The sequence below is a fragment of the Pleurotus ostreatus genome (assembly GCF_014466165.1).
Source record: "Pleurotus ostreatus strain PC9 chromosome Unknown scaffold_7, whole genome shotgun sequence".
NCBI lineage: Eukaryota > Fungi > Basidiomycota > Agaricomycetes > Agaricales > Pleurotaceae > Pleurotus > Pleurotus ostreatus.
The window spans coordinates 173,453-243,867 of record NW_023503162.1 but is presented as its reverse complement, the minus strand read 5'-3'; the positions used below and the strand labels follow the sequence as shown (position 1 = coordinate 243,867).

At 51.5% G+C, this 70,415-nt stretch overlaps 9 protein-coding genes across 9 annotated transcripts in view; 4 read left to right on the top strand and 5 right to left on the bottom strand.

The window, feature by feature from the left end:
- Positions 1-8,109: 8,109 nt before the first annotated feature.
- Positions 8,110-8,972, top strand: PC9H_009268 (uncharacterized protein; the record flags this gene model as incomplete). Its single annotated transcript, XM_036778773.1, has 4 exons — positions 8,110-8,406; positions 8,479-8,626; positions 8,678-8,778; positions 8,826-8,972. 4 exons carry the CDS (start codon positions 8,110-8,112, stop codon positions 8,970-8,972), a joined length of 693 nt encoding a protein of 230 aa, XP_036628162.1.
- A 1,347-nt stretch (positions 8,973-10,319) lies between these two features.
- On the bottom strand, positions 10,320-12,198 carry PC9H_009267 (uncharacterized protein; the record flags this gene model as incomplete). Its single annotated transcript, XM_036778772.1, has 5 exons — positions 10,320-10,375; positions 10,837-10,977; positions 11,030-11,126; positions 11,210-11,417; positions 11,495-12,198. The coding sequence occupies 5 exons, from the start codon at positions 12,196-12,198 to the stop codon at positions 10,320-10,322; spliced, it is 1,206 nt and encodes a 401-aa protein (XP_036628161.1).
- Positions 12,199-13,990: 1,792 nt separating this feature from the next.
- On the bottom strand, positions 13,991-16,284 carry PC9H_009266 (uncharacterized protein; the record flags this gene model as incomplete). Its single annotated transcript, XM_036778771.1, has 9 exons — positions 13,991-14,572; positions 14,744-15,023; positions 15,081-15,226; positions 15,285-15,367; positions 15,428-15,454; positions 15,510-15,555; positions 15,609-15,671; positions 15,725-15,796; positions 16,246-16,284. 9 exons carry the CDS (start codon positions 16,282-16,284, stop codon positions 13,991-13,993), a joined length of 1,338 nt encoding a protein of 445 aa, XP_036628160.1.
- A 10,920-nt stretch (positions 16,285-27,204) lies between these two features.
- On the bottom strand, positions 27,205-28,153 carry PC9H_009265 (uncharacterized protein; the record flags this gene model as incomplete). The annotated part of the gene is made up of 2 exons (XM_036778770.1): positions 27,205-27,314; positions 27,439-28,153. 2 exons carry the CDS (start codon positions 28,151-28,153, stop codon positions 27,205-27,207), a joined length of 825 nt encoding a protein of 274 aa, XP_036628159.1.
- Positions 28,154-31,638: 3,485 nt separating this feature from the next.
- PC9H_009264 (uncharacterized protein) lies at positions 31,639-34,323 on the top strand (the record flags this gene model as incomplete). Its single annotated transcript, XM_036778769.1, has 8 exons — positions 31,639-31,770; positions 31,818-32,336; positions 32,387-33,128; positions 33,181-33,497; positions 33,556-33,736; positions 33,785-33,973; positions 34,023-34,122; positions 34,182-34,323. 8 exons carry the CDS (start codon positions 31,639-31,641, stop codon positions 34,321-34,323), a joined length of 2,322 nt encoding a protein of 773 aa, XP_036628158.1.
- Positions 34,324-34,507: 184 nt separating this feature from the next.
- PC9H_009263 (uncharacterized protein) lies at positions 34,508-36,757 on the bottom strand (the record flags this gene model as incomplete). The annotated part of the gene is made up of 6 exons (XM_036778768.1): positions 34,508-34,972; positions 35,020-35,528; positions 35,594-35,970; positions 36,027-36,177; positions 36,226-36,338; positions 36,447-36,757. The coding sequence occupies 6 exons, from the start codon at positions 36,755-36,757 to the stop codon at positions 34,508-34,510; spliced, it is 1,926 nt and encodes a 641-aa protein (XP_036628157.1).
- Positions 36,758-41,397: 4,640 nt separating this feature from the next.
- On the top strand, positions 41,398-43,563 carry PC9H_009262 (uncharacterized protein; the record flags this gene model as incomplete). The annotated part of the gene is made up of 11 exons (XM_036778767.1): positions 41,398-41,622; positions 41,682-41,693; positions 41,752-41,823; positions 41,877-41,939; positions 41,993-42,038; positions 42,093-42,119; positions 42,180-42,262; positions 42,322-42,467; positions 42,528-42,810; positions 42,872-42,896; positions 42,947-43,563. 11 exons carry the CDS (start codon positions 41,398-41,400, stop codon positions 43,561-43,563), a joined length of 1,599 nt encoding a protein of 532 aa, XP_036628156.1.
- Positions 43,564-46,063: 2,500 nt separating this feature from the next.
- On the bottom strand, positions 46,064-50,953 carry PC9H_009261 (uncharacterized protein; the record flags this gene model as incomplete). The annotated part of the gene is made up of 30 exons (XM_036778766.1): positions 46,064-46,075; positions 46,128-46,409; positions 46,489-46,625; positions 46,682-46,813; positions 46,869-47,037; positions 47,090-47,219; positions 47,309-47,409; positions 47,462-47,546; positions 47,601-47,698; positions 47,749-47,798; positions 47,851-48,055; positions 48,106-48,149; positions 48,203-48,274; positions 48,328-48,400; positions 48,460-48,474; positions 48,533-48,583; positions 48,639-48,686; positions 48,736-48,779; positions 48,832-49,034; positions 49,088-49,167; positions 49,218-49,301; positions 49,363-49,440; positions 49,503-49,579; positions 49,636-49,774; positions 49,831-49,970; positions 50,021-50,165; positions 50,221-50,517; positions 50,571-50,627; positions 50,681-50,731; positions 50,786-50,953. 30 exons carry the CDS (start codon positions 50,951-50,953, stop codon positions 46,064-46,066), a joined length of 3,267 nt encoding a protein of 1,088 aa, XP_036628155.1.
- Positions 50,954-68,137: 17,184 nt separating this feature from the next.
- Positions 68,138-70,415, top strand: part of PC9H_009260 (uncharacterized protein) — a gene marked incomplete at both ends in the record, with an annotated part of 3,056 nt that continues 778 nt past the window's right edge. The window contains 2 exons of the mRNA XM_036778765.1: positions 68,138-69,263; positions 69,467-70,415. The exon at positions 69,467-70,415 is cut by the window's right edge and continues 401 nt beyond it. Of these exons, the coding sequence (XP_036628154.1) occupies positions 68,138-69,263; positions 69,467-70,415 (2,075 nt within the window). The remainder of the gene's footprint in view (positions 69,264-69,466) is intronic.

The window sequence follows — 70,415 nt, the reverse complement described above, 5'->3', positions numbered from 1 at the left end:
AAGACACCTGTGTGAGCATTTGCAAGGGGTTCTATGCAACCATCAATAGCACAGTGTCTTGGCCCCATCACAATGCCATCCATTACAACCATTTTAACCAACTCTACTTCACCAGAATCAGAGTTTCCCAAGTTAGAAGATGTTGAATCAACATCCATAGCATCATCATCATCATCATCATCATCTTGAGCATGGTGATATTGCTCAATGCCAGGACCGGAGTACTCAGGAACAGCACTATTCTCATCAACACCAACTACACCAGCAGGATCAGTGGCCTGTCTGGGAATAGTATCTGCCACATTTTTATATTCATGAGTACATTCTGAGCAAGAATGGGTCCTTGCAGCATCAATGATACCACTTTGACCCAGCTCCTCAAATGCCTTGCTAGTAACTGTGTCAATGGATATCCCATCCTCCAGAATCAGATTGGTGCCAGAATGCTTGGCCATTTGCCTACTCATCTCAAGTACAAATGCTTTCCAAATATGCCATCTAGTGATTTGAAAGACTGATTGCTGAGTGTTGAAGCTTTCATTCCAAAACTCTGTGATTGCTGCAGTAGAGGCATGAAAACTATATGTTGCATTGACAATAGCATTGGAGACAACTCGATCAACCCAGACTTTTTGCCCAACCTTCAAATACTTAGCATTGTTTAAGTAAAAGGACATTCTTCCAGTAAATCCAGGTTCTTTATAGCTCTCATGATCTGCATAGAATATAGAATGGCACCGAGAGCAAACCCCACTCAGAACTGGCACATGGGAGAAACATTCACTTCCTTTAAGCAATGTTACTTCAGAAGTATCCCGTTCACGAGTATTTTGACCAAGTGCACAACCATTACAAGTTGCAGTTGAACACTGCATGGTACTGGGGCATATAACCAATGCCGGCTGGATCAAAGCATTTGAGATTGGCCTGAGTTTACGCTTCAAAACTCCAGATTTGTTGTAAGGCCTTAGCTTTAAGACAATAGACAATTTGTTGAATTTCTTTGCCAAAATTGTAGTTTTTTCTGAATTCGACTTGTTGCCTGGTACATCTATCTCTGGAAGAAATAAAGAAGATGTAGCTTCATCACCCAGTCTGGCTGAAATAGCTCTAGCCAGTGCAGTCATCCATCCAGTAATGGACTCTGACCATTTTCTTGATCCACCTGCCACCTGCTGTTTGGCATGCAGATTTAAGAGATCTGGGTTACTTGTCAAGCTGAACAAGATGAGAAGCACAGTAGAGAGTGTGACTTCTGAGCCATAGTTCTCAGAAATAAACTCAGCAAAGTCTGAAAACAGAATGCTGGGAAATTGATCTTCTATAGGCATAGCAGCTGCACAAGGCAGCAAACCAAATGTAAAACAAATGGTGAGAACGATGAGTCCTAAATTAAATAACAAACTAAGCCTCATGTCAGCATACTTGTAGACACTCAGAATCAATCAGATTTTTTCAAAAAAAAAAACAAAGCCAAAAAATATGGCAGCATAGAGACATGTAAGTATATACCTACTTTGCAGTGGCTTTACCCTTCCCAGCCTTGGAGCTAGAGGCTCCACCCTTGCCACTCTTGGCCTCAACCTGAGCCTTTCCCTTTCCCTTGCCCTTCTCAACCTTTGCAGCTAATGCTGCAAGCTCATCAGCCACCTCAGAGATGACCATCTGAGTTGGCTTCCGTCCATGCCACATCTTGTGCTTGCTATCAACACCACCACGTTGTTCCAAGAAGTCAAGGAGTAGAGGGTGCTCCACTGCCTTGACAAAGACCTTGTTCCAATCGTGGTGGGAGGTTCTGCCAAAGAAAACCTTCTTGATAGCCTCAGAGCTAGGCTTGGCACCATCCCACTTGCCCTCAGAAATAAGGGCATCAATCTTGGCTTGGGCAGCATCAACCGCCCGCCAGCGCTGATAGGCATTATGAATGCCCCCTTTGTCACTACCCCTGGGGGTGTGAGCGTAAGGGACCTTCAAACGCTCAGCGATATAGCGCTGGGCTGAGTTGGGTGCGAAGGCCTCATAGCCTTGAGTTTCTGTGACCTCGTCTGAGGCAACAGAGCGGACAGCGCTGGTGATAGCAGGAGTAACACTCCTGCTAATGGCAGCAGCACTGCCCAGTACCATGCTGGCAAGGGAGCCAGAGGTAAAGCGAGTGGCTTCCTGCAAAACAATGTAAATTCAATAAAGACAAAGAAACTGGAAAACTTACAGCAAGGATGGTCAAACAAGAGTCAGCATCCCACTCCAGTTCATCAATACACTCAACAGCCAAGTTGAATGTCCCCTTCAAGTCCCACATTTCACTCTCCAATACAGAAATTCGACAATCTGAAATATGTAAGTCAGATGACATTGAAATAATATGAAAGCTTACACTTCAATTCGTCAAAGCGAAGTGCGGCTTCATTGAGTACAGCACCCAAATTGGTTGCCTTGGTGACTCGAATTGAGTAGGCAGGCTTGGTAGCATCACGCGAAGTGAAAACCACAAGTTTGCCTCTGTGGACTGTAGCCACAGAAGCTGCCATGCCAATATCACCTAATTCAAGTTAATTAGTAAATCCGAATTGAAGCATATGAATAAAAATACCAAGGTCAGCCATATTTGGTGCATTCCCAATGGCCTTACCACGTGCAAATCCACCAACAATTCGAGAGGCCCCTTGAAGATCTTCAGGTGATGATGGCGAAGGCAGAGTGTCAGTAGCGGTAGCAAGAGCAGTTCCTTGCACTATGGAGCGGCGAGATGCCTTGACGTCACGGGTGGGAGAACTAGGGGACGTGATAGGTCGCTTTACGCCTACCTTAGGTGGTGTGATAGGCGTATCTACCATCATAGCCTCACTCTCACCTGCATCTTCACCCTCACCCTCACCCTCACCCTCGCCTTCACCCTCACCCTCACCCTCACCATTGTCCTCGCCCTCGCCCTCACCCTCACCCTCACCCTCGCCATCGTCATCCTCCTCGCCCTCACCCTCACCTGCATTGCCCTCGCCCTCGCCCTCGTCTGACTCTTCAACTCGAACTCGAGAGTGGGAAGTAGCTGATGAAGTCGCTTTCGGAGCAGACAAACGACGCCTCGGAGGTGGGGCAATAGAAGCCCCACTTTTTTCAAGAACTTTCTCCGTACTATACAATCTGAACAATCAATTATATTCACATCTAACAAGGTACATACAACGTCAGTGTTGTAGCTGTATTGCCTCGTCGACTGACGGGCTTGCTACGTCTTCCTTTCGGCACATCTACATCCTCACTGATGGTTGTAGTAGTGGTTATGGCAGCAGCAGCAGCGGCGGTGTTGTTGTCATGTAGTGTGGGTGGTGGTGGTGGTGGCCAGAGAGCGCGGGGGAGCAGGGAGGCAGCGTCGTGGCATTATGGCAGCGTGGTGGTGGTGGCGGCATTGTTGTCATTGTTGTGGCACCGTGGCGGCGTGGTGGTGGTGGTGGTGGTGGCCAGAGAGCGCAGGGGAGAAGGGAGGTGGCGTGGTGGCATCGTGGCATCGTTGTCGTAGTGGCAGCGTCATTGTCATCGCATCATGGCGGTGTGGTGGTAGTGGTGGTGATGGTGGCAGCATCGTCGCTGTCGTCGTCATTGCATTGTGGCGGTGTCGTGGTGGTGGTGGCATCGTCGTGGCGTCATCGTCGTCGCACCGTGGTGGTGGTGGTGGTGGTGGTGGCATCGTCGCCGTCGTTGTGGCAGCATCGTGGCGTCGTCGTCGTCGCACCGGGGTGGTGGTGGTGGTGGCGGTGGTGGTGGCAGCGTCGTCGTTGTCGTCGCATTGTGGCGGTGTGGTGGTTGTGGATGTGGTGGCAGCGTCGTCGTCGTCGTCGTCGTTGTGGCCAGAGAGCGCGGGGGGAGAAAGGAGGCGGCGTGGCATCGTCGTCGTCGGCATCGTCATGGCGGCAGCGTCGTCGCCGTCGTCGTGGTGGCAGTGTCGTTGTTGTTGTTGTCGTTGTGGCCAGAGAGCGTTGTGTCGTCGTGGCGTCATTGTCGTGGTGGCAGTGTCGTCGCCGTCGTCGTTGTGGTGGCCAGAGAGCGCGGGGGAGAAGGGAGGCGGCGTGGCAGCGTCGTCGTGGCGTCATGGTGGCAGCGTCGTCGCCGTTGTCGTTGTGGTGGCCAGAGAGCGCGGGGGAGAAGGGAGGCGGCGTGGCATTGTCGTTGTCGTCGTTGTGGCCGGAGAGCACGGGGGGAGGGAAATGGGGGGTGGGAACATCAGTAAAAGTAAGAAGGCGGCGGGGGGGGTCTACGCACCTTTTCCCCTGCTCGTCCACTTCCTTTTTGTCCGTTGCTTTGGTAGTTTTGCGTGCGGGTTTGGTTTGTTTTTTTGCAGCGGCGCTGGGAGCCTTCTTGGCTTGGCTGCAAGTCGTGGGTGGGCGTGGGTCTTGGCTTCGTCGCTGCATGTCGTCGGCGTTGTTGTCACTGTCGTGCGTGCTCGGGGACGTTGTCGATGGTGGTGGTAAGTAAAAAGCGTTGTGACGTGGCAATGGAATCAACCAGCTGCCATTTCTGGAGACGGGCGCTTATCTCCGCGATAAGCGCCTCGATTAGATGACGATTAGATAACGATTAGATAACGATTAGATAAGGCAATTGTTATCATATCATATAAATGTAATATACTAATTGATGTCAATATGGCTTAATGGTAACATTCGTAGTAGCAGTGCTTATTGCGCGCTTAACTATTCAAAAAGTCGCAGGTTCAATTCCTGCTGATGCTTTTTCTTATTTCAATTATATAATTAATATTATTGATCATTGATTATTATAGTCATTATGCTTGTTCAGGTATTGTTCAGCTGAACACCAGGTGAAATTCAGGTGAACATATGAACATCACCTGGTGTTCAGCTGAATTTCGGGTGAACATATGAACATCACCTGGTGTTCAGCTGAATTTCGGGTGAACATATGAACACCACCTGAACATCAGGTGAATTTCACCTGGTCACTTTCATCTGAATCCACCTACTGTTCAGATGAACAGTTCATATGACATGAATGTCACCCGAACATCAGGTGAACAATACGTGAACAGTAAAATAGAATATTTAGTGAAAAATATTCACCTAGTGTTCAGATTCTGTTCGGGTGTCGTTCAGGTGTCGTTCGGGTGTCGTTCGGGTGTCGTTCGGCCATTCAGGTGAACTTCACCCGAACATGTGGGAGAGCGCGACATGCTCAACACCTGCATGATGCATAATATAAGATGATCTTATTGCATCCCAAATCCAGATACCTTCCTCCATTTGTACCAAATCCTGTATAACAGGATACAAAAATGTGCTGAGATCACCGGGTGGCTCTGGGCCTGGTGTTGAGAACACAGTAATCACATTTTCTGCCAGATATCTTATTTCGGGAGGCAAGTTGAGAAGAATGAGGATGAGAAACCATGAATCAGACTGCTTCTTCAAGGTAAGCATAGCACCATCAATGGACATGATATAGATCATATCACATTCATCCTGAAAAAGCCCCAACTTCAAAAGATGCTCAACATGTGTTTTACTATTTGCATAATCAGAGTATTTGACTTTGCCACCCTCGATAAGTAACCAAATAGCAGCTTGGACAAGATTGTGTCTGTAACGCAAAAGTCTTGCTTTCTCTTTATTTGCAAACATTGCCCGTATAATAGGCACTAGTGGTAACACCATAAACTGAGCAGCAGGTTTATTAGTACCAGGCAAGTAGCGATCTCTGCCACAAATCACTGGTGGGCCTTTCTTTTGCTTGCGGACAAAATCACAAACCACTTTGTCTTTGTGATCTCCTGTGAATGCCATGCATTTCCCTGGACATATAGAAATATATTTTGGCATGAAGTTGGTGATTTTCTGTGCTAGTCTCCGACAACGCTCTATGCTCATTATTGGCTCATTAAGTGCTTCGGATAGCACTTTTGAGTAACTCTCATGAGCCTGTCTTGTTGTGTTTGTCAGCTGGAAGACAATCCACTGGCGTAGGCTAAAGTTCTGTGCCCTAGTCAATGCCACTGGGCGCAAACCAAAATCTGGAGGCTTAGTTTCTGGCATGTAACCATCACGAATTTTTTCACGAAGAGCCTGCTGGGAGGCAGGAACTGGAAATTGAACCTCTAGTTCAATATCATCATCAGATCCCATATCATCCCCAGATTGCTCATCATCCCCTGCTGGTGAACCAGTGGTATCTTGGGCATAAGCAAGTAAGCCACCGCTGTGAGGTAGCGGGCTATCACAATTTCCAATTGGAAAACCACTCTCTTGAAGTGGGCTGCCATTGTCATCAGGTGGGCCACCATTGTTATTAGGTGGGCCACTGTCATCATCAGGCGGCTCACTATCATCGGAGAGTGATTCATCCGAACTCTCCATTGAATCCTCTTCACTTTCTGTGGTATGAAGTTCTGAGTGAAGATCAGTATTTCTCGCATCAAACTCATCGATGTGAGAATAATATGGGTCAAGATCAGCCGGAAGCTGTTCAGCATATACCTGATAATAATCATATTAGGTAGGGGGACATTAACCCAAGATGTAGTACTTACCGCATCAAGAGAGGGTATTGAGGTCTCAGAAAGCTCAATGCCATTTAGCAGAACCCTTTCTGCCTCCTCGTTTTCTACCACTTCGTCAGTATATGAACACATGTTTAACAATAATACTCACCTTCATACATCGGTTGAATACCGTCATCATTGCCTGTCAAATTTTACCACTTTAGAAATATGTTTCCCATTTAAAGAATGGTGAGTGAATACCGCACGAAGGCGTGAAGAGTATATAAAAGCAGAAACAAGAATAAAAAACACATTCCCCTTGAGAACCAGGCCGAACAGCAAGGTAGATTGTGTGAATCATCGTCGACACTGCGGACAATTGTGATACCTTGCTTACCACAGTTCTTTCCCCTGGACTACCCTAGCAATTCCAGGGGGGAATATAGGGGAAAGGTTAAGCGGAGAGTGTCCGAATTGTTGCTCACCATGATCTATTCCACATATTATGAGATTGAAATCAGAGCAAGAAGGCCTACTTACCATGAAGTAAAGAAGGGCCGCCGAAATCATCCACATCCATTGCTATTATCACCGATTGTATCAGTTGTATAGCAATCACATTTCAGTAACACATACCATCTTCGTCTACAGCCTTGGCACCTTGGGGGAATTTATTTATGGCTCTGGACTTTGTGAATAAATTACTTACCAGGTGCATGTGATCGCCTAAGTAGTTCCTCGTTTGCGTCGATGCAATCCTGGAGAAATCGGATGCTAGCGGGATGGTGGCTATAGCCTTGTAGCAGTTCCTTGTCGTTCTTGAGATGCGCGCGTATTGTCCTCCTAGTACGTTCCCTCTTCGTGCTGCCGAAACAGCCTGAGCAACAGCAATACATAGTAGTTGCTGTCGAAGAGGTGGCGACGTGGCTGATTGATTGATTCAACTCCTGACTATCATCTCACGCACCCACATCCTTCCACCCATCTCACGCACCTACATCCTTCCACCTCAGCAGTCGCAATGAAGAAATCGACATTCCTTTCCGCCAATTAATCCCCTCGTTCTACTCTGCAACCTACACCTTAGCCAAACTCATCCCTCGTCTCCAAACTCCAGTCGAAATGAAGAAATTCGCATTCTCGTTATCGGCCTCCAATCCCTCGCTCTGATCTCGACTACACGCCATTCTCGTTATCAGTCTCGAATCCCCTCGTTTTTCTCGCATGCATAAGTCACAACCAATCGCACTCCACACTCCACTCAAAATACCTACGCCGTAAGTAATCATTCGCACTCCATCCCGTTATCAGCCTCAAACTCTTCTTTTCTACCCTTGAACGTATCCCATAATTCTTTCTGCCCCTTGCTTCAATTCCTAATCGAAACAAAAAAAGCACCACCCCTTCATTTCGCCTCCCGTATATGTCAACAAAAACCAGGACGTCGACGTGTCGACACGGTCGTTCCCGTCGCCTACCCTCGAGCACCATCAAATCTCCATTTTCTTTACCTCATGTGAACGCTCCACTCCCCGTTCGCCAGTAATAAGACGTCGAAGATATCGGCTATGGTTGCACACCCATCATAGCAGTGTGGCCATGAAACGCCTACCGCCTACATGCTGCGCGTTGTTGCCGACAACCTCGAGGCTGCCCCATCCGACCCTTCCTCATTCTTCCTCAATAAATACCTGCTCTGGCGATTTCGGACGCTACCGTTGATCTACCCACCTCCAACTCCCCATCCAATGGCCCTTGCTCCTTTCAACGACAAGGTCGGCATTTACCTTGCGAATCCGAATGCTTCCGACGTTCGTCACCGTCCGGATCGAGGCTCAGTTTGGTTGGCCATTACTTCAAAGGATGACGACGCCTGGGTTACTGTCAGACAGGAACACAATGCTTCATTCACTGTCGTAATGTTATACAAGGAAGAGGCAAGTACCCCAGTGCTATTACCCTAACTGAATCTCTAACAACTCCACTAGCCCTTTGCTACGATCAAACATGTTACGAAGATCGATGCGGAAATTGACATTGACATGTACGACGTCGGATATTATTCCGATTCGCTCGAACTCATCGAGGGGGTGGTAACTGTCCTCGCTCCCAAGGGTCAATCGAAATCTTGGCCAGGTACGCAGAAATCACTCAACTTACTGGGACCAGCCTAACATTACCTGTAAGTCATCAAGGGAAGGTTGGTGGCGGCAGGCGACCATACTCTTAGGGTATACACCGAAGGCCCCAATGCACCACAGAAAGAGCTGAGATCGCCTGAGCTCCAGGTGAGCTCGCTTGATTACAATTGGGGTTCTTACCGATATTATTCTAGCGGCTCCGCGAGACCATTGACGACGCCTTGGATACTTTACAAGATGCAGATTCCTCCCCGCGCGAACGGCGTCAGGCAAAGATCATCGTAGAGAGCACCTTCGCTACCTTCGTTGCGGTGGTTTCTGATTTTTTCGCCGCTCGGTAGCACCGCATGTATAGCATCTTTCACTCATATTACCTAATACATCCCCGTTTTATGTCTCAAGTTCAGTCAATATCTCAGTCAAATCTCAGTCAATGGAAGTCTGTGTTGCGTAATTTTTCTTGACTGTGACATACTTGGAATTTCGGTGGAGATTCCGCTCAAGACTAAAAAAGGAAGGTGCTGAAATCTTGACATTAAAATTACAGTCACCGACTAGGTCACATCGAATCCAGAGTAGTTACAGACTCCGACGGACTCCGATGGACTTAGGCAAAATACTGAGGATCAAGCTCAACCGCTGTAGGAGAGCCTGGGTAGGAGGCTGATAATAGCATACTTTGATTGATACTTTACATAATGGTAATGTTAAGGTATTTAGCTTACTTTCACAATACTTATGCCGAACATACGATAAACCTACGCTTCCCCGAACGTTGTGTCTTAGCAGGACAGAGACTCTGCGGGCGGCGATCAATGCTCGACACACAAGCCTAAAATAGCACAGGACCTTGATTACTAGAACGTTGAGCGAAAGGCCGATTGAGATGCAGGTGGTATTCCCCAACCAGCTCATTACTCCATCGTATGATTTCAAAGTCCATCCCGATCGCTCCTATTCAGTCTGGATGCTGACTCGTACTCCACCTGCCGAGCATCTGTTTCTGCACAAAGAGACTTGGCTTTGGTGCAGTAAATTTCATAACGATAGGCGTCCGCCATTTTCGTTTGTTTCCGCCGGAAGCTGAATATTACTGAGACCGAGCTAGAATTCTTGACGACGATTGACTGCATCGAGTTGGCATTGAGGACGGCAAGGGGCGGCAGCAGCCCGGCAGCAGTAGGTCACTCTAAGAAACCCAAGACCTTGTTCGGCCATTGCGTCACTACTACTGGTTTAAAGTGCTATTTCGAATTTCATGATTCCGATTACTCTGTATCAAATTCGCTCTCACTGAACCCGCTCCCGCTCCACGATCACAGACCCGACATCCCACGTCTAGGCCTGCAGCGTGGCGGTCGAACGCTCACTCGCCCGTTACCCATGGTTCAAATCCAACGTGCCCCACTCCAGGCTGGCTTGCCGTCTCATTCCCCGTTCGATGATGATCGACATTTCGCAATCCGGCTTCAAGTTCAACGTTCTGGTTCGAACTAGCTCACACCTGCCTGCCGCATCGTGCAGCTAGTGAATACCCGGCTACTAAGACGAGTCTATGTCACGATCTGCGTGGGTCTTCCTACCCTTTCATTTATACTTCTGATCCATTACAGCTCATGCCCGCGGAGCCGAATTACGGGGTATGAGTTGACTTTGCGAATACATACACGACATCATGAACACATATGTTAGTGGGTGTCTTCGGGGGTCGCAACACTCCATTCTACTCCAGGGACAATAGGCACTGGGTCATTAATACATAAAACATGCATCAAAGGGCGTAACTAATGCATAATGAATATAAGAGTGCTCGCCCGCGTGAACTTACACTAGATGCGTATGCGCATTCAGTTTGAGGGGTGTTCGTGTGTTCATCTACTTATTTTTCTGATATCGATGCAGGATTGGTAGGTCGGACTCGTAGTCGAGCACTTCGGCCGCATTGGTGTGCAATGCAATGATCGCATTGCGGAGCCTGTTAAGCAGAGCGGTTGGAGTATTCCAATCAGCAAGGGTTCCCCAAGACGTGGTCCATCAAATCGTGGAGTTCGTATGCATCATAGCTATGGTTCGCGTGAACAAATGGCGGTAGAGACCGTAGTGTACTCATACCAGGGCCCCGTGTGCACGGTGCACGGTGTAGCATGTAATCCACCCATTCGTCCCCTTGTTTGTTTATATAACGCCAAGCACCATGCCACATACACGACTCGACTCGAGGAAACAAGCTAACGAGGAATGAAACCCACCTCAACTGCTCGGCGTAGTACTCTCCAATCTCCCTATATCGACGTGCGCGATGCCTTTTATGCAGGAGCATCAGGATTGTGAATGTGGATGCCGTGGCTATCGAATGCACATTGATTAGATGACCACCAGAAGCATCAAACCGACGCACCTCCGACGATAGAGAGTATTGTGAGCGCGTATTGCCAAGGCGCGACCACGTACGGCGTCTCGGGTGACCGCGTGCATATGCCCTGCATGCAGTTAAACTGGAATGGTAGAGTTTTAGCATTAGGCCATGAGTATTAACGAGAAGCGACTAGATTGAGAAGGAAGTGAAGGAAGTACTCACGGAGACGCACTCAACATCAGTAGCACATGCCCACCCAAGCTCTTTCTTACGCTCACACCGCTTACTCTCCAAACCACAGAACAGCCCACCCTCGGAGAGACAGTTATCCCGATAGATGTTATACTCCACGAGCACACCCTGTGCGTCGTACGACGCGTATGTTGTGTTCTCAAATATGCATGGTTCATCGGCCCCGATTCTTGCAACGCTAAACCATGAAATCGGCGGGTTCAGAGGAGGAGATGCGAGACTCGACAGGAGGGATAGGAGAAAAGGGATACTCACGTGCAAGTTTGCAGCAAGCAAAGGACCCTGACCGTCTGATTTTCTCCTCCCGTTTCATTTTTCAATCCATCGGCTCCCAGTTCGTTTGCGTGTAACTTGGGAGGGATCTGGAAAACTTTCTCCCTCCCAAAGCCAGAGCTAGAGCTTCCCACAGCCCCTCCGTCTACGTCGCGAGAGCGCACGGCCAAGTCGATTGTACTGTTCACTGGATCATTCGGCTCGGACAGCGATGCACTTGAATATCGCTGATCACACTGCTCGTCTCGTCCCATCTGGCACTTTTGTCCTGGGGTTAGGACGGATTTGCACCCGCTGCCTTCGTCAGGGCAATACATGTCTTGGGCGCACATTGGCGGCAGATCTGGCTGAACGTCAACACCGTATATATCCTCCTCACGGTCGTATCCGAAAGGAAACTCGTCGCGTCGGCATAGGCGGGGTATGCACGTCCCATTCCCTCCTTCTCCGCCACTAAGCGTGACGTTTAAATCACCAACGGTGTCGTTATTGGACGTTCTGCAAAATGTTAGATCGCTGCACTGCGAGACAAATTTGTGTGAGATGAGATCGAGGTGATCGTGTGCCGGCGAGCACGGTGCGCCGGGTGGTAGTGTTCCCGCGTTCGCCCCATTGTCGACCAGGAAGGGGAATATGATGAGGAAGCATAAGGGAAAGGCGAGACAGTGATAGAGAAGGGCGACCATCACGAGCGGAGGCGACAACGGCAGGGGCGAGGTGGTGGCTTAGAGGAAGGTGGTCGACAAAGCACGTCCGATCACAGCAGACCGCCGTCAAGCTAAATTTATTTATCTTTGCACGCATTAGTAGTGTCCCGTGTCGATTGTATCGCTTCTTCGATGGACTTGAAATGTCTTCATTGCTGTGGATAGCCCAAAACCTCAAGTACTCCAGAATATACCTGGATACGCGAACACATTGGTATTGGTGTTGGTACAATCTCCTAATGCTCCGTTTTGTGCTGGATATTACGTGGAATCGGTATAGCGTTATGGCGTTCAACTCTCGAACACGACCGATGCCTACTTGGCGATATGTCTACTATCCCCCCACCTCACCCCGAACGATCTGCATCCTTTGTCGGTACCAACTTAGGCGGGAACGTAAAACATATCTTTATGCCGAGGTCCAACCCAGAACACCCTACGATATAGATATCTACCTCGCCATCGCGCTGTTCAAGGGAAACGAGCGCCCTGTCGTTGGAATTGATTGGAAGCCAAGACCACCTACCACCACATCCCTATTGAGTTTCTGCCCGCACGGCCAACTTCATCGAAGTCCCCGTCGAACAGATGTAGCCACCGGCTGAGGACTCCACCTGCCGGATGCCATTTGCGTGGAACTGCCTTTGCCAGGACAAAGACCCGTCTGCGTCATTCTTATGCGTGAATTCCGAATTCGCCGATTGGAAATTCACCGGGGATCTACTATCGCCGTCTACTTTCAAAGTCTCTTCCAATCACCCACTCCCCGGCTCGCGAGTAGATGGTGGTTGATCGGGTCGGTTATGCCTAGCCAGGGGTCGTGGTTCGTGCCTCGCTGATTCGACTTAAAGTACACTCCGCGAGTGGTCCCCTACATGCTGCATTGGGGAATACAATTCCTTTATTAAGCTTCCTTCTATGTTTCTCATCGCCACCACTGCGTACGGGATACTCTGTGAATACTGTCGTCCATCAATATGCGTACCTGACAGTTAAACTACTAGATCATAGATATCGGGATCTGTACAGTACTGGAATTGCGAAGTTGGCGTGGACATTGTAGTAGTGAATATACACGTAGACTAGTAGTATAGTCAAATAAAATGCGAGGGTCCGCCTCCGGCAGGACAAGTCCGTGCGACACCCGAATGAACTAAGTGTGATAAACGGTGAGTCCGAGAGTGAAAACAACGACTAGGAAACTTCGGATGCTTCGGATGGCTTCGGATAGCTTCGGACGCGCTGGGACGCGGAGCGAACGACTTCGGCTTCGGATAGTACGACGAGGACGGCAGGAGAATGATAAGGACGGCAGGAGAACTGGCTTCGGATCGGACTCGGACTCGGACGACGGCGAACTCTGACAACGGAGGAGGAAAGCTTCTCGGGCGACTTAGATTCTGACTCGATGTTGGGGGGAAGCAAATCTGATTCTTCTAACTACGAGTACAGGAGGCTTTTGTAGCTACGAAAAATGTCAGATGAAGGAAAAGTCCGAAACGAAAAGGCACCAGGAACGAGTGATGGTGCTAGTATAGTCCAAGTATTAGAGTCCGAAAGCAAAAGATACGAAACAATGATCCGAGCTGTCTGATCCGTTATCACGTGTGTCCGGAACGGGTTTGTGACGTCCGAGTCATGTGCGAGTGTGTCCGAAGAGTCGGAGAGGGGTCGATAGGAGATAGGGGAGGTCGGACTGCACGGAACGAAAGGGTTCAACCCTTACAACATGCATGAAATGAGGAAATGATACGGCGTCTGAACCAAAGATCTAGTCTACCCACTGAACCGTTCCAGCTGCTGGTGCCTTCTCGAATGACGCTCGCGGGACATACTTGGCACCGTTCGAATGCAACGCCTCCATTCTCATCTTCACACTCCGGTGTATCTTGACACCGCGCTTCTTTTGCTTCGGAATGAACCTCCCGCCGCCCAAGTTGAAGCCTACATACGACCCCCACGAATTATCCCCCTTCTGGTATCGCTGCTTCATGGGCAAAACTTCGAGTAGCCACCAGTACGGGGCAAGAGACAGCTGGTCGTACACGGGGGACAGCAAGTCGAGCACATCATGGTCTTCCTCGGATTTATAGAGAGCAGACGAGTAGCCGCCAACATCAGCGAAGTTAGGCAGATGAGCTTCGTCGGGTGCCCCAGAGATCGGTTTGGGGATGTCCTGGATGCGCAAGGTACCAGTGGGAGGCGCCATCGGAGGGCGCGGAAGGACTTCCGGATACAATGCACCAGGATCAAGGCCAAGGGCCTGGAGACCTTCGCAGTCGAACATGATCCCGGTGTGGGTCTTGAAGCACTCGCGAATCATCCAGCGCAAAGGAATCCGCGCAAGAGAGTGCTGCGTGTCGTTAGGAACCGACCCGCCTCCGACGTCTGTACATACTTGTCAAGAGAAGGACGCGACGTCGAGGAAAGCGACCCACCACAATGACAACCAGAGAACCACACCTAGCATAGAAAGTCCTTGTTATCTCTATCACGATGTTGGGCGAGGTAATCCAATACGTACCTCCTCCACGTCAGTTTGTCTACTATGGTCCTTCGTATATTTCCTTTCAAGGGCTTTCAGGCGCGGGGTTGTAGAGTTAGCGTGCTTTTTGTGCGCCTTGCGGTTGCGGTCAGACGCGCTGAGCGTCTGTTCCTTGGGGTTTGGGCGATTCCAGAGGTTCGGCTTGAATTTGGCTCGGCGCTCATCCAACGCGACTGCGTGCCGGAACGTGCGAACAATGGTGTTTGAGGTAGTGAATGGCAGCCTTCGAGGGATCAAGCCCACCGAATTCACAGTGTCCCTGGATTCATTGGTCAGTCATAAAGATCTCTTTTCAACTGAAAATGACGAAACTTACCAAACGCCGATGAATTCAATATCCACGTCGACTGAGAAGGCCTTCTTAAAGGCATTGGACTGCTGCCAACCCGTCTCGTCCGCCCGTTTAAACATTTTGTATGCAAACGGGACCTGCTGATGATTGCACGCAGGAAGTAATCCCACCTAAGCACCCGGATGGACTTGTCAGCACGAAAATTACACTCGGAAAAAGTATACATACCTTGTGAATCATGCCTGCTAGTGCTCTAGCGGTATAGGCACCACGAGAGAATCCAAAGATACAGATGCGATCGCCCGCTTTGTCTGCATAAATGAAACGTCGGAAAGTATATTGAATAAGGACTTGGACTCAATAGAACCTACAGTTCTGCATCAAAAATTCATATCCGTCTGATCAGTCGTCGTCAGTGACGGACGTGGTATCGCATACCATGGACAAACTTACCCATGACGTGCCTATCCAAATTCCAGGCAACCATTTCGTCGAGAGTCTATGCTCGCGGTCCACGACAATTCGCAAGATATCCTCGCCAAATTCATTCACCTTGGACACCTTTGCCATGAGGGGAGTCGCAATGTTGGGAGACGTATAGGTCCCAATCCCCGCCTAGACACATATGAATATAGAGGCAATTCGGCAGGTATCGATAATAGTGTTACCTGGTAGTACACCATCTGCACATCCCTATTGTCCTTCTTCAGCAGCGTAAAAAGTTGAACGATATTCGAGTTCTATATAATGTCGAACAGTTAGTGTGATCGAAATTTCTCGCGTATGAGAGTACGCACATCTTCATCGAACTGATCGCCAGGTCCGTCGAAACTGAGCAGTGCGTAGATGGTTCTGATTTTTGTCCGACGCCAGGGGACGATACTACTTGCCAAAGTACCAATGTGCGATACGGGTGCTCTGGAGGAATCACCGACGGGTCCCCTTCAGTGATGAAGGAAGATGACAGGGGTGGCAACAGTTTGGGCGCGTTGGGCGCGTCGGCGTTGGGCGCTTGGTCTGACGCGGCGTCTAAAAGGGTAGCCGTGCTTTCTTGCGAATCCGTTCAGTAGTTTCTGTAGAACCGAGTTAGTTACTAGAGTTCTCAGTCGATCCAAGTATATGGTCGAAGCTCAGTATATTGTTAAGAATATAAGTACCTGTAGAACCGAGTTAGTTACTAGAGTTCTACGATGGTATGCGTGAGTATCGCTAAGTTATTACCGGGCATAACAAGGGATTAGCGTACCTCAGTCGATCCAAGTATATGGTCGAAGCTGAGGTACGTGGAATGGGATAAGCGCCTCTCATAGGAGGGCGCCTAATATGGAAATAGGTATCGAAAGAAATAAATGTTCGTGTACCGTGTGTGGATTGATCCTACTCTCAACAGTTTCGACATGTTCATCGCTCACGGCAGATGCGAGTGAACTCAGCGAAGCTGTGGGGATGAACGCAGATGCACGCTTAGGTGTGTCTCATGCTCTTATCAACACAACTCCGTTGACGCCAGTTCGCCAGTTCAATCCAGCACCCGGCCCCAGCCGCTCAACTCTCGACGCCCAATTCCCCAATCTGTTATGAATATTTGCGCTCTCCTCCAGGCGGAGAATCGTGAAGGAGGGAGACCTGCCTTGAGCTTGTTTGATGATTGATGATTGACGATCGATGGTCCTTTACTTTAATCGCATAAATCCTACCAGAAACCGACCCTACTGGGACGTACCCCCGACGAATGACATGAGCGCGGGTCATAGGACTGCCAGGGCCCGCTATCGGCCTGCCGCTCCAGCCTTCCAGCACCATCGCACACCCGACTGCCCCCCATCCAATCCTCCGTTTACTTGATTATACTGCTATCACGCACCCCCGCTGTAACAGAAATATACCCAATACGGTAAAGCCACGTCTAGCGCTGGTTAGTCACACTCCTTTATAGCTACACTCCTTAGTATATTTACTATCATTAGTCTAACCTTAGTCACTCCTTTATTTAGCTTATATACTCTGACAGAGTCAATGGTAGTCTACTATATAGTTACGAGCCCTATGTACATTGTAGGGCAGCGTTGCACAATCAGGACGACTTACCCCTGTCATTCCCCTGTGCGACCTCGTGTGACGCGACACTTCCCTTACCGGTTGTCTCTCGCCACATATTTTTGACAGAACCATCTCGTCCATCTCATCTCTCATTCACATCGACTCTCTCATCTTATCTCTTTCTCTCTCGTAATCTCTCTCTTCGGGCACCCCTCGGTCTGATCAACCAAGGCTATCCGACTATATCCCGTTAAGTAACTCAGTTTCTCTATTTTACTAACCTAGTATTGTTTAGTTTAATCCTATTGGAGTAATGTCTCATCCCGCATCCTCGTCTGAGCCTCAGACGCCGTTGGCTATGCCAGCCGCCTATATCCCGGATGAGTCCCCCTTACCTCCACTAACACCCAGCGCTGATGACTCGAGCTTGAACCAGAACAGCGGGACGGGAGCTTCGTACTCCAGCGTCGCCGCTACGAATACTCGTGTCGGGTTCACCACCCCGCGAGAAACCTCTCCCCTTCGAAGGGATACTTCATTCGGCTCTCCTAGAGCCTCGAATGCCAGCTCGAATGCTGGGGTGGTCATCCATGATAACCCCGAAGAATCCAGGTCCTCTCCCGCTGAGGAACACCCTTGGATTACGGTTGGTCGTGGCGGACGCCCTCTCCGCACGCCTACTCCAGAAATCTCCCCCACTCAAGAAGCCGATATCAGGCGCGCGGAGGAATTATTGACCCAGGATCAGCGAGACGCGATCCTGAGGCGTCGTGCATCCGTACACGTTACGGATGACGATTCCATGGACACTGAGTCCACGCCTAGAGATAAAGGCAAGAGCGTCGACCCGCGAGAGCGCGGCGAGCCTATCTTACGGCTTGGAGGGCTCGATCCAGTCGTCAATGCGTTTGACGCACCTACCGAAGAGGTTTGCGGTCTTCTCGTCACAAGAGAAAAAAGCCATCATCGAAGTTGAAAGCAGTCGCGCCTACTGTATTTACAGGTGAACCTAAGATTGATTTATTCAATCGGTGGATGCGCGAAGGTTTACACTACCTCGATGACGCCCGGGTGGAACGACGAAAAGAGATCCGGGCCCTTGCTCGTTATACTGAAGGCAAGGCACAGGCCTACTACCAGAACGTCATTGCGGACGACGAGTCAAACTGGACGCTCGAGGAGTACTTCAAAGCCATTTATGATGCGTGCTTCCCATCCAATTTCCGGGAAAAGCAGCGCCGTAAGCTCGAAAGGTTCTACCAGGGCGAGCTATTAGTCAAGGAATATGCCGCGCAGATGTACGACATGATAAATACCATTGGAGGACTGGACACACGTCAACGTGTTGTGCATCTTTTCCGTGGCCTTAACCCTGAACTCGCAATTGCTTGTCGACGAATGGGTTTGAATCCTGAGGACGCTTCTTGGGACGAAGTAGTCGCGGAAGCGGAAAACGAGGAGATCGTGCTCTCGAGCATTCGCAAGGATAAGGTGCGAGTTGATAAGCATGGGAAGGATGTGTCAACTCCGTCAAAAGCATCCTCATTGCATAGCTCGAACGGTACAAGCAGACCTGGAAGTAACTCCGCTCAGCGTTCACGCAACTTCTGAAATGATAATCGTCGAAACTCGTCAGGCAATATGGGTCGTTCGGGCCAGGCATCTGGTAGCGAGATAAAAAACACCGCGTCTGGTGGTTCTTCGGGCAATAGGCATAATAGAATGCCTGCTGGACGTGGGGACATTTCGGCGCAGGAGCGTCAGAAGCTCCAGTCCGAGGGCAAATGTTTCCTGTGCAAACAGACGGGTCATATCGCACGAAATTGCCCCAAAGCAAATACATTACCTGGTAAAGGAGGTAAACCGCCGGGTATACGCGTCGATAACATAGATTTCTCAGAACATATGGTTGACGAGTACCTGCCCGACGAAGAGAACTCTACGTGTATCGAGCTAGCCATGTTGGGATCACACGAAGACAGCTCCCATGTAGAATTCACAGAGTCCTCGAACTTGGATACCTCTGGTTTGCTCGGCGGCGACTGTGTGGATTCCAATGAGGATTCGGAAGACATCACGGAGATCGGAACACGTTGGTTGAAGTTCCTGAAAAGGCACTATGGCAGCAACCAACTAGGCGATGCTTATGCGAATACATATACCTGGATGCTGGAGTTAAGTCGTGACTTGGGACTACCAGGTGACGATCACCGTGAATATCCATGGACGGACTTGCAGTTCTCTATAGAGAAGTGCTCACCTTCCCATTATCAGGTGACGGACCGAATGCATGACGTGCGTGTGCAGGTGCCCGCTGATGTCTTGTGGAGTAACTCGTTCAAACTGGGATTGTGGTACACGCAGGTCCTAGTCGACCGAGTGGCTCCTGATTGGGCCGGTGTATCGGACAAAGAATTTTATAGCGCCACTATTGAGCCTATTGAGTTCAACGCAAGGATGCATTTGAAGCACAAGCTTACCTGGGATGAGCATTTAGTGGACAGCTCGTTTACAATCCATGGATACGGTCCAGCCAGAGAACGTTGGCACATCTCGGAGGATGAACTAGAAACCCACGCAGTGATTAGTGGTAGGCTTCTTCGGAACGAGCACCTGAACTTAGCATCCTGGTATGCGAAGCATGCCGTGCCCTGGGCCGTTAACCCGGATGATGGACCGTTCCTTCGTGAACCCGAGTATGACATCGCCGACCTATATCGCGATGGGATGGATCTTGCGTTGGAACGCCTGGCCAGAATGTTAGTGAACAACGGCTTCTATCCTTTAGAACCCTACCTCAAGGATCCTTCGTACTTCTACGTGTACGACGACACTGAACTGCTGGATGAGCTCGGTTTATTCGGCATCCAGGTTGATCGTGATAAGTTACCGGCACTGCAGCGTAACGCGGCCGTCGTAAAGGATAGGGAGCGCGTTGTACCTTCGCCTGTTGTTGTAACCGTAGAAATAAATGGTAAGCCCGCGAAGGCGTTACTGGACTCAGGATCCTTGGGCGACTTTATGTCCTCGACGCTGGCAGATCAACTAGGCCGTAAAAACAGGATTGCGCTTGCGAAGCCCATTCCCTTGCAATTGGCTGTACAGGGCTTGCGTACCAAGATAAACTGGTCCTGTAAGGCTAGCATTAGCTATCAAGCCATAAATGAGGAACGTATATTCGACGTGATCAACATCTCGAACTACGACTTGATCCTTGGTACGCCGTTTATGTACCAACATCGCGTTCTATTGGGGTTGAATCCCGCGCGAGTTGTTGTGGGTTCAGAAGCATGCCTGCTGCTTGACGGACCTGGTGTATCACGTTTGGCCTCGATGGCAGTCAACTTTGACGCCGCCAATGTTGAGCGTGCGCGCGAAGAGTTGCTCAAGTATGCAAGACCTCTCTGTAAGACAATGGATCAGACCGATTTGCCTCCCATGCGCGCAATAAATCACACGATACCTTTGATCGACGAGAAACGGGTGTATAAATGGCGACCGTCTCGGTGCCCCGAACCGTTACTGGAGCAGTGGGTGGAGAAGCGTAATGCGTATCTGAAGTCTGGTCGTTGGCAGATCACGACGTCTGGGAACGCCGTTCCGATGCTGCACATTTATAAACCTGGCACGAAGCTGCTACGCATCGTCGTCGATTTGCGCGAGCGTAACGCCAACACTATCAAAATGGCTACTCCTATGCCCAATATTGAAGCGATATTGTGCCGTATTGCCGCACATTTGTTTCGTTCCAGTATGGACGGGAAGGACGCGTATGAGCAGATTCGAATTATAGACGAACATGTCGCGCGTTCGGCGATGACGACGCCTGATGGAACAATGGTTAGTCTGGTCATGCAGCAAGGAGACTGTAACGCTCCGGCGACGTACCAGGCGTTAATGAACCACATATTTGCTCCGTATATAGGCGTCTTCATGGATGTTTATCTGGATGATATCATCATCTATTCGGATACTGTCGAGGAGCATGTGCGGCACGTGAAGACAATTATTGATGTGCTCGTCCGCGAGAAGTTGTACCTGTCTGAGAAGAAGCTTCATTTCCTCCAGGCTGAGTTGAAGGTCCTCGGTCATGTCGTTGATGACTGCGGAATTCGTATGGACCCGCACAAGGTTGACGCCGTGGTGAATTGGAAGACTCCAACAAACCAAGACCTGCTGCGCGGTTTTCTAGGTGCGGTTGGGTACTTGGCTGACGACGTTGCCAGTGTGCGTATTCCTATGGGCGCGTTAGCAAAACTCACAGGTGACAAGACGCCATTTCGTTGGTCTGACACTTACCAGCGCGCATTCGACGAAGTTAAGCTGCTTGTCCATCGTTTCCGTGGACACAGCCGTCGCCCGCTATCGTATGCGAAGGACGCTGATCCGATTTGGTTAATCACTGACGGTTCGGCGACAGGCGTGGCTGGCGTCGTGAGCCAGGGTAAGGACTGGCGCACGGCTAAAGTGGCGGCGTTCTTCTCAGCAAAACTGAATTCCGCGCAACAGAATTACCCGGTGCACGAAATTGAGATGCTAGCGGGTCTGGAGTCCATGCTGAGGCACCGTGACATCCTGCAAGGAGTTAATTTTCGCTGGCTAACAGACCATAAAGGACTTGTGCACCTGTTAGCGCAGCAGAATCTCTCTGGGCGGCAAGCGCGCTGGATGGAAAAAATGGGTGAATTTGATTTCACACCTGTCTATATTCCCGGAACAGATAACATTTTGTCAGATGCGTTGTCTCGCATCTACGCTAACGACACACCTGGTACTGAGCGTGCTGCCTCGGAATTCGTCGCCTTCGACGACGATTCGTCGTGCAGTTTTCGTCGTCGTACGCCTGTTATCGTAGGCAATGAGGCGAAGCTAGCAAGCTTGCCTCTGGAGGGCGTATCCTTGGCCTTGAACGCTGTGCGTCGGGGTGATGCTGCCACTGCCCGTGACTTTGCGAAACGGATGGCGACAAAGAAGTTCGTTCTTCGAGGTCCTCGTGAACGAACGGAGGGCGGGAGTAGTGTGGAAGTAAAAGAGCCAAACAACGGACCTACAACAATCAGCAACATGCTCGAAAAGGAAGGTGTCTCCGGTGCGGAATCAAATTTGATTCCGCCAAACGCCGATCAAGCGTTTGCCACTGTTAACCCCGAGTTACGTCCAACCGTTGTTGAACTCCCACCACCACCTGCGACAACTAATTCCTGGCAAACAAGCGCCTCCGTCGTCGACGTAGTCGCGCAACGACACAAAAATAATGTCGACTTCCTCGCAGCTATTCGAAATAGCTACATGAACGACTCATTCCTCTCATCGATCGTAAAGAATCCTCGCCATTATAAAAACTTCGCGTTTGAAGACGGCCTCCTCTACTTAGTCGAGGGAGGTAGACGACTACTATGCATACCTGACGCGGTTGCTGGAGGAGTTCGAGCTAAGGAATTGGTGATAGATGAAGGTCACTCTCTTCTAGCTCATCTGGGGCCAGATAAGACGCTTGCTTACTTACGCGAGTTCGTTTGGTGGAAATACCTTTCTAGAGACGTATATAAGTTCTGCGAGTCTTGCCGCGTCTGTGCTCGCAGTAAACCCTCCAACCAGCGACCCTATGGTCTCCTGAGACCCCTACCTGTCCCCACACGTCCTTGGGACGCTATTGGCATCGACTTTGTAGGGCCACTGCCAAAATCTTCGGACCGCAATGCGTTTTACGATTCAATCACGGTCATTATCGACCTCTTAACGGCGATGGTACATCTGGTACCTAGCCGTACAACTTACGGCTCCGTCGACATCGCCGAGTTGATTTTTGCGGAAGTTTACAAACATCACGGCCTGCCTAGACGAATTGTAAGCGACCGAGATCCTTTGTTTACCGCTCGATTTTGGCAGAGACTGCATGAACTAATAGGCACGAAATTGAACATGTCCAGTGCGTACCATCCGCAAACTGACGGTTCTACCGAACGCGCCAACCGGACGATTACCCAGATGATTCGCCAATGTGTTAGTGAAAATCAGAAGGACTGGGTACGACGCTTGCCGGCCATCGAATTCGCTATTAACTCAGCGCGTACAGATTCTACAGGATACGCCCCATTCTTTTTAAACACAGGACGAATGCCAAGACCCTTCCTATGGGATGCGCCATCCTCAGCCGAATCCAAGGGTGTCCGCGAATTCTCGGAGAACCTTCGCGAGGCTATAATTACAGCTCACGATGCCGTCTTAGCTTCTCGCACGAAGCAAATTCGAGACGCCAATCGAAAACGACAGCCATCTCCATTCCGCGCAAGCGATCTGGTATATGTGTCGACGAAGAATATTTCTTTCCCTCAAGGGTTAGCGCGTAAACTGATCCCCAAATACATGGGCCCATATCGCATTTTACGTGACTTCGGAAATGATTCGTTCCAGGTTGACTTACCACTTCACTTAATTGCTCGAGGAATTCATCCTACATTCCATGCTTCATTATTACGAATACATGTACCTAACGACGATCGATTGTTCCCTGGACGATCATTCGAACACATTGTGTCCTCCACTACAGCTAATGCTAGAGAATGGAATGTGAAAGAAATTCTAAGCCATTCTAACGCTGGACAGCACGCCTTGTTTGAAATTCTGTGGCATACTGGTGACAAGACCTGGTTACCTTACCATAAGATCAGTCATCTTGAGGCGTTACGACGATATTTCGAATCAGCTGGAATTTCAAAGATTGAGGAGCTCCCTAGGGGTTCAGGGACTCCTCTTAACGACCCACAGATAATGCTTGGTTGCATAAATCCTGTCGGCCTTAAGGATGATGGCTATTTAAGCTATAGGGAAATAGAATTGGAGAACAAACCTATTCACTCTAATAATCTACTTCCTTCTAATCATCCTCCTATCACATCCATGGCAGCAGTTGAACTTGGAAAGTTACACCCAGTTCACACAGCACTCTCTCGCAATTCTGACGGCGTGTACTCGCTCAAGGATTTGGACGCATGCGTGACTACTGCCATCTATAGCCGTGACGAGCTTATCAGCTTTGTCTCCGCTAACCATCGCATTATTCAAGGAGATCTCACCGACCCCCTGTCTCTCCCTCCTCGCTACATTGTGTTTGCGACCCTGTACAATAAACAGTTCCACGTCAGAACCAAGTTTAACGTACCCCATGGGCATGCCTTCCCGACTCGCATCGCGGGACCCGGACTCAGATTTCTGGGACTTGTTGCGGCGAGACCCACTATACCACATAGAAATCCCAGGGACCGTTACCAATCCCACACCCCGTATAATCGGCGTGCGGCGGTCCCGCCTAATCGTTTGGGCCAGTCTAGACCTATGGTGGGCCAGAGTTCTGGCGGACCTCGACGGTCGGAGGCCGGAGAATTCGTGTTAACAGCAGAAAGGCACGATGTCGTAACCAACCTCCTGCTCGATATGGTAATGAGTAGTGGTGTTCCCGCCGCTCCTTCCCTCCCTGTGCGCGAATCTTCTGCCGTCCGTCGCGGCGGTGCTTCCCTTCGCCCAGCTACGCAGAAACATGAGAAGCATCACAGACCCACTCCGTACACTCGCTCTAAGAAAATTCGTCCCACCATTATTCCTACCAAGCCAAGTCGCAGCGCCAGTTCATCCCCAATCAATCAGAAGATCTCGGATCTTCCGACATCAGATGACATTCCCAACACGGACAAGCCACGCGAAACTGTTCCTATCGACACTTGTCCCTCGCCATCCGATTCTAATATCGAGCTCGTCAATACACCATCTTCGGTCTCATCTGAGCTTACGACCATCAGCGAAGATGTTGACATGAACGTTGAGAATGACAAAGCCAGTGATTCCCCTCTCTCCAAGGTTCCCACTGTGGAACTTGCGGACCTTTCCATCTCCCAGGGCTCCGCTATTGCCGAGAGCGCCAAGTGAATCTGTTCCACAGATCCAGGAGGGCGTATGTAACAGAAATATACCCGATACGGTAAAGCCACGTCTAGCGCTGGTTAGTCACACTCCTTTATAGCTACACTCCTTAGTATATTTACTATCATTAGTCTAACCTTAGTCACTCCTTTATTTAGCTTATATACTCTGACAGAGTCAATGGTAGTCTACTATATAGTTACGAGCCCTATGTACATTGTAGGGCAGCGTTGCACAATCAGGACGACTTACCCCTGTCATTCCCCTGTGCGACCTCGTGTGACGCGACACTTCCCTTACCGGTTGTCTCTCGCCACACCCGCGTCCGTCGACAGCTGGACGCACTATTTCCATGAACGCAAACACACAGATTACGCGCCATGTACGCCTACGCGCCCATCACGCGCCCATACTCCGCCACGCCACCTCCACCCAGCACCAATGCCCCCACGCACCACACCACACCGACCCGTGGCACGGTACCCAGCATGCGGCCGCCGTGCTCCACAGGCTGACGGTCTGACGGTCCACCCACGACACGACGCGGCGCGACCCTCCACTTCTTAGGTACTTGCCGGCCTTCGGTACGGAGCCGCCATTGGTGCGTGCACATGTACGGCACGATGTCAGAGGTTGGGGAAGCAGGGGGGCGGGGGGGAGGGTTGGGAACGGGGAAAGGGTTGGGAACGGGAAATGGAGCTCTCAGCGGAGGCGTAAGTCGGGACGTACGCGTACGGGGAACTGGTGTAAATGCGCGTCCAACCGGGGCCGCGCCTTGGCCTCGAGAGCGGGATGGGTGTGTGGAACAGTGTAACTGTGTAGGCGCACGGCGCAAGCGCGAGTGCCAGCGCGGGAAGCCGCTTCAATGAGGGACGTGCGTGCATGCATCATGCAATTCAAGTTAGAGTCGAGTTCGAATTTGCAGTTCAGGTCGACGCGCGGCGCGCGGTGTCGGTGTTTTGGCTTTTGGCGTTGGCTTTTGGCGTTGGCGTTAGCGTTGGCGTTGGCGTTGCAATTTTGGCATTTTGGCGTTTTGGCGTGTATTGCACATGGCTCGGATAAATGTGCGGTTGGGGATATCGGGCGCCGTTAGACGTGTATATGAAGTGCGTGTATTCGTTGTGGTGCGCGGTGCGCGGTGCGTACGTGTAGGTAGCGAGTCGCGAGTCGTGAGTCGTGGGCGTACGGGTAGAGTGGCACGTAGGCGTAGGCGCAGGCGAGGATGCGTTATGCGTTATGTGATGTGTGATTTGTGTGTATATAATGTGTAATATATAATGTGTAATGTTCAATGCACGATGCACGATGTACTCTGACATGGACACCTTACAGTGTCCGCGTCGAAACGCCGATAGTCATTTATAATTTGCTGTCACACCTGGGTGTGCATGCACAGCTCCACGCCTGCTGCCTTCATACGTACCTCCCACGTACCACGGGCCGTGGTACGATATCCTCACCACAAGCGACGCTATCCCTATCCCTCCCGTAGCACGTGTATTGCGTATTGCGTATTGATAATTGCCAGTGATACAAACGCGGAGACGTGCACTCGATGTGCGGGTGATATACAGATACAGATGCCGATACACATACACATTATACATACACAGCGTTTGCCTATCCGCCTATCCGCCTATTTGCTTGCCTATTTGCTTATTTGCCTACGAATGCGAATACGTGGATGTGGATACGAATACGTGGCTGTGGATGGATACCCGGAGCCTGATTTTTATATCTATAAGTAATGAGTAATGACTAAGAGCACGAGAGCAGAAGAGCAGAAGAGCAGGATGATGCGGGGGATAATGATATAGCAAATACATGTACTGATACTTATACTAATTCTTAGACTGATACTGATACTGATACTGATACTAGGATGCTAGCGTGATAGGGTGCTATATATAATAGTCCGGGATGATGATGAGGAGGAGGAGGAGGATCATGGGGACGGTGTGATCGTGTTAGTGGTGCTGAGTCATAAGATAATTCTTCTTTTATGGTATTCATGCGTGTGGTTGTCGGTGTGCTCGGTGTTCTCGATGTTCTCGATGTTCTCAAGTGTGGTGTGTGTGTGGGGGGGGGTTCGGAGAATGTAGTGAGGAGAGGTGGAGAATGCAGAATGGGTAATAGGTAATGGGAGAAAGGGAGAAAAGGGGGAGAAAGGGAGAAAGGGAGGAGGGGGCGTTCAGCGCCGCCAGACGTCGATGGTGAGGCAGCCACCGGGGAGGAACTTTGCGTGGACGTGCGCCATGTCGGCGTCGTGCGGCGGGAATGCGACTTCCCACTCGTAGTGGCCTGTACGAAAAAGGGAGTCAGCAAACGCTCCACAGCGCACAGAATGCAAGTCGAAAGACGACACCGAAATCCACAGGGATAGCAAAAAAAGAAATTGAAAAGATAGGCAGGAAGAGGTGCTCACAATTGCGCTCGAGGTGCCACGCATCCGCGACGATGCCGAGCCTGTCGCCTCGCTTCGCGCACACGGTGACCATCTCGGGCTTCATCTCCGCGCCCATGCGCTGGGGGAACTGCACGCACAGCGTGTGCTTGGCGGGGGTGGAGTGGATCTGGAGGGGCGGGGCATCGGCGGGCGGCGGGGCGCGGTGGGCGCGCGCGAGGGGGGACGTCAGCGACGCGGGCGCGGGCGGGGAGGGCGCGCGGGAGGCGGGGGACGGGCCGTGCAGTGGCGGCGACGCGAAGGCGGGGTGCGACGAGGAGGGGGCGGTGTGGAAGGCCGTTATGGTCGGCGAGGGGGGCACGTAAGACGACCTGTTCGACGAGGAGCCCGAGGAGGACGCGGACGTCGAGCAGTAGTACGAGCCCGCGTACGAGGAGGCGTTGGAGGATATGGACGAGGAGGAGGACGACGAGGATGTGGAGGAGGAGGGGTGGTGCAGCGCGAAGGGCATGCGCAGGGCGAGGTGGTGCAGCATGTCGTTGGTTATTGGCGTCGGTGGTGACGTTGACGTTGACGGTGGTGGTGGTGGTGGTGACGTCGATGAGGATGAGGTGGATGTAGAAGAAGAGGCTGAGGAAGTGGATAGCGTACGTTCTGCTGCCGTCGACGGCTGGACCTGCTGCTTATATTGGAACTCCCGCGCCGGCGTCGTGTTCGCACTCGTGCTAGTCGGCATTTTCATCAACTCTTCCGCTATGATGCTTCCTCTTCCGGTGTGGTGCTTCCGCTGGTCAATTGACGGTGGTGTTTTGCGGCGAAGGTGAAACTTGGAGCAAGTGCGTGTGTGTGTCGAGGAAGAGAGAAGGGAAGGCGAGGAAGGGAGAGTGACGATATAAAAGGGCTGTGGAGCCATGGCCTCGCCTCCGTCCACCTCCCCCTGCTCCACACCCCGTCCAACCAGAAGCCCAGGACGGCCCACGGCCGAACTCAGGCGAATCAACCATCAAATCCCTCACGCCGCACGATCAGACCAGCTCCCCTTCCCCTTCCCCGTCCCAATTCGTCATCCGTCATCCGGCATCATGCATCAACACGTGGGGGCGGCGAATCCGCGAATGGGCGAATGGTTCAGGCAATGGTTCTGTTCGGATGATCGAAGGCGAACTTGCTTGCATTCGGGTTCGGGTGATCGACTATGTGGGCTGCGTCTGGCTTGCGTCTGGGAACATCTGCCTGGCTTCATCTGGCTACGGAGCATCCCCCCTACAGCCTGCGGACCATGGGAGACGGTACACGGCGACGGGTGTATGTAAGGCTGTGCGCCTGTGAGTCAATAGTCAATAGGATTGCAATTGATAGCGTGGAGAGTGGGATTAGTATGTCGCGTGGAGACAGGCCTAGGAGGGACCGTGGACAAGGGAGAAGGGCAGTTCGGATTACGGATCCTGAACCGCGTCTCACTTTTTCCCCAACACCATACACCCTCACACATCCCAACACGGACGTACATCTGAAAATTGTGAAATCATAGATCACTCCACGCTTCCAATCCATCCAATTATATAATATAACCCGCCTAGACGTCTAACGCTCCAGCTCCCAGCTCCCAGCTCCCACAAAGCTCCCATGTTCGCATGTCAATGCCATCTTTGTTCCTTTGTCCATGTGCCACACGCATACCGCCGTACGCGTTGATCTCAAGTACTCGGCCGAGCTGAACACTGAAGCTTGAAGTATTGAACGTCATGAACGGGTTTCATTTTCATATTGTTTTATAATCCGGTTCTCCAATCGGCGCACAAACTCGGAATTCGGATTTGACTGGGAAGGCTGGGAAGGTTATGCCCGTGGGAAGGGGGGAACGGAGAACTCGGACGAGCATCCACAGAACATAGAACACGAGAAGAACACGAAGCGACGGGGACGTTCGAACTTCCCACCACCCACCAACGCAGAAACTCTGATAAGTCTGATAAGTCCGATAAGTCTGATAGCTTCGCCACCTGCCGCACACTGCTGGACTCTGATGCAGATGATTGGATATTGGATGCTGATGATTGGATGCTGATTGGATGATGGTTGGGGATAGACATGAAAGACAGCAGGCGATAAGCACAGCGGCTCCGGTTCGCTGAGTCGCTGAGTCGCTGAGTCGAACCTACTACCTAGATTTCCAGAAGCTAATCGTACGGGGTATGCGGACTGCCAATCGGGCCAATGACGCACGGCGAATAGGAATAGGAATAGGAATACGAATACGAATACGAATACGAATAGGGATAGAGTTGACCAATGAGTACTGAGTACTTGAATAATGATTATTGGGGCGACAATTGCAAGGTGTGTTAGTGTTAGTATGTCGGAAGGTGATGAATGAGATTGGTATTGGTATTGGTATTGATATTGGAGAGGGCGAGGTAAGGCACACAGATCGGGGGAGGCACAGCGGGGGGGAGGTGGGGAAAGGCACACAGCCAATCGGAGGAATGGTACACGGAATGGAAGAGGGGGGGAGGGCCAGGCCTGTGCAGACGCCGAAGCCGAGTCCCTGAGCCCCTGAGTCCCTGCTCCCCGTTCTCCTGTCCATATCCCCTATTGAATATCGACGATCGATGATCTCCTGTCCAAGCTAGGGACTGTAAACGCACGCACAACGCCATTCGTCTCGCGGCTGATGACACCGCTTCCGAGTCCGAGTCCGGGATAAGTCCGCGCATCGACATCGCATTTCATCGCATCGCATTGCGCAAAGCATGTACATATCCACTATCACTATCTCTATGCAGGCAGGGGATCACTTCGTACTAACTAGGCCGGGTGGGCATGTTGATGTGCAGGGTGGCCCGAAATTGGAATGCATTGCTCTGCTGTGCTCTGCTCCGCTGTGCTGTCTGTGCCTCTGCCGTGGAAGAGAGGAGCTTAAGGCGAGCCGGAGCCAGGAGGATTGGCGGGGTGGCAGGGACCAGGTCGGCTTCGGAGCACCGCTGTGCAGAGTAAGAGACTCTGGGCGATCAAGACTCTTCGCTGCCTCTACGTCGACACTGCCCAATCGCGAGTATCCCGTCGATCACTCGGTACTCGGTTCTTAGTACTCGGTACTCGGTTCTTGGTATTCGGCACTCAATCATCACCGCCTCCAGGTCCCGCCCTCCCCGTCACCGTCACCGTCCCCGCCTTGAAGTTGCTTTGGCAGTTCCTCGATGGTGAAGGAATATGGAAGATGGTGAAGGTATACCGTCGGCGTGCGTCACCGCCTCCAGGTCCCATTGCCAGGCTCACGCCTTCCAGCTTTCGAGCCTTCTGGCCTATCGAAGAGATAGGCTCGACTCGGGTGAGCTTAGGCCGGCGAGTAGCCGAACAAGAGCCTCTTGCGGTGCCGTGACCCCTTGGGATCAAGTATACCTTCATACCATCGGCCTGCGACACCGGTTTCGGGTCGCACCCCAATCCCTCAGCTTCTCCATTACCGGAGCTTGGAATCCACAGATCAGGCCGAGCTTGGGCTGGGTGGGTGGCGCTGTAACTGGCGTGCCTGTGGTCGGGAAGCAATGAGACTGGGCAGTGTCGTTGCCCTTCAGCGACTCTACGCTCACTTCCAGCGATCGCATACGGTTAGCTTCAACCTCGCTTGCGGGCCTCAGTAACGGGTCTGACCCGCCCCACCTACTGCTTCCCGCCGTAGATAACTAGATAAGTAGATAGGTGGGAGAGAGCTTGATTAGGGTTGGCCAGAACTCTGGATCCGTGGGGAGAATGCCATCTCTGGAGAATTCTCTGGAGAAAGCGCCCAAGCACGTGGTGCGTTGGCAACGTCCCACACGATTCAACAATCACACTGTACCAGACGACACTTGGCTTCGTCGCCCTCCTCGCCGCCCTGGCCTCTCCCTGTCGCCGCCCTGTCCCACCTTTCATCGGCCCTCGTCGATTACTTCCTAGTATTACTGCACTACCATTCTTCAGGCAGAACACCAGTAACGCGCCATCATGGTCCAGCGCTGTACTCTTTGGTCAGTTGGTAAGAAAACACAATGATCTCCTGAGACATGTACCAATCAAACACATTCTAGGCGGATATATACACTCAGGGATTGTAGCAACAGAGCAAATCACGCACCAGTATATGTGTATCTTTTTGCAGAAATAAAAGGCGGCTTGAGGTCCGAATATTGGTGCCCTGCCTCTCCCCGAGCACTCCTCTGATCCTCAGTCAATATTGAGATGAACAATCCTCGTCCCAGCCCGTTCTCACAGTGCACGAACACGGGATGCCAATCTCCCAATCTAGGACCGGTGTTACTCTGCCAGGGCAAAGGGGAGGACCCCCAGAATTGTGGGCATTGGTATCAAATGGTACGTGGACATTGTATTCAACCTATCCGTTGACTGACTTACAACAGTGCCGTTCATGTAACAATTTCTTATGGCACAACCCCAAGACACCGCTGGAACTTGTGCCCGACCATCTGTTGATGCGCCATGCTTCCAAGCAGTCTCTTGCTGACTTCCCACCCGGCCATCCTCTCAACCGTCTTGACTGCGCCCATCCCAACTGTCGAGGCAAAGACAACCGGCCACGCGTAGCCAATCGGGCATGCGATAGATTCCCCCAATTGTGTCAAACATGCTGTCGCGCGGAGGGTGGCTGTTCAAAGCACAAAACCGAGGAGTCCCAGCAATCGCGCGCTGCCGAAGCTGACAAAACTGCTTCTGCCAGCCCTGCACCCAGTGCTGCGAGCAGCGGTACTTCTCTGCCTGCTGAGCCTGTCTCCAAGTTTGCACGCCCGCTGACCACTGGGTTTGGCCAGGCCTTCGCCGTCACCTGTCAGAAGAAACTCGCAAGTAACCAGAAGGCCGAAAATGAGAAGAAGATTACGGAGACCATGGGCAACCTTGTTGTTGTCCTGTTGTGGCTCAAGGTCAGTCAGTCCACATGTTGATATTTGCTCCTACGCTCATCAGAACCCAGGCCAATAGTAAGCCGATTCGGCTCAACGTCGTTGTCCAACATGCCGGAACATTGGTCCTATCAGATCAACCTGCGATCATCGACAGACTCCACAACGTCACGCTAATCAGTGTTTTCAAAGCGCTACCGCGCCCAGAATGGATTGAACAAGATTTCAGTATTCCCATTGCTGTTCCTCGTATTCCTCGCATTCTCTGTCGTCTCCCTAGTCTTGAAAACACCGACTGCCTCGAGTTGGAAGAGGAGCTTGGGGTCCTCGGAATACAAAATCGGCATTTCAACATGCACACTATGCAGCCCGGAAGTGATGTCGCCCTTCCTTTACGACGTTCAGCATCTGTCGTCTCCCTTTTGGAATCGGGCGATCCTGTCTCTCATTTCACATCGACTACTTCAGGCTCATCGAAGCGTGCACGTTTAAGCACTCTTTCCCCACCTCGTTCCCCGCCCCCTGCTCCTTCGGACTTCAATATCAAACTACCATTTCCAAGGATGTACGCTTGTGAGATGATGTCTGGCTTCCGGGTCTTGAACGCCCTTGTGGCAGGAGGGTTTACACTGGGCGAGGCATTCTCTCAGGCATTTGCAAGCTCTGACTTCGTGTATAAAACGGTGACCAAACACAGGAAGATCTACGAGCGTGCTAGAAACGCGCATGTCCTTGAACTATACCGAGACATGGGTTGTACACCTGAAGGTAAATGGTGTAATGTTGTTCGTGATGTTACGAACATCTTGATATGTAAATCCATCAGTTAAAGTTCACATTCTGTCTGCTGATGATCCAAATATAGCTGATGAGAGCCGCCAGCCGTCTCTCACACCATCCGAACACCAGGCAACATCTGAGGCGGATGCTGATAGCATCACAGATGATTCCGGACCACCGCTCTCTCCTCCCCTTGAAGCTTCTGAAAAATCACCGACACCTTCTCTGAACGCCGATTACGGAGGATTTCTCACAGACTCTGTCATCTACCTAGTCACACATCAAAAATTCGAAATGCGGGGCGGCCAACTTACTGCAGCTTGGACCGCCGACATGGAAAACTTGAATCTCTACACCACCAGAACTCCAGCTGTCCATGGCTCGATCAAGCGGGTATCCATAGTATGTCTATCCCCTTGTCTCTCGCTATTCATGGCAGTGATAGTGATCCCTACACTAGGGATATATTCACGAGCAGGGAATGTATGCTATCAAGCGCATTTCTCTCCCTGGAGAATGGTGGACCCAGTGGACTAGCGCTGCGAATGCCATCTGGGTTGAAGCTTCGCGTGTTGCTCTTTGCTTCGATGCTGCTTGCGGCTTTCATCAGCTTGCGAAGAACAACAATACGGCACTTTACCGTAAGCTCACCGCATTGTGGTTCTTGCGTAAGCTAACCCAGTATACAGTGTTCCGTGTTTTGCCCACATCAATCTTTGTAATATGTGGACAATTTCAAATTGCGCAAGAATGGATTGAAGGCCAATCCAAGCGACTGTCCGCTGAGGACTTGATACTATGGCAACATACAATGGAGGCATTCTCGCATTACACATATCAAGCAAGTGGGGGTCTTTTACTTCATTCCGGCTTCCAATGTATGTTGCCTCGTCTTCCTAAAGCTGCATCTGATGTAGTCCCAAATAGATCATTCAGTCGAGAAGCCTGTTGAGACTTCGGTCAAGGGCAAGGCTGTAGAGGGTGCCACCATACGACAAGCTATCATTTTTGATTGTGCCACTCACATGTAAGTTCCCATACCATTGCTCACGCCCCTTGGCTGACTGTTGTCTACCCTCCTTGTAGATCAGGTAGACTGGGTCACGATAGCGCACTTCCAAATATTGGCCCATTTCTTCGTAGCGAGGGCCAGGCTGCCCTCGCCAATTTCGCAAACACTCACATTTGCAACGAAGTATGCAGATCACTCGGTCTGATTCCTGTCTAAGTTACCCCATCGTTCTGCAGCACCATCCACCAAAATGCCATGTCTTTGTGGCACCCAAAAGACCCAATAATGGTCATCCACTCTTCGACACCTTTTTGCTTACTGCCGTTATAACCTCATAAACACCACAATAAAAACTATTATTCTATACTTTTCATATTTACAATAAAAATGATGGTGCTGCTTAATTCAGAGGAGGCGAATCAACATGTACGGTAGAAAACAAGTCATCAAAAGGTACGTTCCATGGCATATGTCCTTTGCGCTCGAGTTCCTGGATTACATACCTATTACGACGCTTAATCATTTCATCCAAATAGAAATTATACCGAGTGACTTCCATGTTTCTGAGGATCGCCGTGTAGCCACCGAGCCAGACATTTGTTTGCTCACAGATCGAAGTATTGAACCGCCAATTTCCATTTGCATCCAAGAGCTCGGGAAAGGCGGCAGGATTACAGTGCTGTTGACAGAACGTATCGGTTTCCTTGTGCTTTGTTCGGAAATGGAAGACATCAACAGGCTGCGCAGTTCGCGCGAAATGAGTATCGTTATTGGCTTTCTGATGGGCCACGAGTTTGCAGTTGGAATCGTAGAATAGGTATTCCGGAGTTGAATTGGGGGTGGGAAAGGTTGCTCGAGCAGCAAGCTATAACAGCCATTAAAAGGGCGTCAAACTCATAGAAATTCACTTACGTTGACCGCAGAGATTGCCTCAGAACCGTAGAGCGTCGCGCGCGAAAGAATTACTCCACATGGCCGCATGAACAGCAACTCGGTGTGTGTGTAATTAGTACCAAAGCACGCCCGTAGCTTGCGTTTGGTATATCCAGGTGCAATTGGCTTTTCCTCGCAGCTCTCAATCACTCCATGTTCATCGGGCTCTGTCGCATCGCCATGCAGTGCAGTCGAGTCGTTAGGTACTACGACTCCAGTGGCACGCAGGAGCCGTGAGTGTAGTTGAGGCACCGAAACCCCCTTCGCAAAGTAGCGAGACTCTAATTGACGGTGAGTGGGATCTTCGCAAGTTCGAAAACGTCCGCAAATTGGGGCATCACAGTCATCGATCGCACATTTGAGGTTGCGTTTGCGATGATTCGGGCAAAAGCGATCGTTTCGGCTCACTAAAGGTGTCTTGCAATCATGAACACCACAACAAGGGTGGCCCATATTGTTTCCGTCGCATACGGCTGCCTGTATCTTGCCTGGATTGAAGAGTAATATATGTTAGTTGAAAGTTCGCAACAATCCAGAAACCAGGCAGCCTTACGCAGTTCGCCGTTCTCATCTTCAGAAATATGGCAACAGAGGTTGCACACGTGAGGATACGCGTCCTGTCCGACACCCTCCATGGTCCCATTCCGCTCCGAGAGGGCCGATTGAAGTCGATCCACTTGACTACTCTCGTTATGTGGCAACGATAGGATCCACCCATGTTCGGCCTTGTCAATAAGCAACGAGTATAAGAAAAACCCATTTAGAACATCCTCGGGTCGGATGGACAAGGAGAACTGCCAATTTGGATAATGGTAGCCATTACGATAGGGTACAGGAAACATCGCGAACGCGGCTTCATTATTCCTGATGTGAGGTTGAGGAGGAGCCAGTGCGTGGTTGTATATCCGAGCCCAATTGGTTGCCGAAATCCTAATTGTCCGTTGTATAAGCAAAGGCTGCAAAAAGTACCTCGAGGCGGCACGCACCAGCCAAACACCTGTCCTGCGACGAATAGCTCAAGAAGGGCATTCTCGATGAAGAAATGTTGCGCTACTTGTATTATGTCGGGGATCCCACCATAGTATGTGCGCTGAGACTTGTGGATGTGATAATCGGTGTGGTAGTGTGTTTGACATTCTGCAGATTAAGTGAGATGATACCAAGGAGAAAAGTGATGTATTCTACTTCGACAATACAAAGTAGTGACGTAGATAGGAAGTGGCCCATCGCGTACGGTAAATAAGCTTGCTTTGTAGGATCGTGGCTCAACGAGAGCGCGTTTGACTCCCTTGGTATGACTGGAACATTGAGGGGATAGGCAGACTTTTGTGGGTGGAAACAGATGGCGATAAGCTGGATCGAGGAGTAGTGGTTGGCGTGTAGGGATAATAAGCGGCTAAAGGTACTCACAAGTGCCCTTTTCCAGCGCGAATCGGTTATATTCATAGATCTCAGCCGAACTTGCTGGCGCGGATTCTCCCACCCAAATCTCATCGCGCAGAGCGTCCCATACAGCTGCTACCAAGCCTTCACTCCACTCCATCGCACTTGAAAGGGTCTCGAGGATGATATGTGGCAGTAGAACGGGGGCCAAATTGTTCGCGTGTTGGTGAATTGAAAGGTATGGCCGGGCAAAAGTGGCCAATCGTACGAAGCGGAGCACGGATGCGAGAGTGATGCGAGAATCGGATGGGAGTCGAGTAAAAGACGATGCCATATGCGCCAACTGTAGCCGTTTCGTTGCCCGTCGTCGTTGCAAGCGGCCGGGAGGACTCAGGCGTCGGGGCACACGGTGAGAGATCGGTTCAGATCTAAGTTTGTTCACATGAACGAGGTGCCAAGAGATCATGTGCTCACCAGGTCACGCCAATGGGTCACGAGGTTCTCTGGAGATTCCCTGGAGACGAAACTCCCCACGGATCGTGTGCCCTCGGGTTGGCGGGTCGGACCAAGGACAATCACAATGCTGCGGTATACCTCCCTGCCTTGCCAGGCAGATACGTCAGATCTAGACTATCGGGCTGAAGCACTGCGATACGTCGCGTTGGATATCGGATCCTGGAGAGGCAGGCGTTCGCTTGGACGTCTGCAGTCGGTCCGCTCCACTCGATGTCGGCTACATACAACGACGACAACGATGACGACGACAGACGTGTTAGATACCGGAAATTAACGTGCAGGTTTACCGGTGTGTTCCATCCAAGTTATGGATGCGTCGTTCGTGGTTCACGTTGGGAGTCGGTGCGCTCCATCGCAGAAACGTACGATGCGACGTTAAGTAGATACATAAATCAATGACCATTTAAATACCAAATTGTGGCAGATCTGCGATGTGTTCAGTTCATGTTCATTGAGCGTTAGTGCCCGCACATCGGTTCTTCCTTGGGTTGGGGCAGCGCCGAGACGAGCCGAGTGGTGCGGTGTGCAAGGAGCATTGTGTTGAGGTTGAGTGGCCCGGGATGCCCGATGGGAGCTAGCAGAGTCGAAGGCCGAGGACCAGACGATGGAAGTCGCGCATTCCTCTCATTATGAGAATGGGCGCGTTCATGTTCTAATGATTGAGCATTGAATCGAATCAAATCAATTGAATCACGGGTGGAGTAGAAGGAGTGAGCCAAGACTCAATTTCGAGCGAGCGCGCAGATGCAGCGTCTTCGAAACAGCAGAGCGTATGCGCAAAGCACGGCCAACGGGCAATACGGCGTGGTGCTGGCTCGTTTGGAGGTGGAGGGGGCGTGGTGGGTTGAAAGGTGCTGGTTGGATATTTTCTGGTGGGTCGTTCGCCGCACATAGTAATCAATAACGCGTATAATTAGGTGTGACGCTAGAAGTGAACCAATGAACGCACGAACAGAACGGATCCTCAGTGTGAATTGTTCGCTGGGAGTGGGAGTGGAAGTAGTGAATGCGGGAGTCCGACTCGATGGCGGCCTGGGTTCGGGAGTCGCACGGAGGGTGCCTTGTTGGGCGCCGACCGCGCACCTTCAAACACCCAAGCTTCAAGCTTCTGATTATGAGTAACGCGTACCGCAGAGCATGATGCGCACGATAGGGCCTCGCTCCGACGCGCATCCACCGATATTATTCGAGATCAACGAAGATATCACGCCTCCCCTCCATCAGGGACGCATTGGCTCCCACTCTCCACCTTCTTTGCATCTCCCTTGCAGGCATACCAAGCCCCAATCGTCTCCTACACCCTGAGCATAGGGCCAGACCGTTCGAACCGTTACTAAACCATGGTGGCCGTGGTGCACGGCATGGTGCCGGGTGGTGCAAGCGAAAGAGCGTTGAAGGGGTGTGGATACTCTGTGATGCTCGGCATGCGGGAGAAGTGATAATACGTAAACCGACGGACACTGCACGGTAATAATGAGAGGAAGGAGAAATGGCGGTGGATTTGGTGGCGGCCTAGAGTGGACACAGCGTGCAGGATAACATATTGTTGCTAACATTACATATCCAATATGTGGAGTAAATGTGCAATAATCCTTCAATATAGAGTCGTGTAATATGTGATAAATATTTACTCACAATGAGAGGTTTAAGTCAGTTGAGGATAATACTGCCGTTGCTATCTCATACTCATTACATATTGGTCACACTCGAGATAACTGGGTATGACATGCTTAACTGAGATATTCTTCAGATAGCAATCAAAATAATACCGCAGATAATATCTGATCCTGCACCCAGTGGGAGTGCGTGTCGGGAGAATGGAAGTGGACGATGGCAAGTTCGATGGCGGGCCCACGTCGGGCGTTGGCAATCCAGATCCAGAAAATCTATTAATTAGTGTTCGACCTCCAGCTTCCAATGCGACTGTGAAATGAGAAGTTGAAGGCATGGCGGGTCTCTGTTGTGCAAGAAGACCCAACGAGACTGGAGCCGACGCACCATTGCACGATGTGCGAGCAAGCCGGGCGTTCCTTCTCGCTAGCTTCTACGGCGTTCTACCTTGTTCTACGTCGGATCGGCATTGAGTCATATATTGGAGCTCGTGGAGCGCATGTCTGATGGCCGGTGGCGGGCTGGTCCACCGTAAAGCCCCAAGGCTTCTAGTGGGAATTCATGAATTAAGGTAGATCTTCATTAATACTCTCAACCGGCTCGTCCGTCGCAGATGCAGTGGAGCGTCGAGCAAGCGTCGGACGTAGAGATGCGTGTTCCGTAATTTCCGTTTACAAGGGTCGTTCGTGGGCTCAGCTCGCGTTTCTAGTACAATTGGAGCGGAGTGGCCACTGTCCGTATGACGCGAGCAGGCGTCGGGCGCTATTCCATGCGAATCTATTGAGTTCATCGTTGATGTTCACCCGGCAAACAGTGCTCGCGGGTACTTGATATAGAGATGGTAGAAAGACCCAAGTACGATAGAAGCATAAGGGGGCTTCCCTGAGGTTCCCGTGTGCGAGAGCGCGCAGGCACGGCATCATGGTACGGCATGTTAGTTCTGTAATAAGAGGAGTCGGGATAAGAAAATAGAACAAGAATGGCTGATGGCACGCGCACCTGTCATGGGCACATATCCATGCTAGCGGTCGAGGCTACTTTATAATTTGAGTTGTACGCAGACGGTGGCCTCCAGTCTTTTCTCGAGGTGATTATGGCGTGTCAGAATCCAGAAAGTGCGAGACGAATAGTCTCATATCTCGTGGCCATAGGCAGACACGATACGAGGCGGAGAACGTTTCAGATATGTAGTCCCGCGTAAAACTTGGGGGACAATGAACAGGGAGAAGGGGAGGACAAGATGGAGCTTCTCGAGACTGCACGTGATTCCCCTTTGTTTCGCGTTCCCCTATCCCTCTCCCCTTGGGCCGTGTCCGTGACTCCTCTTCGATGTTCAAGGTTCGACAGCGTGTGTATTTGCGATGAATTCATAGTTGCAAGCGGCGCATATCATCCAAAAAAAACATCTATCGTGATAGCCACAATGTTCGGTTGAAAGACTAAAATAAACCGCACGAGATACTGACTGAATGGGGACCATTTAGTCGAGGTGCGTTCCATTCTCCGTCTGTTTCGTTACGTTCAGGTTATATATGAGTCTATCGTACTGTATACAGTGTCAAAGAGATGGGCAGTCGATCAGAGACAAGCGAACGACACACAGATTGCATGTTGCGCCGCACACCATTCACCACAGCCTCTTTTACCTCGCCGCCGAGATCAATGTAAGGAGCGTATGCGTTTGGTGGGGACGCAAAGGCGGGTGTTGCGTTGATTTTGTTGTTCACTGAACGACCCATGGTCATTTATTGCGACGCCCAGAAGTACTCGAGGCTGCATAATAGAATACCTGAGTGGTCGCTGGTTGTTCGCGTCCGTCTAGCCCCGACCCTGAAGTAAAACTGACATGTTGTAGGATAAACTATAGTAGGGTTTGAATGACAATATGAAATCACCCTGGCGGTTGATTGGCACGAAGTCCCAACGATGAAGAGCCGTCTAGCAGGACGGCCCTAAGAGTCGAGGGTTGAGTGTTAAATACCGAAGGCTATGTATCCTTGAGGCCATACGCCGAGGTCGAAGAGGTACCTGACAAGGTGCATTAGAATTTGATGGGTATGCACCATATGCCGAGCAGTAGTGATTAGCTCTTGTGCCACTGACAGCGAATTAGAAGAACAATGGTGTATGGATGAATCTAAATCGATATTGGGCGGTCGTCACATGTTGCGACCGTCGAGAAAACATCCCCAGATGACCAGTTCTCTGATAGTGGGTACGGCGGCAAGGACTCGGACTCACCGAAGTACCCGTCACGGTGAAGTCGTCGTGAGTTTGCTGTCACCGGTTTCGGGAGCATATGTACATGTCACATCGACATTGTGGTTCTAGCTACTGCCAAGTATAACGCAATTGATTCAATCACCCTCCGCCATTGAGCGGGCGGGGGTTCATCATCGGTGACCATGCAGCAATCGTGATAGTTTACCGCCGATGTGAACCTGGAACCTAGAAGCTCGACGTACCGAGTCTGTCCCGAAGAATGTCAAAACAAGGCGAAGGTTGAAACGCTCGAGGTACTTCTCCTTGCCCCAGTAAATACGTAAATGGAGACCGGCCCAATGACAAGGCCGGAATAATGCTTGGTATCGTTCTTGAGAATGACTGGTCTGGGAAACGAAGGACGATTCAATCAGCTTTACGAGATTTAGCATACACGTACCACCTCGGTCTCCCGAAGAAGGTGCAATGATCAGTCAATCTGAAGTACCGAACCTGATTCCTGGTTCCTAAAGAATCGTTGAAGAATTAGCGTCAAATGGGATTTATATAGATAAGAATGAGGCACTCCCAGCCGTACGACTCTCCCACCTTCCCTGGAATCGCCCAGTTGTATCGGTCTTCAACATGGAATCCCCTGCGACGCTGAACGGACATTTTCAACAAGAAAGCGCGGCTACCCTTGTAGACGCCAATGGTCGGACTTCAGAGCAAGCGCCCATTAAGGCTACGTCCGAAGTTGATTCACCGCCGTTGTCCCCAACCATCATCGTAGAAGGGGACCCGTCGGCAATTCCTCCAGAGCACCCGTATCGCACATTGGTACTTTGGCAAGTAGTCTCGTCCCTTGGCGTAGGCCAAAATTTTGACCCATCTACGCACTTCTCAGTTTCGACGGAACTGGCGATCAGTTCGATGAAGATGTGCGTACTCTCATACGCGGGAAATTTCGATCACACTAAACTGTTTGACATTATATAGAACTCGAATATCGTTCAACTTTTTACCCTGCTGAAGAAGGACAATAGGGATGTCCAGATGGTGTACTACCAGGTAACACTATTATCGATACCCGCAGAATTGCCTCTATATTCATATGTGTCTAGGCGGGGATTGGGACCTATACGTCTCCCAACATTGCGACTCCCCTCATGGCAAAGGTGTCCAAGGTGAATGAACGTGGCGATGATATCTTGCGAATTGTCGTTGACCGCGAGCATAGACTCTCGACGAAATGGTTGCCTGGAATTTAGATAGGCACGTCATGGGTAAGTTTTCCGTGGTATGCGACACCAAGTCCGTCACTGACGACGACTCATCAGACGGATACGAATTCTTGATGCAGAACTGTAGGTTCTATTCAGTCCAAGTGTTTGTTCAATACACTTTCCGACGTTTCAATTGTACAGATAAAGCGGGCGATCGCATCTGTATCTTTGGATTCTCTCGCGGTGCCTATACCGCCAGAGCACTAGCAGGCATGATTCACAAGGTATGTATAATTCTTTCCGAATTTTATTTTCGTGCTGACAAGTCCATCCGGGTGCTTAGGTGGGACTACTTCCTGCGTGCAATCATCAGCAGGTCCCGTTTGCATACAAAATGTTCAAACGGGCGGACGAGACGGGTTGGCAGCAGTCCAATGCCTTCAAGAAGGCCTTCTCAGTCGACGTGGATATCGAATTCATCGGCGTTTGGTAAGTTTCGTCGTTTTCAGTTGAAAGGAGAGATCCTTATCGCCTGACCGAATGAATCAGGGACACTGTGAATTCGGTGGGCTTGATCCCTCGAAGGCTAGCCAGTTCACTACCTCAAACACCGATTGTTCGCACGTTCCGGCACGCAGTCGCGTTGGATGAGCGCCGAGCCAAATTCAAGCCGAACCTCTGGAATCGCCCAAACCCCAAGGAACAGACGCTCAGCGCGTCTGACCGCAACCGCAAGGCGCACAAAAAGCATGCTAACTCTACAACCCCGCGCCTGAAAGCCCTTGAAAGGAAATATACGAAGGACCATAGTAGACAAACTGACGTGGAGGAGGTACGTATTGGATTACCTCGCCCAACATCGTGATAGAGATAACAAGGACTTTCTATGCTAGGTGTGGTTCTCTGGTTGTCATTGTGGTGAGTCGCTTTCCTCGACGTCGCATCCCTCTCTTGACAAGTGTGTACAGACGTCGGTGGCGGGTCGGTTCCTAACGACACGCAGCACTCTCTTGCGCGGATTCCTTTGCGCTGGATGATTCGCGAGTGCTTCAAGACCCACACCGGGATCATGTTCGACTGCGAAGGCCTCCAGGCCCTCGGCCTTGATCCTGGTGCATTGTATCCGGAAGTCCTTCCCCGCCCTCCGATGGCGCCTCCCACTGGCACTTTACGCATCCAGGACATCCCTAAACCAATCTCTGGGACACCCGATGAAGCTCATCTGCCTAACTTCGCCGATGTTGGCGGCTACTCGTCTGCTCTCTATAAATCCGAGGAAGACCATGATGTGCTCGACCTGCTGTCCCCCGTGTACGACCAGCTGTCTCTTGCCCCGTACTGGTGGCTACTCGAAATTTTGCCCATGAAGCAGCGATACCAGAAGGGGGATAATTCGTGGGGGTCGTATGTAGGCTTCAACTTGGGCGGTGGGAGGTTCATTCCGAAGCAAAAGAAGCGCGGTGTCAAGATACACCGAAGTGTGAAGATGAGAATGGAGGCGTTGCATTCGAACGGTACCAAGTATGTCCCGCGAGCGTCATTCGAGAAGGCACTAGGAGCTGGAACGGTTCAGTGGGTAGACTAGTTCTTTGATTCAGACGCCGTATCATAGCTATGCATGTGCTGTTGCTTATAATATGCTTATAGTCCACGCCGACTCCGCAATCCCAGTATTATATAGATCCCGATATCTATTATCTACATTAGTGGTTTAACTGTCAGGTAGGCATACTGATAAACGACAGTATTCACAGAGTAGCCTGTACGCAGTGGTGGCGGTGAGAAACATAGATGGAAGCTTAATAAAGGAATTGTATTCCCCAATGCAGCACGTAGCGGACCACTCGCGGAATGTACTAAGTCGAATCAGCGCGAATGTAGGCACGAACCACGACCCCTGGCTAGGCATAACACAGACCCGATCAATCACCATCTACTCGCGAGCCGGGGAGCGGGTGATGGGGAGAGAATTTGAAAGGAGACGGCGATAGTAGATCCCCTGTGAATTTCCAATCGGCGAAATTAGAGTTCACGCATAAGAATGACGCAGACATGTCTTTGCCAGGAAGACAGTTCCATGCAAATGGCATCCGGCAGGTGGAGTCAGCCGGTGGCTCCCACTCACGTCGACGGTGAATTCGAAGAAGTTAGCCATGCGAGGAGAAACCTAGGGATTGGGAGGATCTTCCGAAGGTAGATCTAATTCTGTGTCTAATATATTTTACCTCGGTTCTGTTCCCCTGCTCTTTCGTGGTCAGTGCGATCGTCGAAGACGACGATTACAGTCAGGCGAAGTGTTTGAGGAGTAGTAACGTATGCAGTGGCCGTGTCATAGTGGCCGGCCGACGCGCGATGACCTTGCACGGGCTAGTTTACACAATCTGCAAGTTACATGCTAAGCCAGGGCCGTGGGGCGCGGGCGTGGTGTGGTGTCGGTGAGCGGCAGATGGTGGTAGGTTGGGGGTCATTCTTCCAATCAGCTCCAACGATAGGATGCTCGTTTCCCTTGACTTACCTGCCCGTTGAACGGAGGAGAAGACAGAGAAGACAAAGCTCACTGTATCAAAATAGGATCGTTATACACACTGGACGTGCAACTCCTAGCACCGGTGTTAGTCCGGTAGATATCAATTCCGCATACTAAACTCCTTCGATGCTCCAATAATACAATTTTTACAGAGACACTCACCTGGCATCAAGGTCGAAGTTCTGTAGCGAACATGTTGGGAGGTGAGATGGGAGGCGGTACTGGGTCCGGGAGGCGGCCTGGACCTCGCTTGAAAGTCGACCGTGACAAAGTGTCCACCGTCAGTAATATGTACCAACATATCGTGACTTAGAATCAACCCGGAAGCAGAAACAGAGGCGGAAAAGAAAAGACGACTGCAGATTCCCATAACAAGTACGTCGTATATCTACAGGAACTGTCGGATGAATGGGCGAACGCGGAACAAGGAGAGATCCCTGAACCCGAAAACCGTAAATGAATTGATGGTGGATGGCACGTGAGTCCCCTTTCCTTCTCCTTTCTCCTCCCCTTTCCCCTCTTCTCACTTTCTCTTGGAGTCCTGTCCTCCTAAGGTTTGCTTCGTCCATACTCATCAAACCTTTGTGACAAAGCGTGATGTTTTCAAAGAATTTCACATAACAATCCTGGTACTGTTCAAATCAAAAATCCAGAACTATGATAAATTATTGAATAGTGTTTTGGAATTTCTCATAGTTCTGAATTTCTAAGGAATTGCGGGTACACATTGTTATCTAATTGTTTTGTAGCCATTGAGAGATTATGATAACAAAGCAGGGCACCAAAATAGCGTGGAGTAACGCGATGTCACATCAAGCGAGGTTTGATGAGTATGGATGAAGCATATCTTATTGGATTCTGACAATCTAGGCGGTACAGGGGCTATAGGGGTACACGTGACTACTTTAGTATCATTTCGCGCGTTGTTTGCGCGCACGTATTATTTTCTTCATGCGTTTGCTGGAGTCCCAGTCAAACGCAATACAGTACTTGATTATTCAGATATCGCGCGACCCTCGTAAACTTATTTCAACACCTCCTTCTTTGACTGATATGCAGTGTATCATATACATCCAATTGCCAACACTCCCCTATCCAGCTTAAACATTCCGAGTGACACGATCTGCGCGACCTTCGCCGGACAACATAGAGTATCGTTGCGCGTACCTACCGGGACTGCCACCTCTCTGATAGCAGCATTTTTTATAGTAGAGTCAGCAGGCGCCGAAGATCAAGGGAGGAGATCAGAGGGACGTCTCCCAGGTAATTTCCAACGCGTTTTCATGAATTGCTGCATCATCTACTTCCACAGATAACTCGTGGCAGCTACGACGTGCCAAACGGCCAAAACTCATAGAACCTATGCTTGTCATTTCGGCCACGTACACGGGTAAGTATACTGGTATTTAGTATGGCGCGTAGTTCGCGGCATCATACAGACAAGTTGAGGAACAGAAACAAGCGAATAGACAACCAACAAGGATATATTCAGTCATGTATGTGAACTGAGATAACAAAATGCTCTATATATGATCTAGCTAAGGCGTAGCGCAAGTGTTCACGCATCGTACTAAGGAAAGATCTAAGTATCAAGAGTGGAACGCGAACAGGAAAAGACTCACGACGACGTGCAGAGAGCTTGGCCATGGACCGGTCGTGCCATCACGATTGATATAGATGGTGTTCTCTGTCTCGCGGATGGTATCTTGGTACTTGGGAAGAACGCCGGCATCCCCAGGCGCACGGCGCAGGTTCCTCAAAGCAAAGATCGGCTTGATCATCTCCGCAATAACGACCTGTGTATACGTCGTCCCAGGACACATGTGGAACCCAGTTCCGTTCAAGTTGTACGATGCCTTGGGCCGGCGCGGGTCGATGGCATGTGGGTTAGGAAAGTCCTCCGGCTACAGGGAGATATAAGACATGAGAATAAGGAAAGAGTGTACAGCATAGTGGATAATGGACAGGGTGGAGAAAGCGTACATTGAGGTGGGCGGTCCTGAAGCTGCCCCAGATGCGATCACCAGCCTTGACCTTGATCGGGGGGAGATTGCCGCCTTGCGGGATGGTCGCGTCGACAGCAACATCACGCCAGATACCTGGGACCGGCGGGTTTAATCCTAATGATGTCGTTAATCGCGTGATGAAGGGACACAAATGAAGAGGCGATAGTTACTCAGTGCCTCTCGGACGTAGCCTTGCAGCAGCTCGGTGCTCTGCACGTCGTCCTTCTTGACTAGACGGATGATCTCTGCGCGTTCCTTTGCGCGCGCGTCGTCGAGGTAGAAGTCGACGGTATGTACGGCACCTGGTATGTCCAGATTTAGTTGGTTGTGGAAAGAAAGGGGTTCGAGGGAGGGTACCTTGGGCGATAGTTACAGAAGAGGCGATAGCTAGTCCAACGATATTTCCAATAAGCTCGTCCAATGGGCGGCCTGTGGAAGCGATGGTCGAGAGGAAGGGGTACCACGGCTTTTCGGTTTCCGGCCAAATGTACGAGCGAGCCCCAGCAATGAGTCTTCCTACCGCGTTCTGCGAACTTGGAGTGAGAAAGTAGGCTGCGTGTTCGCACGACGGAACCTACTGGGGCAGTTGAGGGCGCTACTTCCATAATGGCTTTGGTATTCAAGAGATTGAGAATGACCCCTGCTCTGAAGGCTGCGTCATTCAAAGCAAATTTGGACTCGGGCTCATCGAATGAAAGGAAGGTAATTCTGGCAACGTCGTCAGGGAGCTATTCAACTGTTCGTGTCCGCAACTCACCGGAACTGTGAAAATACGAGGGTCAGATCTTGGTCGCAACGGAAGGAAGAATACACCCACTAGAGTAGCCAGCATTTCGTACATCTCTCGCTCCGTGTGAATACCTCGGGGATTCGCTTTCGTCTTCAGTTCTATACCAAGCTATGGCACGAGTGGCGTCAGACAGATACTAAGTGTGTCCAAGAAGACTCACAATCTTTTCAGAAACGAAATGAATGGCAGCATTGTTGAGGATGCCGTTCACGACATCCATGTATGTCCCTGGTACACCGTCGTAGCTGCATGTCCAAATGAGCCACATTAATGCAATGCTCGACGAGCGGCGCGCTTACTTCCATGAGCGCTCTTGTATGAGCTTCACAGTATCCGCGCGACACCAAGCGGCATATTGAGCGATGGAGTCCTGTGTAGGGAAAAGCGCATGCAGAACCTATCACTGGAGTGAGTGCGGTGGAGACCAGACAAACATCGACGGCGTACCATTGCTCTATCAGCATCATGCCGTTTGGCATCGTCGAACAAGAGCATAGCTATATTTCAATGAGTGGTAGATCTCTCAGCTCAAGTCAAAGTAGTACGCACATCCGTAACCTAGCTTTTCGTAGATTATCTTGAACCGCGTGGGATCGTTCCAGACGCCTTTGATCGCCGCGAAGGTTTTGAGGATGATGGGGACCGGCTGGGCAATGGGTCGGTCGAACGTGTATTTCTGTGCAATACCTTGTCTCGTAAGTGACTGCCGCATGTGTTCAGGCGTGAAGAACGGCCATAACGAGTACGTAGAATTCTAATGAGAGGGGTAAGACATCCATCCGGTATAGCGGACGGTTAAGTTACCCATGGGAAATGGCGAGGCATATGGCGCATCATGAGCTTCGACACTACGGCCTATGTTTAGCGGTGGTCGATGTAAAGCGTAGTTGACGTGACTCACTTAGGCCGCCGCCGCCGCCGTTGTCAAGGTGGCGTTGGCAATCGTGGAAACCCCAGGTCGTAAGATTGAATGCTACAACGGCGTCAGTATTGGCGAAGGGGTGCACGGCAACAACATCCTCTCACGAGTAAAGTCGGTGGTGTAGAACCTGTCGCCACGGACGAGCGCGATTGCATCGCCGAGGACAGCCCTCATTGTCTAGATCGAGGTCGGAGTGAAGTGAGTAAGTGGCCTGCAGGATAGTTCACATGTCATACCGTATACCCGCAGGCCTAACGAACAATGTACATCAGCATTGTGGTGGAAAATACAGAAATCAATCAATCTTACTAGACTCAAGCCATCCACAACTGGCATCGTCTGCTCTGCTTGAAGGCCGGGCTATATATACACATGGATGAAGACTCATTCATAGCGTGAAATTCAAAACTCTTACATAGAGTTCGAGGTAGTCAATATGACCATACAAGCGGCGAGCAGCATCCTGCGAGAGGTGTTCAGGCTCGGCATTATACACATTGGAGTAGACGTACGGCAACTTCTGGGTCGGGGTTCCATTCTTCGAAGGACTCGAATTCTGTGAACCCATTTTGTCTCAGCGAATAGGAGTATTGTATAGGACAACCTACGTTTCAGGCCCAAGAACTTGCGGAACTCGTTCATCGTGCACACGCCCCACGAGCGCGCCTGCTCCATACCCATAATCTCAACTAACCTTAGAACGGGCGGCGTGTTACGAGCTCCGTATGACCCGGCTAGATCTGCGGTCGTAGAGTGTAGGATATTCGCTAGATCGTCGTCGGAAAACTTGCCGTCCTGACCGCGCTTCAGTCTACCCTCCATATGTGAGTACATCCAAACGTGTACACGAGAAGGGCCACTTACCCAGCGAAGGTGCGCTTGGAAGGATCAGCAGGTACGTTGTCGAAGATCTTGCCGAACGTACTAAGGTCTCTTAGAGACAGCTGCCGACAGATATTGAGCTACGTGCTAGAATAAAGCCTGGAGAACATACTTGATCGAAAGGCTTGCCTCCGAAAGCGCTGTTGAAGATCTCTTCTGTCCACTTCTCGTTGACTGGCGACGTTGTCCCGTGCCACTATACGCAGCGACCATCAGTCAGGAGTGCAAGTTGAAGCGACTATGGATAAATGACGGACTCTGTACAACATGTTGAACTCTACGCTGCAGTGGTTTCCACGACCCCTGTCAACGACGAGGCCGTCTCTATCAATGGGCTGTTAAACGTTCAAGCAGCATAAATGAGTCGTTGTAGGCAATCGGATACAACGGTACACACATCGAACGGATTCATGTTCCAATTGCAGTTCTCCGCAGAACCAAGGAAGGTTGCAGCATAGTCTCCGGTAATCATACCTGCAAGAAAACTTCGTTTATGACATAGTTCTCGCGTAGTCAATGAGATAACTCACTCATGAAATGACCGCCATTGATTAGGCGAGCCGTCTGGAAGATTTCCTCGTCTTGCAGAGCGCGAGCAGCAGGATCAGTGGGAGGAGGATCAGTCCACCTCTTGCGTTCGTTGATTTTCAGGATCTTGTCGGCGATGTACTAAAGGCCAGGGATGATTAAGAGGCAGAGTATATCACTATTGTCGCGTCACGTACGTTATGGTTTCGGCTGAAAAGGACGAGCAAGGCACTCGTGGCCGGTGGGAGGAAAATGAGTCGCTCCTCGTGGAACGTATCCGGGTACAGCAATCCACGTCCCTGATCTTTGTCTCGGACCTTGTCTTGGTCTGCTTGATCTTCATGAAAAGTCAATATGACGTGGCGTCCGTGATGGTAATCCACTCACTATCACCGTACACAGGACTAAGGTCGAGATAAGAGCTGGCGTTGTTGATGCTCACGTCCTTGCGGTCCGTACGGAACAAGGAGTGGGTGACGATAGACGCGAATGCGAGGATCATACTAGATAACCCACCAGGGTGGCTTTTCAACTATAGTCATGGTTCAGCATGTATGGCGCTAAATGAAAGTAAGCAAGATGCGTACTTCGCGCCTCCTCAAGAGAGTATCAAAAATGAGGCCTGGGTCTGGCAAGGAAGTTACAGGTAAGTTGCCTCGCCCCTGTGCACTACGAGCGTAGGGGCGCCCTGAGCGACCGTAATCAGGGTCTTGAAGGTTGTTGTTCGAGCCGTCCGCCTCTCTCCAAGCGTACTTATGACCAAGATGGGCAGCAGGCGGGTGCGGAACTGTGTTGTACAGTCCTCCAATGATTTTATCGCCGAGCTTCAAGGCAACTTCGGAGGCGGGATCAATGCGGGCCATGATACCAAGTGCGGCCTCGAACTAGGGAACAGCGTAAGTGAACGTATATGTATTGAACAGATTTTGGAACACACAAGACCCTTCCTGTCGTCGACTGCATGCGGATGGACCAAACTGTCGGTAATTCCCGCCTAATAGCTACATTAGCACAAAGTATCAAGGCCTGTTCAGGAGGCGCGCTCACCAACACTTTAGGGTCTGGCTTGAACTGTCCTTTGGACGCCAGTGTCTCAGCCTATGGACAGGACACCCTCAATAAGTGAGCACACGACCACGAATACTAACTTACACGATTGATGAAATTAGACGTCGTTGAGTGGCCTTCCTTTTGGTCGGCGGCATCCGAGGATGCTTGCCAGTCGTATAAACCATCTGGTGCATCAGGAGGAGCTCTTGCGGCGAGGTAGACAGCGTCTGCGCCGAGAGAAACGATCTTGGAAGCAGAGAGACTTGCCATGGCTGTTTAGTGGGGAATATTGTGACGAGTGTTGGGTTTGGCAAGTCCCCCGAAAGCTATTTATACCTTCGACTTAAACGACGAGCGTGGTTGTTTATATCCGATCCCGTAGCAACATCAACGAATGATATAGTTTGTTCGAAGTCCTCCCGGGCGATTCACGCCAAGCAGGAAGCTTGAGAAAAGGTAGACAAGACACCTCGTCTCAGGAGTGTATCGTATGCCGAACAACCACTTCTACGCTGAAGGGAAATTTGGAGAATCAGAATGATTCCATGAGCGGTGGTCCGCTCACCTTCCATAGTTCATTTGCTGCATGTGTTCAAAGCATACAACGACAGCTACGGTAGCAAGGAATACATAAATGAGGGTGAGCGTACACTACGAAGTAGGTGTTCGGTGTTCGAGATTAGCATGGTATCGTCGCTGAGCTAACTTACCCATACCTTGGGCCCGATTTGATTCTTGAGAACAGCGACTCATGGAGTTATTTGAGAAGAATCGACACTTCCAAGAGTTTGAGTGGACAGGCAGTCACCGGTTAACTTTCACCGCTTGGTACTTTTAAGCTTTAAGTACATACCACTGGCAACGGTGTTAGAATAGAATCCCGCCATAGGCCTGACCCCGAAGGGTGCTGTAAGGGTTGTACCCTTTCGTTCCGTGCAGTCCGGCTTCCCCTATCCCCTATCCACCCCTCTCCGACTCTTCGGACGCGCTCGCACATGACTCGGACGTCACGAACCCGTACCGGACACACGTGTTAACGGATCAGACACTGCGGATCAATGTTGCTTTCTCTTTTGTTCTCGGACTCTAATACTTGATCATACTAGTCCCATTATTTGTTCCTGGTACCTTTTCGCCTCGGACATTTCCGATGTTTTCTTAGCTACAAAAACCTACTGCACTCGTAGTTAGAAGAATAAGAATTGTTTCCCCCCCACATCGAGTCAGATTCTAAGCCGTCCGAACCTTTCTTCTCATCCGTTGTCAGAGTCTGCCGCTGTCCGAGTCCGAGCCCGAGTCCGATCCGAAGTTGCTTTCTCCTGCCGTCCTTGTCATTCTCCTGCCGTCCTCGTCGTACTATCCGAAGCCAAGTTGTCTGTCCGCGTCCAAGCGCGTCCGAAGCCATCCGAAGCCGTCCGAAGCGTCCGAAGTTTCTCAGTTGTTCGTTTCACTCTCGGACTCATCCTTATCATACTTTACTCACGCGGGTGTCGCACGGACTTGTCCTGCCGGAGGCGGACCCTCGCATTTTACTAGACTACTATACTAGTCTACGCGTACATTTACTACTACATTCTGGAGCCCACCGCGAGGGTTTAAAGTTCAAGACACCCCCCCCGTTCCACCGTCACCTAATCATCCTATTCCGTCATTGAATTCGAATCCCCTCCCGATCCTCTGCACGATATCTTTCCGGAAGGTCCGACGCAACGGGCTATCAACTACCTCTTCCGGAAGACATCCGAATATTTTCCGTTCAAAATAGTCCGCTCTTGGGTTCCCGATCCCAACACCGTCATTTGGCAGTTCGCACTTACCGGCCGCCCAGAATCCGAGCATCCGAACATCCTAGCACGCCCTAATCCTCCATCCCTCCGGCACAGTCTGTTCTATAATCCCGCCGCGGCTTACCACCGACCCACTCCGGAGTCAAACGACACTACGTCCGGAACACCCTCATCGCTCACCGAGTCGTCCGAAAATCTTCCGCCCACTTCTTCACCTTCCCCTATTCCTCCTCCTACAATGGCCACAACTATGCCCGTCCGCGGTCACCATACCGCTCCGAAATTCAACGGAAAGCCCGAAGGACTCCATCGCTTCTTCTCGGAAGTGGAGTACCTCGCTGCCCGTGCTCAGGTCGAAGGCCGGGATCTGATCCGAGCTACAATCGGATATCTCGACGACTCCGACTGGGAGATCTGGCGCAGCAGTGGCGATGCAGCCGACGGAGACGACTGGGATGCTTTCAAAACGTGCATCGGGAAGCTCTACCCCGGATCGGATAACGAACGACGGTGGCATCCGTCCGATCTTTCCACTATTGCGGCTCTCCAGTCCCAGACCCCGATGCTCACAAAGGATGATCTCGGAGTCTATCACCGAAAGTTCCTCGTTCCGGCCAATTGGCTTCTGTCCAAAAATAGCGTCTCCACCCAGGACGTCGGACGAGACTATCTTGCAGGATTCGATCCGATCACCCGTCAGAAAATCAAGGACAGATTGGCGATGGTCCACATGCAGCATCATCCGGACGATCCTTACACGATCACGGAGATCTATACGGAAGCGAACTTTATTCTCGGAACGTCGACTCCGGCGACTCTCACAACGTCTTCGACATCTCCGACAGTGAGTCCGACGGCTCCGGTTACGGTCAAAACCGAATCCGCTGACATCCGTGCCCTGCAAGCTATGATGCAGCAGTTCATGACCATTCAGCAAACGCATCCGCAGTATCCTCCTCCTCCTCCGCAATATCCGTATAATCCGAACTCATTCTATCCGTATCCCCCGCCTCCGACCGCTCAAGCATACGCTTATCAACCCGTCCCGCCCCAACAAAACTATCAGTATCCGCCTCAGCCACCCCCATCTTCCCAGAATCAGCAATCACGTCCTCCTCCGCCTCCTGCACCACAAGGGACTGATCCGAGACCTCCCCGGAAGTGTCACTTCTGTCATTCCGTCTACCACACGATGGGCTCGTGTCCGGATGCGGCCCGATACGAACGGAGCGGGTGGATCGGTCGGAACGAAGAAGGCCGATGGATGGTGCTCCCGACCAGAGAGACTATCAATCGTTCCTTCCCCGGAGACTCGTTCAAAGAGCAGATCGACAACTGGATGAGGGCCAACAATAGACCTCAGGATCGCGACGCCCCTCCTCACCCGATCGTCACTCCCGCAGCCACAAGTTCCGGAGTAGCGTCCGCGAATATGGTCGAGGTTAGCACCTACCACTATACGGAGGCCGACGAGTCCGAGTCTCGGGCGTTCATCGAAGAGCTTCCGAGCCCGTTTGATCTGGAGGAAGAAGAGAAAGAGGAGATCTTCTTGCAGGTTCTCATGCAGCGGATGCCCGACGTAGCGAAAAAGTACGCTTCATCTCAGAAGAAGAAGGATGTCCGTTTCTCCGAACCGGTCGAAACGACTCCGAGCGCTCCGGCAAAGGCTCCGTCCGAACCAACCCTTCCGCCTTCGATTCCGGTCCCCTTCCCTTCCACATCGGCCCGTTCTCAGCTAGCTGAAGCCATCGAGACCGGTCGCACGACGTACCGTCCGAACTATCGGGTCCAGTCGAACATCGAGAATCCGAAGGTGGCCTCGGATGTCCTGGAACGCGCCCTTAACACCACGCTCACTATCACGCAACGGGAACTTTTCGCACTCTCGTTTGATGCTCGGAAAGGACTTCGGGATCTTATTTCGTCGAAACGGGTCTCTACGGAGACTAACTACGCGTCCGTCAACATGGCAGCGTGCTACGACGACCCCGAAGACGTCGTGGAGGTTCTGATGTCCGCCACCCGGGATCCAAACAAGGAATGCATTGTCGCAGCTCCGACCCAGTCACTCCGGATCATCCGGCCTATCTTCAACGATCGGTACGAGGTCGAATGCATCCTGGACACCGGATCGCAGATCATCGCCATGCGCCGCGACGTCTTCGACAATCTCGGGCTGCTCATCGACATCGACAAGTTCATCACCATGGAGTCCGCGAACCTATCGTCGAACCAGACCATCGGACTCGCGCACAATGTAAAGATGTCTCTCGGACCCGTCGATCTCTACGTCCAAGCTCAGATCGTGAACGATGCGCCTTATGAGGTACTCCTCGGACGCCCCTTCTTTTGTCTCACCTCCGCTGTCACCCGCGACTACCCCGACGGTCGTCAGGACTTGACCATACACGATCCGAACTCGAGCCGTCGTTTCCTCATTCCTACTTTCAAAAGGATCCACCGTTCCCGAGAGCCTAAGGAGCATTTTTAGATACCGTCGAGGAACCCCTGCGGCGAGACGAGTCTTTTATACCCCCGTTCTATTGCTCTCTTATGATATCATTGCCCGATTCCGCTCCTTCTTCAGTTCCGATCCGCTGCATTACCTATCCGAAAACACTTTTATATCATACATCCCCTTCCGTGTCCGATCCATCGCTTCCTCTTCTGTCTGTCCCCCCTTCCATGAACCGAAAAAGTACATATGATGCTCCGCGTGATTCCGGTCTCGACCCGGTTGCTCCGGTGTATACTTGTGTCCCACCGCCCGTACCTAATACTCATCATTCTTGCGCGTATGACGATTTGCCGGATGAGCGACGGATCTATTCAGGTCTTGTTGATATCATCGAAGATGGCATTACTCGGAGTGCTTCTTATTTTGATATTCCCCTTTCCACCACTACTTCCTACTCTACCTTTACATCCTGGTTTGTCCATAGCGACGCCGACGCTCCGCCCGCCTCATCCGATGATTCCGCTCCGACCCCGACCGCAGAAGTCTTCGCAACGACTGCCCGGATGCCAACATATGGAAAGAAGCCCTACCGGAAGGTCGCCAATCGCACAGTACCCGTCTCCACTACCCTTCCCGAACAGTATCGCATTGTCCGACGCGAACCTCCCGACATCTTAGCCGACCTTCTCCCGCTTCCTACTCAACCACCCGACTTCACTCCGGGACTCCGGTACACTCGGGAACGCGCTGACAAACAGGCCGTCGATCCGGACAACTGGCTTTCTCCCGAGGAAATCAAACTCGCGCACTGGTTCATCCGGACTGATGAGGACGCTTTCGCTTGGTCCGAGGATGAACGAGGCAAGTTCTCTGACGAATGGTTTGACCCTGTAGTGATGCCGACCATCGAGCACGTTCCCTGGGCACTCCGAAACATTCCCATTCCTCCGGGCATCTACGACGAGGTCGTCCGCGTCATCCGAGACAAGATCAAGTCCGGAGTCTACGAGGAGTCCAGTTCTTCTTACCGGTCCCGCTGGTTCTGCGTCCTCAAGAAGGATGGAAAGTCTCTCCGTTTGGTCCACGATCTTCAGCCTCTCAACGCCGCCACTATCAAGGACGCATCTATTCCGCCTCGGGTCGAAACTTATGCCGAAACCTTCGGAGGCCGGTCTTGCTACGGTATCTACGACTTGTTCGTCGGATTCGACCAACGGAAGCTCGCGGAAAGCTCGCGCGATCTCACAACATTCCAGACGCCTCTCGGAGCCAAGCGTCTCACCGTCATTCCTATGGGCTTCACCAACTCCGTCCAGATTCAGCACGGCGACCTCACCTTCATTATGCGAGACGAAATTCCCCACGTCACCGATCCGTACATCGACGATTGCCCTGTCAAGGGTCCGCTTACACGATACGAGCGACCCGACGGATCCTACGAAACCCTACCCGATAATCCGAACATCCGGCGTTTCGTTTATGAACATATTTCAAACATGCATCGGATCGCGCACCGGATGAAGAAGTTTGGCGGAACGTTCTCCGGGGTCAAGCTACGTGTTTGTGTTCAGCGCGCATCTATTGTCGGACACATGTGCACTTACCAGGGTAGAGAACCCGACGATGACAGGGTCCAAAAGATTCGTGATTGGCCCGTGCCCGAGAACGTCACCGACGTCCGGGGTTTCCTGGGTACCATCGGAGTCATGCGTATCTTCATCCGAGACTTTGCGAAACATGCTAAACCACTTGTGCAGTTGACCAAAAAGGACGTTGACTTTGTCATGGGTCCGGACGAACTAGCTGCCATGGACACCTTGAAGAATCTTGCCATCACCTCCCCCGCTCTCCGAGCTATCGACCACTCATCCGATCGCGAAGTCATACTGGCCGTCGACTCCTCCACCGTAGCCGTCGGATTCATTCTCTCCCAGGTAGGCGCGGACAACAAACGCTATCCGTCCCGTTTCGGATCCATCACTTGGAACGACCGCGAATCCCGCTACTCCCAATCCAAAATCGAGCTCTACGGACTCTTCCGGGCACTTCAGGCCACGAAGCTTTGGCTCATCGGAGCTCGCAATCTCACTGTCGAAGTCGACGCGAAGTATATCAAGGGTATGATCAACAATCCGGACATCGTCCCGAACGCTGCGATGAACCGCTGGATTGCGGCCATTCTTACCTTTTCCTTCAAACTCAAGCACGTTCCCGCTCGGGATCACACTCCGGCCGATGGCCTCTCACGACGAAGAAGAGCCGAAGAAGACCCGGTCCTTGTAGAAGATGTCGAGGGTTGGATAGACGAAGCGTGTGGTTTTACTTTACAGGTTCACTCGGACGGCGACGCCTCTGCCTCTCGGGTTGCGCAGAACCGTTTCCGGGGTCATCTCGGGTCCCTCGTCCGCACTTTCATCTATGATGAAGACTCTGCTGGATTCAACGACTCCGACGATTCCGACGACATTCCCCGGACTCCGAAGGCCGCGGGTAAGGACGCCCGGATGCTGGAGATAGAGACCTTCCTCCGAACTAGCAAGGCTCCCGTCGGACTCGCTGAACCCGCCATGCGCAACTTCGTCCGACAAGCGCTCAATTTTTTCTACCGAGACGGCAAGCTCTGGCGCAAGGATAACCACGGGAAGCATAAGGTCTACATTCATCCGGGTCGCCGTCTCTACCTGATCCGGGCTGCTCACGACTCTCTCGGACACAAGGGTATCTTCGTCATCCGCACGCGCCTCCTTGAGCGATTCTGGTGGCCCTTCCTTGACCAGGACGTCCGCTGGTTTGTCAAGACTTGTCATCAGTGCCAGATCCGCTCCAACTTCAAACTACACATTCCGCCGTCTCCGACGATCCCACTTTCCCTTTTCCGCCGCGTCCACATTGACTGCATGGTGATGCCTTCCGCCAACAAATTCAACAAGATAGTCCACGCTCGGTGTGCTCTTACCTCTTATCCGGAGTGGCGCGCGCTTCGCCGGGAAACCGCGGAGACACTGGGCATGTTTATTTTCCAGGAGATTCTATGCCGCTGGGGCGCCATTGAAGAACTGGTGACGGATAACGGTACCCCGTTTGTGAAGGCAGTCGAATATCTCGCAGAAAAATACGGCATCCGACACATCCGAATCTCTCCATACAACTCCCAAGCCAACGGACTCGTCGAGCGGAGACACCGGGACGTGCGGGGTTCACTCCTGAAGACTGCGGATGGCAATGAGAAGAAATGGGTTGAAGTCGCACCATCCGTCTTTTGGGCAGAGCGCGTCACCATCTCCAAGACCTCCGGAATGTCTCCTTACTACATGGTACATGGCATCGAGCCTCTCTTTCCGTTCGACCTCCACGAAGCTACCTATCTCGCTCCTCCTCCCGATACCACTCTCACCACTGAACAGCTCATCTCCATGCGCGCCCGACAACTTCAGAAGCGTCCGGACGATATCGAACGGATGCGCGAGAAAGTTATTCGGAGCCGGATTGCTTCCCTCGAGGAATTTGAACGACGATTCGCCCGGACCATCAAGGACTTCAACTTTCCTCCCGGACAGCTCGTTCTCGTTCGTGATAAGAAGATAGAAGGAGATCACTCACTCAAACATCTGCCTCGCTACATGGGACCTATGGTTGTCGTCCGACGCACTCATGGCGGATCCTACGTACTGTCCGAGCTGGACGGATCCATCTCAAATCTACGTTATGCAGCGTTCCGCGTCATTCCGTACTACGCCCGACACCGCCATCTCCTTCCTGTTCCCCAATCTGCCGAGCCCGACGACTCCGATGACTCCGAAGATCCTCCGGAACCTCAGCCTGCTGCGAACTTCGCCGGACTACAAAATACGACGAACGACCGAGTTTTGACGCCTTCGCGGCAGCCTAACCGTCTAGTACTCTAAAATTTTTTCCACCCAGACCAGGGTTCGCCCTGTGTTGTATACCGGACTTCGGTCCTCTTCCGTCTCTCATCTTTCGCCCATTCCATTGATTTCCCTCCATTCCGATGCTTATATTCTCTTACTTAGTTCTCGTACGCGCCTTCCGAAGACTCCGGTGACCCTTTCCGCTCCCGAAGACTTCGGTCTCGCCGGTTTCACGCTGCGTCCTTTTTGCTTTCGCTTATCCTCACTCACGCATTTCCTTCGTTGGTTCCCAAGAAGCACTGTCAAAATTTTGCACATAGATCACACAAAATGTATATACGGGCCAAGCGCCCATGTCAGTCCTTTCACTACCCATCGTATTCCGTGTCCTCTTCTCGTCTCCGGTCCTCCTCTCGCTCCTCCGCATCCGCGGCTTCCACCCGTTGCGCTTCTTCCAACTCCCTCCTCAGTACCAACGCCGCCAGACCTCTTGTTGCCGCGGCCCGGGTGTTCTCCGCCTCCTCCGTGGCCCCCTTAAGGGCGGCGATCCGAGCGTCCATCGACGACATGATTTGGACGAGGGTACGGAGCTCATGGTCCGCGCAAGCCTCCGTGAGGACGGGCATCACCGCGCTCCCAGCCCCCGCTCGCGTTATCCGGCTGCTCTCGACCACTTCAGCCCTCCGACGGCCGCGGGTCCGAACCGCAGCTCCCCCGCGCGCCTTGCCTCTGCTCCCCGTACTCTTGCTGCCCGTCGCCTCGCCTTCCGTCGCTCTTGTCTGTTTGGCGCGTGTCTTCGCGTGCGAGCACTTGACCTTGGAACTGGTGCAGGTCTCACATGCGTGGCACCCGGTGCCGACACAGGTGAAGTAACCCTGTTGGCATCGGAAGCACCGCCGTTCCTCCGAAAACTCGACCACCGGATGAGGGCAGGACTCCCTGGAAGCACCGAAGCCGCATCCCCACTCGGCGTTGTTCGGGCTCGAGCCGGCGTCTGAAAGTATATGTTAGTACGTCATGTTATCTGAGGTAGCGTCTTACCTGCGGGGTTATACTCGCCGTACTGTGCCACATCCAGCAGCGTGGGTGACGGCGGGGTCTTGTCCTTGTCCTCCTCCACGTCGTCCGCGCGCTTCCGGAGTCGCTTGGCCCGAGGCGTCATCTCGGGCTCGCACGCGTCGCTTTCCACCGCCTTCCGTTTGCCAGCTCGGACGGCGCTGACCCGTCTTCGTGTACGTGGGGCTGGGGTGCCTTCGTCCTCTGCGCATGACCCAATCTCTACCTCTTCCGACGCTCGCTCCGTCTCGCCCGGCTCAGCCGTCGCGCCCCCGCCGCCGATGGTACCCGATCCGGCTACGATTTTTGGCTTCTGGGCGGCCCGACGACGCTCCTCAGCAGCGAGCGCATCCCGGCGGCGTGCTTCACGCACCTCTTGCGCCCTCCTCGCCTCCGCGTCCGCGGCCTCCTGTGCTTCCCGCGCCCGTCTCTGGTCCTCAGACCGCCATTCCGCGATTCGCGACTGCGCCTCCAGTAGCTGTGTGGTGGCGCGAGCCATCTTCTCCTTCACGTCATCTTCGACGGTGTTCTGCAGTTTCCGTGCCACGAGAACGTCTTCGGCGCCCATCAACCATTCCTGCACGCTATCAGCACCCTGCCTCTAATCGACGCCAGCGTTGACACTTACCTGCTGCCGCTCCATGTCGGCGACGGCGATCTCCACATCGACCCGATGCGCGTCGTCGAGCTCCGGGAAGGCCGTACCCATATCCACGAAGTAACCGGCCTCCTCCTCGTACGCGGCGACGGCTTCCTGCTTCTTAACGACCTGGAGTTCCTCCAGGGTGTGGGACGGCGTGTGTTGCTCCATGGGTGTACGGACAGTGATGGTGGGTGCGATGGAGGGAGAGAGCAAGAGAAGATGTTGGACTTCGTCGAAATTATCAACAATCCATCATGTGACCGCGCTTCCTTTGGTCCCACGCCACTATTTTCGTTCACCCGCCCACCTTCCCACTTCGCAATTCTTGCTCGCCGTGTACGTTGCCCCGGAGGGTCAACACATAAAGTCCCCGGGGGATGTAAGGGTTGTACCCTTTCGTTCCGTGCAGTCCGGCTTCCCCTATCCCCTATCCACCCCTCTCCGACTCTTCGGACGCGCTCGCACATGACTCGGACGTCACGAACCCGTACCGGACACACGTGTTAACGGATCAGACACTGCGGATCAATGTTGCTTTCTCTTTTGTTCTCGGACTCTAATACTTGATCATACTAGTCCCATTATTTGTTCCTGGTACCTTTTCGCCTCGGACATTTCCGATGTTTTCTTAGCTACAAAAACCTACTGCACTCGTAGTTAGAAGAATAAGAATTGTTTCCCCCCCACATCGAGTCAGATTCTAAGCCGTCCGAACCTTTCTTCTCATCCGTTGTCAGAGTCTGCCGCTGTCCGAGTCCGAGCCCGAGTCCGATCCGAAGTTGCTTTCTCCTGCCGTCCTTGTCATTCTCCTGCCGTCCTCGTCGTACTATCCGAAGCCAAGTTGTCTGTCCGCGTCCAAGCGCGTCCGAAGCCATCCGAAGCCGTCCGAAGCGTCCGAAGTTTCTCAGTTGTTCGTTTCACTCTCGGACTCATCCTTATCATACTTTACTCACGCGGGTGTCGCACGGACTTGTCCTGCCGGAGGCGGACCCTCGCATTTTACTAGACTACTATACTAGTCTACGCGTACATTTACTACTACAGTGCCCATGCGGGACTTACGTTCAAGATCCTGTTGTTCGCCTTGGTTATTCGCTCCGCCAAAATACAAACAGAGACTTACTTAATGTGATGACAAGGCCCAACGTCTCTCTGGTCTGAGAAACGAAGGTCAAGTCAAGGCCAGCACCTCGGGCGAACAAGGTATTGCGATATTGGACTAATCAAGGAGGCTCGAAATGCCAATGAAGCTGCAGTGCCGAAGCTGAGGCCTGAATGAGTGTCACTTAGTATTTATAAAAGATGGGGCTCACCACGTCGTATGACCCACTCATCCTCGGAATCCCCTGGCTCATTGTTGAACGGGCAAGAAAGGCCTGTGGCTACTCTTTTAGACGCCCCTCCGGTCCAAGCGCCCAACAAGGCCGCTCTCCCACTGACCCATCTGTAATTCCTTCAGAGCACCCGTATCGCACATTGGTCTTTTCGCAAGTAGTCTCCTCCCACCCTTCATGCTTCAGCTTGATATTGAAGATGGAGTTTTCAGTTTTGACGGAACCGGCGATCAGTTCGATGAAGATGTGCGTAACCGACTCAGTATCCGGATGATTGGCAGTGAACGAGGTGGTCCAAAACTACACCACACATAGCTCGAGATATCCCCAAAGCGGTGCCACAATGGTTGTTGGTACGAAGAACATTGAAAATCAGAGTGGTGAGGTTCAACAGCAGGTGGCGTGGGGCATACCTATCATGATTGAGTAGATCGCTCGGTAAGCTCGCCCAATTACGGAAAGGAGGGCGATGCATACCCTAGCATCTGGGTGACATCCAATATATTGGCTTCACTCCCTGCAATTCTTAGCCACCGCGTGCACTCCGTCGTTGTCCTCTCCTCGTCCGGCATCTCCCTAGTGGAGGTATTGGTAAGATAATTGAGGTGATATCCACTGCTTGTAATAAGAGAGGAATGCATTTCATCAGATGATATGTTGCTATGTGGCCGATATCGTAGGCAATGAAGCCACGGTAGTTGTCGCGTTCAACGAGAACCTGACAGTACACCCTGAGAAACATATTGGGCAAGTTTGCTGGAGGTAGCAGCGTGCCTTCGCGGCTTTGATCGAATGCTAGGGAAGAACGGGATGGCGGAGAATTCGATCATAGAAGTCTATAAACTGGGGGGAATCATGTCATGATCAGACTCTGGCCCGCTAGATAAAACACTGGAGGTGTAGCAAGAGGAATTGGTGGAAGGCGAGCAATAAATACTTAAAAACTCACGGCGTACATATTCAGAGAAAGGACCGGACATAGAAGCGGCAAACTCCAAGTCAGAGTCTTGCTCTTGAAGTATGCATTTGAGGTCAGTTTGACGGCTTGAGGCAACAATGCCTGGATGTAGCGCAAACCGCTAATGGGGGCAGAATCGGCTTGATGTTCATCATCACCGCCATCCAATATTTCTGTATCGGAACCGCCCAGGTTTTCTGCGTCTGCGTCTGCACGAACGACGTTCGTTGAAGAGGTAAGAGGTCCTACATGCAGCGGGGAAGAGGCGACTTAGGTGTACAACGACTCTGGAGAAGCGAGGTTTCAAGTAGGGGTTGTTTCAAACTCAATTTTCACAATCATCAGGGCCCCCCTTACGAGGTTCAATCCATGAAATATAAGTAGAATTGACCGCAACACTGACACATTGTATTCGGTTTCTATCAGTTGATGTATACATCGTGCTTGTCCCAGTATATACTGGTAGAAGGCACGCTCGTCTCGTCTTGGCCGATACAAGACATGTAGCCGTCTAAAATCTCTGTCGGGGAGAGCTGTGCATTGGTCCAATCTTGTTCAGACAAAATGTTGAAGCGGGACGATTAAAAAAATCACCGAGACTATGGAAACAACGAGAGGCATGAAGATAAGACGCTTGCACTTCCCTTCCAGCGAGAGGAGCAGGATGCTGAGAATTAAGATACTAGTCATCCGACGAACGCGCGAGAGTCTAGTAGCTGGCGGTGTTGCCGACACACACTTCGGGGGACTGTTATCCCAGCGTGGGTAGCACTGCTGGGGTGAGGCTTCGAGAGGTAGACTCCGATGGGCTGGTGATAGTGCTGTACTTCAGGTAGAGCCAGTGAGGCAAAGGTAGGGAGAAGGGCCACTGAGATGGTAGTACCGCTCAGCGATGCTCTAACGAATTTGGAACTTGATTCGGCGTTGGCTTAGATTACAATAAACCCAGATTCGGTCAGACCGGATGGTAGCGTCATTTTGCAGGTATGGAACGGGCGAAACCAAGCGTTCATGTCGGATATTGAGCATGTGCTAGGCCACGGAGACACTGAGTACGGCACAGTAGTAGGTGCTAGGAGAATAATGATCAGGAAAATCAGAAGCATGGAATGAGGTAGGGAGTGACGGCCAGAAGTAATCAGGCAATTTTGGCGCCTCCGCCGGAGAAGACGAAGAACTAAAGACGCTGGAGAAGCTGGAGATACGAGATCGTTATCAGCGGACTTGTCAGGTGTATTCGTCAATAATGAGTATTTGGGGCAGATGTCCAGAAAATGCTCGACAAGGTAAGTAGCTGACGGTCGGGACTCGGATGCAGACACGGGAGATTGATCCAACAGGAAGTTGTGGTGGTTCCTGGAAGGTTCACGCAAGCACAAGCGGCTATGTGGATTTCCTACATTGTTGTATATGGTATGTAGAAATCGCCGGTTCGCATCAAAAATGGATGTTATTGTGGCGTTTGGGTTTCTGATGGAACGATTTCGTGGTGTGCTGGGATCTTGTTTGAAAGAGAAGAGGTCGGACCCACCATAGTTCGCCGTGTACATCGTCGGTGAACAAGGAAGTAGAACGGGTAGTGAGTATGAGAATTCAGGAGGTCAGCTTGCGTTTGATGCGGCATGGTTCCAAGTCGTTGTGACATTCGATATGACCATGCACCAAAACGTGCCGAGGGCGAAGCGGAACGAAAGTCTTCCTCATTCTTCCTCCATCATCGGGTCGCTATGCCATTGGAGAAGGTCTGTTAGTAAGACGCGGGTATCAACGCGGCATGAACCCCAAATAGAGCAGAATCGTGAGCATCGTAGCTCATCGATGTGCGTATGCATCGTTAGATGGTTCCTCGAGAAATGGGCACCAGGGTATATCAAGCCTGTCACGTCGGCATTCGGGAATCCATATGGTTCAGGAATATAAGATATGGAGAGAATGAGATTGGCGGGATCCAGTGCTGACGACTTCGGCCCTCGGTGCGAAGAGGCTAGGCCACCCATATTTACTTCGAGTAACCTCATTCAATTTGTTTCTGAATTCAAGAAAGCGTGGTTTGAGTGGGGTTGTTTATCGACACGCGCGCGCACCGCCAGTTCGGGCTGGGAGAATCGGACGGGGTGGTTGACGAATTCGAACCATTCCGTCCATCAAGTACGACCCTGGGATTTGAAGGCGCGAAGATGGCGCGAAGCCAGGCTTCAAAAAAGGACATAACGAGGTCGACTAGCTACAAATGGCCGATGCGCCACTTGTACTCCTCGCAGTGTGTTGGAGGGCGCCTGGACGCTGGACACCGGACGTCGAGAACGACGTGGTCGGATTATGGAAGAGATCCACAATGCACCGCGTTAAGGAGGTGATAGTAGCATAGGATAGGGCAGAGTAGCCCTGATGCCCAAGTACCCCGATAGCCGATCCCCAAGAGCCTTGCTCGAAGAGTGTCGGTGGGGTCACGTTTGATGCATGTTGATGTCGACGATGTCGATGGAGGAGAAGCACAGTACGCAGCCACCCGATTTTTTCCTTATCCCGGGTAGGCTGTGTTTTTCGGCGCTAATTATTAGAAGGTGCAGTGCCACAATGACGAGGGAGCCCTCGGGGAGCCCTCGGGGAGCCTGAAGAAAATACTTCCGCCGTTGAATAGATGCCCGGGACCCGGAGGTGTGTTTTCTTCAAGTCCTAACGCGGTTGGATGAGTTTAGCCAATTCAGAAAGACATGCAAACTTCAAAACCAACTTGGGACAATTGCAGAAAATCAAGCGGTGCTCATCTAGGCTCCTTCTTTTGTTCTTCCAGGTCTTCTTTGCCTGACATTGGATCTCTGTGCATAATGATGATGCTCGTGTATGTGCATACTAACCCACTTGTGCATATCTGATAGGAGTCCACCATGTGCTCCGCCGTGCGGTAGCCTCTGCCAGCCTGGTTTGTATAGGTCGCCCCTTCCCGCCATGAGAATCCGTGTACGGTGCGTCCAATTACAATGCGCATTTGTAAGACCACTTACAGGTATTTGCATCCATATCACCGCCTTAATTTTTGTTCTCATCACTTTTTCATTATGTACCTCTCGACGCCGTCCCTCGGGGGTAATCGTCGATATCTCCTCGGCTACTATTTTGATTTCTTGCAAGGCCTCTCAGCAATCAGATAAAATCCCAGACAGCAAGGTACAGGAGTGGCTCTATTATTACCGTATCATCATTTAGCTGGGGGTTCAAGTATTCAAGCTTCTTCGAGACCGAAGCGTTTCAAGCAAAATGAAGACCTTGATCCAAATTTCAAATTCGCAACCAGGTTTACTGCACACCTTCTCATATACTGCGGAAGTACGGTGGTGGTGCCGTTATCACGGGCTACAGCCTTTTGCCCGGTTCAACCGGGAAGTAAACGAGTAGGTCGCTGCTCGCAACGGTGTCACTAATTTGCCCTCTGACAGCGCAGTTCCTTGTGCCGCCACCTGGGTTGTTGAACTTTTTTGTGATCAGTAACTCCGTTTCCCCCCTCCGAGGGCCTTTGTTTGAGGCCCACTATGGTGCTTCTCTTTACTTCGTGGGAGAACTGAAATGCCGTCGGAGGTCCATGGCAGTCAAAACAGACGAATGATGCATGATGTAAGGGAGATATCGGTCGTATCGATACAGCGGGTTGGATATGATATGTCTAAGAATGTCAGTTCGATGGTAAATACATTGTCGATGTCAAAAACAACAGCGACAATCGAGAATATAGCTATATTCGTCGAATGACTGAGTAGTAAGCATTGACGTTGCCGTGAATGCTAACCCATTGAAACAGATGGGCCGTACGGGAGTCGTGATCGGCGACCAAATTGGACGGTACGCTCGTGAAGCGTGCAACGAATGTATTTATGTTCGCCTTCGCATGCGATTGAACGATCAGGAGCATACTTGACCAGGGGCCTGCTTATTTTAGGTCCCGCGTTCGATCTATTGATGGGGAGCACATGACGGGTTGACTGCACGAAATGTCGGTGGCAACTCAGTTCGGGAGGGGAGCGTCGGTTGAGATAGACGTGTTCCCGTATATGATTAATATGCGTGCGTAAAAGGGAGTCGAGTCGACGGGTGTTGCACCATGAGTTTCGCGAGTGCTCTATCAATCGTTTGGATACTTATGCGGGGGTAAATTGGATGCATGGTGGTGGCAGCTCGCCGGGGACTGTATTTCTGCGCATCACCATCAGTGTGGTTTCAGCCATTTTATCTCCCCCAAAGTGAATCGTTCTGCGTACTTTGACTAAACCACTTGCCGAGATTTCAGATTTGCCAGTTACCTGAGTCTGATAATTCCAAGCGTTTACGATACAATCAGTGGGCAATCAAACCTACTCTTAAATATGCAAACATCGCCGTAGAATGGGGCGGTTAAGCTTAGCGTGTAGCTTAATTGAAAGGCGAGCCCCGGGGTGGGGAAGCTATCACCGAAGTCATAATTGTTACAGAAATTGCGCAGGGCTCCGCCACCGATAGAGACGCATCGGCGACGGCGAAGGGAGACACGCCCTAGGATACGAAACACTCACTATGACATTTCACCATCGAGTCGGTAAGGACGACGCCTTAGCCTCCGCTTGACGTCCTATGTTACGGTCGTCGAAGACATGGGCATATTGACGCCCAGTGGGCGTGTTTTGGGCGTCTGGAACTAGATCTGGTTGATTTCGCGCGATGCATAGGCAGGCTCGCGCAGCAACGGACTTACAGATGATGAAATCACCAGTCGACGGTGTGACTGTTCTCTCGTCTCCATGTCGCGTTTCTAAGACTGCATCGCGACGCGAGTTGGAGTCTCGGGGAAGATGGGAAAGACAGTCGATGCCAGTGTTGGACGTGCATGGCACCTCATTGCAAGCCACGGGAGTGTTCCGCTAGGTGTTTCGCGTAAAGCTGACCGATAACGAGATCCATAGCAAGGGACTTGGACTATTTTGGATGGATCTGTTTGGCTTCGCTATACGGTGGATGATGATGCTCTTGTGGCCATCTGATCATATCACGATTCACGACTGCCAGGCGCTTCATGTCCCGGCCAGGTCCATAATTGTAGCGAATAAGCACGCGATGAGAGAATCTGAAACCGAAAGGTAAGAATTTAATACGCGAGAATGAAGAAATCCATCGGTTGAGTTGAGTTATACATTCCACGATTCAGCACGTCGACTTGTAAACCAAGAAGTGGGGCCCAGAGTAAAAGACAGTAACCTTGGTAACCTTTCGTCGAGTCTTTTCGTTCGGTCGAATGAAGCGGAAGGCAGAGCTGGAGGTAGAGCAAGTGCGTCTGTATTTTTCTGCCCGTTCAATGCACCGGGAGAAAGTGTTCCGTTGGCCATGCCACCCGAGAGAATTGGATCGGGAGATGAGATTATGGGAGGCGCCGACATGATAAGATTGGATGCCGATTCGCCGAGAGCTGCGGAGGTTGAAAAGGTCGATACGAGACACCGCCCAACGCTGATCACCATCGCCTTGAGCAAATACCGCCACACGCTTGGAATCCCTAAACAATCACTCCTACCTCCGTACCAGGCTGTCGTCGAATTGACCATGGACAACGACTCTCCCTATATAAACGACATCGGCCTCCAACCTCCCTCTCCCTCCGACGCCCACGCAACTTTCGACTCCTTCGACTTTGCAAACAACCCCTCCTCCTACGCACAGCAGAGCCCCTCATACAACGGCTCCTTCAACGGATCGCCCTATTCGAATCACTCAGAGCTCTCCTACGCCGTAGAGGACAACCTCAACGCCCTCAACAACCCCAACAACTACACAGTCTTCGACGACAGCGTCTCTGGCGTACAGGGCTTAAATCCTCTTAACAGCGGCGCGCTGGGCTTGCGCGACTACGATCCATCTGATTTCGACGCTCCAAACACGGGATCCTCATTGCTGATGTTTGATACAGAGTACATGACCCCCTACGAGACACATATCTCCTCGCTTTCTCACCACGGCCACACCAGCCAAGACTACCATCGCGGGACGTACGACTACTCTTCGCCATCTTCGAATGGGGGAGATAGTGGAAACGAGGATATCAGGAGCAGAGCATCCTCGGTGTCGTCGAACCATAATCCACACAATACGATGCACCAGGGCAATGGGAATGGGAATCATTTATCTAGCCCGCCACCCAATCTCTCCCCATCACCACGACTTGGGGTTGCCCAGAACCTCGAAAATCTCTCGTTCCATTCTCCAAGCTGGGGGACTAGCCCCCTTCCCCAGCTCCCCAACAATCAAGACAATAATAAGACGCAATCTCCGCCTCGGCTTCTCATGCCAGACTCATCGCCACACATGCAGTCTCAGCCGCCTCCAACGATAAACGCGCCTGATGATGATGGTCAAGGGCATGGTCCGAGTTTGAACATCGTTCCAGCGACGCCGATAGGTGGGATGAATGCTTCACAGGTTCCGTTTCAGAACACGCTCGAGACTGTCTCACAAGGTGCGTTGATTCTCTCCATTGATGCTATGCAGATGCTTATCGCTTCCGTTTGTCTCTTCCACTCTCACCCACAAATCCTGAATTATGGCATCCGTGTCGCATACCGGCAACTTCGATCGATCGTAATCGTCATTTTCGCTAATGCTGTCCACCTCACTTCGCCTCGCCTCACTTGCACTGCCCTTCCCCGCACCGCCGGGCAGAGTCAGGCAACACATGGGAAGACGATCGTCAATCGAACTTTACCTTCCCTCAACAACGTCGTACGGGTCTTCATAGCCAAGGCATACTCAACCCATCCTCCGCTTCCCCGTCTCCTGCCCATCACTCTGTCGACCTTCCTCCTGACAACGACAACGCGGCAAATCCCGACGGCGCCAATTCCAAGGGCTTAATGTCTAACGGATTCCTATTTCCGAATAACACACTTTCTGGAGCCAACGGGTCGCGATCACGCAGTAAGAGCGACACATCTGCGGAGCCACCAAACTGGGATACCTCGAACGTTGCAGCGTTCGCCCGCGAAACGAGTGCATTTGACGATCAAAGTGTCAGACAGCAAGGGCAAGGCCACTTGACTGGCAACAACTTCAACAACTTTGCGCCCTTACCCCACCAACAGCCGCATGCCAATACCAATAATGATAACACCAACCATCATCACTCAGCTTCAAACGATTTCCTATCTCCGGATCTCTCGCTCCGTCGGTCGCGATCTGAACATCCCGGCGCTCGACCTGGGCACATCAGGCAGTCGCGCTCGGAGGACTTGAGAGGGATTGGGTCAACTATAGGGCCTGGTACAAACGGAATGAATACCGGGATGCTGCCGTCGGTGAATCAGAGCTTAGGAATGGGCTCGCCGCCTCTTGGGCATGGACATTCTCAATCCTACTCTCATATTCGCCAATCGTCTGATTCCGCTGGCTTCCTGTTCCCCCCTTCGTCCCAGCAAGACTTCCTCTCGCGGCAACATCAGTACCTCACCCCCTCTGGCATGGTTGGCATGGGCGGTAACTTGGGCGGCCCCCTAGACGGGAATGTTCCTTCGATAGGCGGACAACGGCACTATCGCCGCGCCTCCAGCGGTACTCGTTCAGAGCGAGGTATCTCTTCGTACTCCAACTCAGGCCAAGGCTTCAACGCCTCCCT